At 49.2% G+C, this 71,149-nt stretch overlaps 3 protein-coding genes across 4 annotated transcripts in view; all 3 read right to left on the bottom strand.

Moving 5' to 3' along the window:
- LOC103287439 (mitochondrial nicotinamide adenine dinucleotide transporter SLC25A51-like) overlaps window positions 1–6,996 on the bottom strand; it is a 9,187-nt gene extending 2,191 nt beyond the window's left edge. Inside the window, exon 1 of one of the 2 annotated variants that reach the window (XM_008143159.3) lies at window positions 6,839–6,996. The gene's annotated coding sequence lies outside the window, so the exon portion shown is untranslated. Of the gene's footprint in view, window positions 1–6,712; window positions 6,807–6,838 lie in introns of those variants that run through there. The other variant, XM_054715529.1, reaches the window with a different exon arrangement.
- Window positions 6,997–17,159: 10,163 nt separating this feature from the next.
- Window positions 17,160–19,951, bottom strand: BCL2L10 (BCL2 like 10). Its single transcript, XM_028147856.2, has 2 exons — window positions 19,517–19,951; window positions 17,160–17,273 (listed from the first exon to the last, which is right to left on the bottom strand). Exons 1-2 carry the CDS (start codon window positions 19,949–19,951, stop codon window positions 17,160–17,162), a joined length of 549 nt encoding a protein of 182 aa, XP_028003657.2.
- A 10,907-nt stretch (window positions 19,952–30,858) lies between these two features.
- On the bottom strand, window positions 30,859–70,373 carry GNB5 (G protein subunit beta 5). The gene is made up of 11 exons (XM_054716222.1): window positions 70,095–70,373; window positions 57,704–57,840; window positions 54,939–54,980; window positions 52,638–52,714; window positions 47,278–47,410; window positions 41,597–41,740; window positions 38,570–38,661; window positions 36,408–36,456; window positions 33,850–33,946; window positions 32,724–32,890; window positions 30,859–31,408 (listed from the first exon to the last, which is right to left on the bottom strand). Exons 1-11 carry the CDS (start codon window positions 70,204–70,206, stop codon window positions 31,397–31,399), a joined length of 1,062 nt encoding a protein of 353 aa, XP_054572197.1. The 5' UTR covers window positions 70,207–70,373; the 3' UTR covers window positions 30,859–31,396.
- Window positions 70,374–71,149: the final 776 nt, after the last annotated feature.

Genomic DNA, 71,149 nt, shown 5'->3' with positions numbered 1-71,149 from the left:
GGGGCTATAAACTCAAAAGTTTCTACACAGCAAAAGTAACAATTAAAATGAAAAGGCAACCTACAGAATAGGAGAAGATATTTGCAAACCATACACCAGATAAGGGGTTAATATGCAAAATATATAAAGAGCTCATACAACTGAGTAACAAAAACCAAACAAATCCAATTTAAAAATGTACAGAAACTAAATAGATGTTTTTCCAAAGAGGACATCAAAATGGCAAAAGGGCACATGAAAAGATACTCAGCATCATTAATCATCAGGGAAATGCAAAGCAAAACCACAGTGAGATATCACCTCATGCCTGTTAGAATGGCTTTCATCAAGAAGACAAGACACAAAAGGTGCTGGTGAAGATGTGGTGAAAAGGGAACCCTTGTATACTGTTGGTGGGAATGTAAATTGGTCTAGCCACTATGAAAAAAATATGGAGGTTCCTAAAAAAATTAAAAGTAGACCTACCATTAGAAAAAAGAAAAAGAAAGAAAAAAAAGGAGACCTACCATTACAATCCAGCAATTCTACTTCTGGGTATATACTCAAAAGAAATGAAAACAAGATTTTTAAGAGATTTATGCACTTCCAACTTTTTAAAAAAATATATTTTATTGATTTTTTACAGAGAGGAAGGGAGAGGGATAGAGAGTTAGAAACATCAGTGAGAGAGAAACATCGATCATCTGCCTCCTGCACACCCTCCACTGGGGACGTGCCCACAACCAAGGTACATGACCTTGACCAGAATTGAACCTGGGACCCTTCGGCCCACAGGCCGATGCTCTATCCACTGAGCCAAACTGCTTAGGGCTGCACTTCCAACTTTATTGCAGCATTATTCACAATAGCCAAGATATGGAAACAACCTAAATGCTCATCAACATATGTATGGATAAGAAAACCTGGCACATATATACTCACTGGAATATTATTTAGCCATGAGAAAGGAAGATATCCTGCTATTTACAATATAGATGGACCTTGAGCACATTATTCTAAATGAGATAACGCAGACAGGGAAAGACAACTACTGTATGATATCACTTATATGTGGAATCTGAAAAAGTCAAACTTATAAAAAATAGGTTATAATGGTTACCCAGAAATGGGTGTGTGTGGCGGGGGAGGGGATAAGATCAATGTTTAAGAGCAAAAAACTTACAATGAATGTAAATAAACCATAGAGATCAGTATAAAATAGTATCGTAACACATTATAAATATAGATAATATAATACAATTATATAATGTGATAAATATTGGTACAGTGGCAAGCATATTACAATATATAAATGTACCAAAGCAAAAAAAAAAAAAAAAATAGTGAGGTTGGGTCATGATCATTAGCAAGACAGCTCAGCAGCCAGGGCCAGCTAGTGATAGGTGAGCAAATCTATAAGAAAAGATGCCCCCACGATCATCTGCACAGGCAGGGATCCACAGCAGCCCCACACAGAGCTACTTGCTTAGGAGATGGAATTGAGAGTATCTCATTCACATCAGTATTCAAATCAGTTCCATAGGACCCTTCCTCGGTCTCATTCCAGACACTGTGTGAAGCACAGGAACAGAACTGGATTAAGTAGGACACAGTCCCTGCTATTAAAGAGGTGCTGGTTCAGATGGGTACAGACAAGTCAAGTGACACAGTTTGAGGCATGAATGTGAACACAGGGAAGGTGTTGTGAAGGAGAGGATTCTCCCAAGGGAGCTTCTAGAAGAAGAAACACTTGAGCCAAGTTGTGAATAGCAATAAGATTCAACTGTATAAAGAATATAACAGGTAGTCCTGGATGGGTAGCTCAGCTAGAATGTTGTCCTGAGATGCCAAGGTTGCAGGTTTGATCTCCCATCAGGGCACATAAAGAATCAACCAATGAATGCATAAGTAAGTGGAACAATAAAATTGATGTCTCTCTTCCTCTCCTTCTCAAATCAATTTTAAGAATGCAATAGGTAGAAGAGCAGATGGAAACCCACAGAACAAAACCTGAAATTGGAAAGTTGTAATCACTTCCATAAAGAAGAAACTCAGTGTGTGTGTGTGGGGGTGGGGAGCGGGGGGGGGGGGCGGGGGGAAGTGGGGAGGCCGAGGGGGAAAAGGCAGTGTGTGTGGGTGGGTGGCTTGTACATAGCATGATTTAAGGCCAGAGTGTTGACCAAGATGTCAATGCCATAGCTGCTTATGGGTTAATTTAAGCAATATGAACTGTATTGAAAGCTGAGGGCACCATTATAGGACTTAATACTGGGAATTTGACACCAATAGGTTGGCTTTTAAGTAAGCTTTCTGGCTTCAACATGGAAGACTGCTAGGAGGAAAGAGTTGCTTGGGTCCCCCTTCAAAGCAGATGAGGGATTGACAGTTGTTAAAGACAGAATTGTGTCTCCCTCCCCATTCATATGTTAAAGTCCTATCCCCCAATGGGACTATATTTGGAAACAGGGCCTTCAAAGAGGTAATTAAGGTTAGATGAGGTCATAAGGGCAGGGCTCTAATCCAATAGGACTGGTGTCCTCATAAGAAGAGATACGAGGGATATGTGATATAAGGGATGGCCATCTGAGTGCAAACCAAGGAAAGAGGCTCAGGAGAAACCAATGCTGCTGACTCCTTGATCTTAGAGAACTGTGAGAAATAAATATCTTTTGTTTAAGCCACTCCATGTATGGTATTTTGTTAGGGCAACCCTAGCTCACTAACACAATGATGTTCAATTTAAGTTTTACAGGTATAAACAGTGGTCATGGACATAGCCATGAAGGCTGAGTATACTAATCAGGTGGGTGTTAGACAACTGACACTAAAATATGCATGATCATTTGTGTGCTGCATTAGGCATGGACTATCAGAAGCCAACTTAGATTATACAGCTGACCCTTGAACAACATTGGTTTGCCCTGTGTGGATCCACTTATATGTCCTTGTGGCAACTAGATATAGAATATACACTTGACACCTCACTGGATCATTGCCCTGCTGGTAAAAAGGATAATGGAGTGGAGATGCCAGTCAAGATCCAGTGGGAAGAGAATGAGGACCTCCACTCCAGGTGAGAGCCCTGTGGATCAAATCAGAAATCAAGTCAGCTCTAAATTACTCCTGCAGTCTTTGTCATGTGATGTTAAGGAGGCCTGACTTCTTAAAGCAGCGGTCGTCAACCGGTGGTCCGTGAGGTCCGAAAGGTTGGTGACCGCTGTCTTAAAGCATTGCCTCCTTTTTAATTCCATCACATTTCTGGTTTCTTCCTCTCTGCTCCTCAGGGATCTTCATCTTCCTGGAACTCAAACATTACCTCCACATGGAGGCCATCCTTGAATTCTCAGTTTAGGTTAGCCCTGTCACATCATAGCACAGCACTTAATTTTGTAGTTTTAAGTGCTTGAAGAAGCAAAGACTTGGAAAGACCACAGAGCTAGTTATGTTTGGTTAAAGTCCCGGCTTTTATACCGTGTGGTAGGTTTACGATCCTTACTTGTTTCATTAAAAATAAATAAGAAATCCATGCAGGCATGGACCAATGATGAGTATGTAGTGAACTAATGATTGATTAGTGTGATTCTGGGTATGTGAAGGTCACTAAAAATCTAATGAAAAAGAGAGAGGGCTCAAATAAAAGCAATAAAAGAGAAGCTACAACTGATACCATGGAAGCATGAAAGATAAGAGAATACTATGAAAAATTATATGCCAACAAATTGATAAAGTCCTAATACAACCTTCCAAGACTGAATCATAAAGAAATAGAAATATGAACAGGGCAAATACTAGTAAGGAGATTGAATCAGTAATTTAAAAACTCCCTACAAACAAAAGTCGAGGATCAGATGTCTTCACTGATGAAATCTATCAAACATTCAAGAATTAATGCCAATCCTTTCAAACTCTACCAAAAATCGAAGAGGAGCGAACACTTCCAAATTCATTTTATGAGACCAGCATTACCCTTGTACCAAAATCAGACAAGGTCACCATAAGAAAATTATAGGCCAATATCCATGGTGAAAATAGATGCAAAAATCCTCAACAAAATATTTAGCAAACCTTAAAAAGATCTTACACCATTATCAATGGGTTTATTCCAGGGATGCAAGGACTATTAAACATCAACAAATTAGAAAATCAATGTGGACACCACATTAACAAAATGAAGGACAAAAATCACATGATCATCTCAATAGATGCAGAAAAGCATTTGCCAAAATTCAGCATCCATTTATGATAAAAATGCTGAAAGTAGGTATAGAGGGAATGTAGCCTATCTAATAAAGAGGTAATACACAAATTGACCATCACTCCAACACACAAGATGGCCACCACAAGATGGCCGACAGGGGAGGGCAGTTGTGGGCGATCAGGTCAGCAGGGGAGGAAAGTTGGGGGAGACCAGGCCTGAAAGGAAGGGCAGTTGGGGGCAACCAGGCCAACTGGGGAGGGCAGTTGGGGGAGACCAGGCCTGAAGGGGAGGGCAGGTGGGGGTGACCAGGCCTACAGAGGAGGGCAGTTGGGGGTAACCAAGCCGGCAGGGGAGGGCAGTTGGGGGGGACCAGGTCAGCAGGGGAGAGCAGTTAGGGGTGACCAGGTCTGCAGGGGAGGGCAGTTGGGGGTGATCAGGCCTCCAGGGGAGGGCAGTTGGGGGGGGGGGGAGAGAACCAGGCCTGCAGGGGAGGGAAGTTGGGGGCAACCAGGCCTGCAGGGAAGGGCAGTTGGGGGGGGGGCATTGGGAGGGACCAGGCCTGCAGGGGAGAACAGGAGGGGGAGGGGACCAGGCCTGCAGGGGAGAGCAGTTAGGGGTGACCAGGCCTGCAGGGGAGGGCAGTTGGGGGTGGCCAGGCCAGCAGGGGAGGGCAGTTAGGGGTGACTGGGCCAGCAGGGGAGGGCAGTTAGGGGCAATAAGGCCAACAGGGGAGCAGTTAGGCATCAATCAGGCTGGCAGGGGAGTGGTTATGGGGTGATCAGGCTTGCAGGCAGAAGCAGTTAGGGGCAATCAGGCAGGTAGGCAGGCAAGTGGTTGGGAGCCAGCAGTCCTGGATTGTGAGAGGGGTCCCAGATTGGAGAGGGTGTAGGCTGGGCTGAGGGACACACACCCTTGTGCACGAATTTTGTGCACCAGGCCTCTAGTCCTATGTAATAAAGAGGTAATATGCAAATTGACCGTCACTCAAACACACAAGATGGCCGCCCCCATGTGGACACAAGATGGTCACCACAAGATGGCTGGCAGGGGAGGGAAGTTTTGGGCAATCAGGCCATCAGGGGAGGGCAGCTGGGGGGGGGGGACCAGACCTGCAGGGGAAGGCAGTTTGGGGCAACCAGGCCAGCAGGGGAGAGCAGTTAGGGGCAATTGGGCTGGCAGGGGAGCAGTTAGGTGTTGATCAGGCTGGCAGAGGAGTAATTAGAGGGTGATCAGGCTGGCAGGCAGAAGTGGTTAGGGGCAATCAGGCAGGCAGGCAAGCAGGCAGGCGAGCGGTTGGGAGCCAGCAGTCCTGGATTGTGAGAGGGATCCCAGATTGGAGACGGTGCAGGCTGGGCTGAGGGACACACATCCCCCACCCCCATGCATGAATTTCGTGCACCGGGCCTTTAGTCTATAATAATAAAAGTGTAATATGCTAATTAGACTGGACAGCCAAATGACCTTCTGGATGTCATTTTGGACATCCTTCTGGATGAAGCCCCGGTGGCAGGGGCTGAGGCAGAGGTGGTTAGGGGTGATCAGGAAGGCAGGCAAGTGGTTAGGAGTGATCAGGTAGGCAGGCAGAGTGGTTAGGGGTGATCAGGCAGACAGGCAAGCAATTAGGGGCGATCAGGAAGGCAGGCAGAGTGGTTAGGGGTGATCAGGCAGGCAGGTGAGCAGTTAGGGGCATTAGGCAGGCAGGTAGGATAGGGGCATCAGGCAGGCAGGCAGAGTGGTTAGGGGCGATGAGGCAGGCAGGCAGAGTGGTTAGGGGCATCAGGCAGGCAGGCAGAGTGGTTAGGGGCAATCACGCAGGCAGGCAAGGCGAGCGGTTAGGAGCTAGTGGTCCTGGATTGTGAGAGGGATATCCGACTGCCGGTTTAGGCCCGATCCCGCTGCAGGATTGGGTCTAAACCGGCAGTCAGACATCCTCCGAGGGGTCCCAGATTGCAAGAGGGTGCAGGTTGAGCTGAGGGACCTGCCCCCCGTGCACGAATTTTGTGCACTGGGCCTCTAGTGGGGTTATGTTTGTTGTAAGATACGTGTAGCCTAATGTTTGTTAGCTTTGTGGTCTGAAGTGTTTATCTCTCAGCAGATTCCTAAGTAGACTGAATCTTTTGTTGCTAAAGTGTTCTGAGATGCGTGTTTAAAACAACCTTCATCCCCTAAGATCTACTTTTTAAGCCTAACATCCCCTTAAGTTATCAACTGCATGTACGGCCTCTAGAAGTTAGTATGCTAAGCTGACCAACATGATGGTAGTAACTATCCATAGGGTTTGTCTCCAAAGAAAAAAATTGTTTAGCATAGCAGAAATACCAGCTACCTAGGCATGTTGTAAAGCCGTTTGAAAGTAACTCAGAGCAAGTTTTGTGAATAGAAGTGTAGTGCTCTAGTCATATTCTGCTTTAAAAGGTTATGGCAAATACAGACAAATTAAAAAGAAAAAAATATCAGTTTACGAAGAAAAGGAAATTTGAGTCCCAAGTATCTTTAGGTACAGCCACATTGTGTGACTTCTGAAATGTCACACACCTGAACTGTTTCGCCACAGTCCGTCCCACCCCAAATCTCTGACCTCTGTGCTTCATTCAGGGAGGTCTTCTCTTCCAGGCAGGCTCTCTGTGCAGTGGAGATACCCAAGCAGAGCAAGGCTCTCACCTGATAGTGTCTACAGCAATCCTGGAATTGGGTCCTGTTAACTTCACTTAGGGATGGGCTCTGTTAGGCCAGGTCTGGGTCATGTTCCTGATGTTGGAGTGGGGCAAAGTGCGGAGAAGTCAACTCCACCAGAGCCAGATGGCTTAAGAACAAAGGAGGAGGAGTTTCCCATAAGAAAAGGGAGGTGTCAAGGGAAAGGGCTTCTGGGAAGGCAAAACAGCCTCTCCAGATTCCATTCCCAATAGCAACAGAACTCAAAGAGTTGGAATACCCTCAACAAGAACATAGGACCTATATGATGAAAATCACAGAGCTGAAACCGGTTTGGCTCATTGGATAGAGCGTCGGGCCTGTGGACTCAAGGGTCCCAGGTTCGATTCCGGTCAAGGGCATGTACCTTGGTTGCGGGCACATCCCCAGTAGGGCACATCCCCAGTAGGGAGTGTGCAAGAGGCAGCTGATTGATGTTTCTCTCTCATCGATGTTTCTAACTCTCTATCCCTCTCTCTTCCTCTCTGTAAAAAAAATCAATAAAATATATTAAGAAAAAAAAAGAAAATCATAAAAGAAATAAATGGAACAGCAGTTTGTGTTCTTAGAAGACACAATATTGTAAAGATACTGCTTATTTCCAAATTGATGTGTAATCCAATCCCACCCCAATAAAAATCCTAAAGAAATGTTTATTTAATGGATTCTTTATAAACTGGTTTTTAAAATTTACTTTAAACATTCACAAAAATAGCCAAGAAATTTTTAAAAAAGATCAGTGGGGGAGGAGATAAGACTTATACCACCAGATAGTCAAACATACTATAAACATATAGTAATTGAGACAAAGTGCTATTGGTAGAGCGAAAGGTAAGACAACTAACTAGAGCATACAGTCAAGTCAGTAGGGGAAAAATAGGTATTCTATAAACAATGCTGAAATACCTACCCTGATTCTTCTTTCAGAAGAAGTAAGTCCCACACTAAAAGAATTCCAGAATGGATCAGTGACCAAGAACATAGAATACTTTCTTTATAATGTTGGGACAAGGATGACAAAGAAGACCCGAACTCCAAAAGCCATAAAGGCAAAAATTTAGGATGAATTAACACCAGCAAGTATGTAAGGAGCTAAGCATTCCCTACCCTTGTGAAGTTTGGATTGGCAGATCCTATCCTATATAACAAAGAGGTAATATGCAAATTGACCATCACTCCAACACACAAGATGGCTACTCCCATGTGGTCAAAAATGGCCACCCCCATTTGGACACAATATGGCTGCCATAAGATGGCCATCAGGGGAGGGCAGTTGTGGGCGATCAGGCCATCAGGGGAGGGCAGTTAGGGGTGACCAGGCTGGCAGGGGAGGACAGTTAGGGGTGACCAGGCCTGCAGGGGAGGGCAGTTAGGGGCATTCAGGCCGGCAGGGGAGCAGTTAGGCATTGATCAGGCTGGCAGGGGAGTGGTTAGGGGTTGATCAGGCTGGCAGGCAGAAGTGGTTAGGGGCAATCAGGCAGGTGAGTGGTTGGGAGCCAGCAATCCTGGATTGTGAGAGGGATGTCGCAGATTGGAGAGGGTGCAGGCTGGGCTGAGGGACATCCCCCACCTCGTGCATGAATTTCGTGCACTGGGCCTCTAGTTTTGAATAATAATTTTGAAGTAGCCAGATTTTAGTACATATAAACTGTGACTCAGAATCTCGGGCATTTTATGTATCCCTCCTACAACTCTTTCCAGGGCTTGGACAGCCTGTAATCATGCATGGGTGCAAGACTATGTATTAAAAAAAATGCTATGCAACCTTGTTTTCAATAGCCAGTAAGAGGAGAAACACCCTAAAATGCATAGCAATGAAAGACGAACTCAGTTTATCATGTCACAATGCAGAATGCACTGTGACAGGACAGCCAGGCAGAGCCAAATGTTCTGAAGAGAAAGGGCCCCTAAGATGAGTCAAGAGAGCAGGTCCAGATGTTTCATAAAATGCCAAGCCTAATAATGACCTGGAAGGCCTGGAGAGAGACACACTTTTGAAACAAAATATGTATTATTTTCAGTAAATTGTGTCAATATAATTTTAAGCAAATGCCAAATGGAAGACTGATCCCAGGAATCCATAGAGGAAGCAATCTTCCAGACAACAAGGAACACCAAGGAGATCTTTGACCCCAGCCTCACGGTCAGTGTCACTGATGGCGCCAGTCAGTCAGAGGTATCCAGATTACTGAGTGTTTACCACATTATTTGCTGATGCTTTGGATGGTTTCAGTTGTTAGAGTCAGTTCACTGACTGAAACCAACCAAGGCTAGATAACCAGTTCCTCAAAAGTTGGAAATACCACCCTTTGGGACATTAGTGCCTGTAGTTATTTTCTCTTTGGGCATCCTGGTTTCTTAATACTGTCACTGAAGAAACGGGAATCAGGCCGTCAGTGCCAGTTAGTATAGACAGAATGACCTCCATAACTCCTGCAAAGGACACCAATGCAGTAAGATTCCATACCACTCAATGTCTGTGAATATTCAATTAACCATAGACAAACACTACCCTCTGGGTCAAGCACTCCCCTCCATGTCAACTCTACTTCTGGAACACCACCTCTTGGGATAAGCTCTCTGCTTCACTAAACCGTGAATAACATATAGAGCACCATGAGTGGAGTGCCCAGCTTCTTCAATCACCAATTTATTAGAACCAAGAACAACTGTAACTCTTTCCAGGGCTTGCTCAGCCTGTCATCTTGAGCAGTGTGCCACCACCATTTACACTGACCTCCTCAGCTAAATCAGCCAAACCCAGCAATGTTAGCAGTGATTTGGTCAATATGAGCAATGGGCTTGGTTCTGCAGAACCAAAACAAAGTGGAGAAAAAATTTAGTTTGGTTTTATGTCAGGGATAAAACAGAGAAGGTCAACACAGACCCACAAAGGAAACTTAACCCAATCTCATAGGAATTTACAGCTCTTCCCAGAAATCAGCAGAGGATACTCGCCAACCTCAAGATACCAAGTTTGTTCATGCCATCTCATGAGTCTTGTGCCTGTGACTCAGCTGCCCTGATTCAAACAGGGAAGACCCCTAGGCAACCAATTAACTGACAAAGCCAAATAACTTCCACATGTACCTCATAAAACCCCCTCGGTCTGTGAGCAATTCGCAACTCATTGTTTCTGTTGCCTTGAGTTTCCCAGCTGGCACAGCGAAAGCCTGGCAATAAATTCATCTTTCTGCTTTGTTGTATTCAGTACGCACAGTTTGGTTTTTGACAGTTGCAACTGTCTTACAAATAGCTGAACAAAAGTCTTATAATCAAGCATTTACAGAAGAAACCACATAAACATAGGTAGGAAGGGCACTGAGGAGCTGGGGTATCGCAACCCCATGCTGGGCTCACTAGTCCAGAGCACCAGTGCCAGGAAGAGGAGGCCATATAACATCTGGCTGTGAAAATCAGCATGGATTCTGTCCACCAGGGAGAGATAGGAGGATGCTAAAAACCCAGGTGCCCTCTTAAAGGGCTAGCATGCAAATTCTCTTTCACAGGCACTCAACCTGGGCACCAGTAGAGAGACAGTGACTCAGCAGACTGGAGTCATACAGAGAGAGATCGGGTTGTGTGGCTTCAAGGAGAGGGATAGAGGGATAGTGGCCATTGTCCTTGTGCTGAGTCCATCTTCCATACTGCCCATAAATTCCATCTTTCCTGGGTCGAGCACTCCTCTCCATGCCTCATCAGCCTGAAGAGATGCACTAGCCTCCCAACTCCCTGTGGCCCTACCCAGCCAAGCTTGTACCTTGTGGAGGAGGCTGCTGGCTGTGGTCAACCTGGACTCATGGCGCAGACTTTCTTGGATGGCTCTCAAGGAGGTCCATCTCCTCCTCTCTCCCACCCCTTGCACACCCCAACTGGTGCCACCATTCCTGTACAGAGCCCTCCCTTCACATGGCCAAATACTAATTGGTTTTAGCTTGATGAACTCTACTGGCCTTTCCCTGATGACTCCCTGAGACCCTGCTCCACACCAAAGATCCACAGGCCTCCGGCGGGTGGCAGCTGTCCTTGGTGTACATTGAGACTTTTGCTGAGTGGCCTCAGACCCAGTACTTGTGCCGAGGTTGAATCTCTGTCATCCTGGTGAACGCCATTCACCCCTACCTGGTGACTCACTGAGAACCTTCCAGATGCAACTGCTAGATACTCTTTCAGAGAGAATTTAACAAACAGCCAGCTGGTGGAGGCAGATCTCAGGGTGCTTTGGGACTTTTGCTGACCTGACCCAAGGCTTGGTGCTGGTGGAAGCCAGGCTTGGTGTGCAGCTTGGCCCCTCCCATGCACATCCAGGACCAGCAGAGGCAGCTACAAACTGTGGATTGCTTTGTAGCCCAAGGCCAGTCACAGGCAGCATCTGACAATGACCTATATCACTGGAGTCCCTTCCGAGAGGCTCCAGAACCAATACACCCAGTGGCAGGGTATGACCACATCAGAGTATGACTCAATTAGCTTCACAAGTGGCACATCCCAGGGGAGATCTCAGCAAGCACCAGACCTTCTGGGTGAATTCTGTTTTATGTGATCAGCACCCACACAGCAGTCATACACTGTGGTCAGTGTCAATCCTTACAATCAGCCAGCCCGAGGGTCGACCCTATGCACAAAAGAGTCAACAGCAATCAAGAATCAACTATAGCCCTAGCTGGTTTGGTTCAGTGGATAGAGCGGTGGCCTTCGGACTTAAGGCTCCTGGGTTCGATTCCAGTCAAGGGCACATGCCCGGGTTGTGGGCTCAATCCCCAGCAGGGGGTGTGCAGGAGGCAGCCGATCAATGATTCTCTCTCATCATTAATCTCTCTCTCTCTTTTCTCTCTCTCCCTCTCCCTTCCTCTATAAAATCAATAAAATATATTTTAAAACAAACAAAAAAAAAAAACAAAACAAAGGTTATAACAAGAGACAAAGCCATGGCCAGTGTAGCTCAGTAGTCAGAGCATCTGCTTGCACAATGAAGGGTCATGGATTGGATTCCCAGTCAAGGGCACATGCCTGGGTTGCAGGTTCGATCCATGGCTCAGGTTGGGTGCATGTGGAGGCAGCAGGTCAATGTCTATCTCTCACATAAATGTGCCTTCTCTTCTCTCTCTCTCTCTCTCTCTCTCTCTCTCTCTCTCTCTCTCTCTCTCTCTCTTACACACACACACACACACACACTCCCTCCCTTCCACTCTCTCTAAAAATCAATGTAAAAAATATTCTCCGGTGAGGATTAACAACAACAATAACGAGACAACGAGGATTTAATCTTTGTAAACATTTATGAACCCAATATAGGAGCACATAATTTTGCTTTATAAAGCAAATCTTGATGGACATAAAGAGAGATATTGACAGTAATACAGTCATAGTAGGGGATTTTAACACCCCATTGACATCAATTGATAGATCTTCCAGACAGAAAATCAACAAGGAAATGGTGGCTTAAATGACACTAAATCGGATGGATTTAACTGGTATCTCTGGAGCATTTATCCCCAAAGCATCAGAATGTACATTCTTTTCTAAGAGCACATATTAGAGCACAAGATGAGTCTCAATAAATTTAAGACCGAAATTGTATCACACATCGTCTCTGACCACAATGGTATGAAATTGGAAGTCAACTACAAGAAAAAGCAACAACAAAAAACTGGAAAACACACAAACACATGGAGGCAAAATAACATGTTACTAAACAATGAATGGGTTAATAATAGGATCAAGAAGAAATCAAAATATACCTTGAGACAAATGAAAATGAGAACATAACCCAAATTCTATGGGACACAGCCGAATCAGTCCTAACAGGGAAATACATAGCAATATAAGCCTACCTCAAGAAACAAGAAAAATCTGAAACAATCTAACTTTACACTTAAAGGAACTAGACAAAGAACAATGAACAAAGTCCAAACTGAGTAGAAGAAAGGAAACAATATTAGAGCAGAAATAAATGAGAAAGAATTTTTAAAAATCCAAAAGATTAATGAAGACAAGAGCTGATTTGTTGAAAAGATAAACAAGATTGACAAACCTTTAACCAGACTCATCAAGAAAAGAGAGAGGACCCAAATAAATGAAATCAGAAGTGAAAGAGAAGTAACAACTGACACCACAGAAATACAGAGGGTAAGATTATAAACAACTATATTCCAATAAATTGGGTAATCTAAAATAAATAAAATCCTAGAAACATACACTCTTCCAAAACTGAATCAGGAAGAAACAGAAAATTTGAAGAGATGATTACAATGAACAAAATTGAAGGATTAATAAAAAAAAAAAAACTCCCAACAAACAAAAGTCCTAGACCGAAAATGGCTTCACAGATGCATTTTACCAAACATTCAAGAAGAACTAAACACCTATCCTCCTCAAACTATTGCAAATATTCAAGAGGAGGGAAGCCTCCCAAGCTCATTTTACAATGCCAGCATTATCCTAATTCCAAACCCAGAAGAAGACATTATTACAAAGAAAGAAAATTACAGTCCAATATCCCTGATGAACATAGATGCAAAAATCCTCAACAGAGTATTAGCAAACTGATACTCTGGATTTTTAAAAATTCTTTCTCATTTACTCCTGGGATGCAAGTTTGGCACAATATCTGCAAAACAATAACGTGACATACCACATAAACAAAATGGAGGGTAAAAATCCTATGATCATATCAACAGTTGCAGAGAAAGCATCTGACAAAATCTAGCACCCATTTATTTTATTTTTTTAAATTCTCACCTGAGGATAGTTTTCCATTGATTTTTTTTTAGAAAGAGTGAGAGGAGAAGAGACAGAGAGAGAGAGAGAGAGAGAGAGAGAGAGAGAGAAACATTTATGTGAGAGAGACAATTGGTTGCTTCCTGCACATGCCCCCATCTGGGCCCCGAGCCTGGGCAGAGCCTGGGAGGAGCCAGCAACCTAGGTACATGCCTTTGACCGGAATCAAACCTGGGACCCTTCAGTCCGAAAGCCAACGCTCTATCCACTGAGCCAAACCAGTTAGGGCATCCAACACCCATTTATGATAAAAACTCTCAGCAAAGTGGGAATACAGAGAATATACTCAACATAATAAAGGCCTTTTATGGCAAACCCACAACTAATATAATACTAATGGCTTTTTTTCACAAAACTAGAACAAACAATCCAAAACTTTATATACAACCACAGAAGACCCCAAATAGTCAAACCAGACCATCTTCTTTTTAAAAATATTTTTATTGATTTCAGAGAGGAAGGGAGAGGGAGAGAGAGACAGAAACATCAATGATGAGAGAGAATCATTGACCGGCTGCCTCCTTCCCATCCCCTACAGGGGATGGAGCCTGCAACCCAAGCATGTGCCCTGACTGGGAATCGAACGGTGATCTCCTGGTTCATAGGTCGATGCTCAACTACTGAACCACACTGGCTGGGCCCAGACCACCTTCTTATACCATACATTAGAATAAACTCAAAATGGATTCGAGCAAGACTTGAAACTATATAACTTCTAGAAAAAAACCCAAAGACAGTAAATTATCATACATTTCTCTTAGCAATATTTTTTTTCTGATACATCTCTTTGGGCAGGAGAAATAAAAGAAAAAAACAAATGGGACTACATCAAACAAAGTTTTATGCACAGCAAAGGAAACCATTAACAAATGTAAAGACAACTTACTGAATGGGAGAAGCTATTTGACAATGATACATCTTATAATGGGTTAGTATCCAAAACTTATAAAGAACTTACTAGTATACAACTCAACACAAAAACAACCCCCCCAAACCAAACCAATCCAATCAAAAAATGGGCAAAGGACCTGAATAGACACTTCTTCAGAGACATACAGATGGCCAATAGACATATGAAAAGATGCTCAACTTCACTAATCAGAGAAATGCAAATTATAACCACAATGAGGTATCACTATATACTGTCAGGATGGCTATCCTCAATAAATTTACAAACAACAAGTGTTGGCAAGGATGTGTGGAGAAAAGGGAATCCTCATGCACTGTTGGTGGGAATGTACACTGGTGCAGCCACTGTGGAAACCAGTATTGAGTCTCCTTAAAAAATTAAAAATGGAACTGCCTTATGACCCAGCAATTCCACTTCTGGGTATACATCTGAAGAAACCCAAAAATCTAATTAGAAGGATTATATACACTCCTATGTTCATTGCAGTATTATTTACAACTAGAGGCCTGGTGCATGAAAATTCATGCACTGGAGGGGGGTCCCTTAGCCCGGCCTGCCCCCTCCCACAGTCCAGGAGCCCTCAGGGGCAGGAGGCAACCTGGCAATCAGGGGAAGGCCCCCATCACACCCCCATCACACCTCTGCTGCTGCCAATGCTGGAAGCACAAGCCTTGGCCGGCCCTGGTTACTTGAGCCTCGGGGGGCCCTGGGCGGCTGGACAGCTGACATCCGAGGCTTGCCTGTGCCTCGGGCCGGCCCTAGGCGGCTGGGCAGCTGCCATCTGAGGCTTGCCTGTGCCTTGGGCCAGCCCTAGATGGCTGGGCAGCTGCCATCTGAGGCTTGCCTGCACCTTGGGCCGGCCCTGGGCAGCTGGGGGGCTGAGGGTGGGTCTGGCCGCTCCACACACCTGCCACCTCCCAGCAGGGCTGAAAGGACTGGGGGACTCCGGCGGGGCTCAGGGGACTGGACGCCACCATCTTGTGGCTATGGGTGCTGCCATCTTTGTGATGGCATGATGGTCAATTTGCATATTCCCTCTTTATTAGATAGAGTAGCCAAGATATAGAAGCAACCCAAGTGCCCATCAATAGACAATTGGATAAAGAATATGTGGTACATACATATAATGGAATACTACTCCACCATAAAAAAAATGAAATATTACCATTTGTGACAGCATTATGGACCTAGAGGGTATTGCGCTAAGTGAAATAAGTCAGAGAAAGACCAATACCATATGATTTCACTTATATGTGAAATCTAAAGAAGAAAATAAGAAAATTGAACAGACTCATACATACAGAGAATATGCTGATGATTGCCAGAGAGGAGGGAGGTTGAAAAAGGTATAGGAATTAAAAAGGACAACTTTGTAGTCACAAAATAGTCATGGGGATGTCAAGTACAGCATAGGAAATAGTCAATAAGATAGTAATAACCATGTATGGTGCCAGGTGGGTACTGGAAATATCTGGAGGAACACTTTTTAAAGATTATGATTGTCTAACCACTATGCTGTGCACCTGAAACTAACGCAAAGTATTTAATGTGAGCTGTAATTGAATTTTTTTAAAAAAGTAAATAAATGAACAAACAAGAGAAAAATAAACCTATAGATACAGGGAACAAACTGATGGTTGCCAAGTGAGAGGAGTTTTGGGAGGATGGATGAAAAAAGGGGAGGGATTAATACAAACTGCCACTTATAAAAATAGTCATGGGAATGTAAAGTACAGCATAAGTAATATGTACTAGTATATATATATACATATATACATATATATGTATGTGTGTAGAATCAATAATATTGTAATAACTATGGTGTCAGAAGGGTAGTCAACTTATCAGGGTGAACAGTTAAGTGATATAAATGTCTAATCATTATCTAATCATTATCTTGTACATACATCAACTGTAATAAAAAAGAATTGTACATGTTGTATTTAAAGAGATAAATATATAAAAAAAGGAAAATTGCCATCAATTCAAGTTATTCCTAAGACTAAAATAAAGGCTTATTGTATCCCAAAGGAAAACCAACTAAGCTTTTTAAAAAGACTCATACATTTATTAAAACTTTGAAGACATTTAACAATTTATTAAAGTCATAAATATAAATTCTTAATATTAACTCTAGAAACACGAGAATTCAATTTCAAAGGCTTTAGAAAGAATTCCTTATGAAGATGTTACTATTACATTCTTTGTTAGCCTGGTACTTGGAGCACTTTGGATATCATTTCACCATTTCACCCCCGACCCAGCAGTAGCACAGGAAATTGTGGAGAGATGAGAGTCTCATATGTATATTTATCTAAATGCAGTACATCGCACCAGGTTTCCCATTTACAATTCTTTGGAGCAATAAGCCTTTAGATTCCCGTTTTCCCCAGTCAGGGAAGAGCCACTCAAGTGCCTCTGTCCTAACACTCCTCTGTACTTGTCAGGTGTTAAAGCACCGGCTGAATTGTCACCACAGGACTCCGAATAGGGATGCAGGTAAAAATGTCTCAGGAGGAGCCTTACTCTGTTCTTCCACATCTCACATACGCTTGGCTGGTCACAGGTAGGCAGGTGGAAATAAGTTAAAATTTTTGCAACTCAATTTTTACACAAATAGGTTATGATTGTTAGTGTAAGGCATGACAGAAGAAACGGAACCATCACTTTCCTCCAACGTGACCGTGTAACTCTGAAGAAGTGGCAAAAGCCATCCTACGAGGGGGAGGGAGAAGAGGAAAATTAAGATTGTTTCGTAATGCTCCAAACCTGAACTCAGTAAAATACACAGGAGGTTCGAGATGAAACAGTAAGATAACTCCTAGGTTTTAAAAGTTTTAAAAAAGGAAATACCAAATAGGCAACCTGCAATTAGGAACTTTTGATGAGTTCTGAATTGTAAGTAGTTCACTATGGGAGGTAGAAAAAGACATGGGGACACTTCAGGTTGTCACTTAGAACAGGAATACTCTCCTCTGCTTTTGATTCACTTCTTTCAAAACCCAAAAGCGATGGAGACTCCTATGGGGCATACCTCAGTTTTACTGCACTTTGCTTTATTGTACTTCACAGTGTTGCATTATTTTTGTGTGTGTTTTTTGTTGTTGTTTTTGTTTTGTTTTTAAACACAAATTGAAGGCAAGACCTTCTACCACAAAGAGATTATGCTCACTCTATTGCGGTGTTCTGCAACTGACCCACAAAATTCCTGACTTAGGCCTATATGTTATGTTTTTTCCTGAGCAAAGGACAGATGCCATTTGGGAAACTGCCAAACACTAGGTCGAAAGTTATCACCTGAAACACAGCAAGCAGCTCCATTCAGAAAAGTGGAGAGAAAGCAAATTGGAGTCCAGACTCTAGATTTTAACGGCATCCGGGAGAGTGGTGGGCATGCCCCGTTTATGCAAGTGGGAAATTTTGACTTCATGTTAAAAGGATATTCCTTTGCTAATGTTGATTAGCTAAAGAGCAGAAACAATGCCCTCCTCTTCCCCCGCCCCCACGCCCCAATTTAATCAATTTCCTCTAAGCAGAGGGCTCTTAGGGGCCAAATGCCTTAAGACAAACAACTCAGGTGGGGTTCTTAGAGTTCACAGGTTTCCATGATTGAAGACGAAGACACACATACACATACACACATACACACACACACACACACACACACACACACACACACACTGCAAAGTATGCAGGAATTGAAGCTTAACACCCCAAACTGTTCATACAAAGTCAAGGTTCTGGTTTAGATACTGCCTATTCTTCACAAATGGAGCCCAATTCATCACTACGAAACTGCCAACATGAGGCTAAATTTCCTACAATGTCTTGTCTAGCTCCCTGGATTATTTTAATGGCTGTTTTTAAATAGTTTGGGCTCTATTTATTCTATAATCTGGGTTACTTCAGTCGTTGATTCAACTCCAATAAAGTTGAAAGAAACAGGGATCTCACTCAGAATTCAAGAGATATGCTACCCTCTTGCTGAAGGATGGTGGCTTGATTTGACCCTTAGCATGATTTGGGAGCTGTAGGCCAGGGGCCTGGCCCTCTAGCCCAGCGATTTTCAACTGGTGTGCTGCAAGATTTTTTAAAACATGCAATACCCGACTATTTAGTCAGCGGCACTGGCCTCTTTTTCCTTACATTATATTAAAAAAAAAATGACAACACAAGAAGAGCTATCCAGTGTGAGTCAATCAAAATTATACCTTCTTGTTTTGGTCAGATTGGCAAAACAAAACAAAAAGTAATGTAGCTTTTGGGACAGAATTGTAGGTGTGGGACAGAATTGTAGTAGTTTATGTGTGCCATGAGAGATAAAGGTTGAAAATCGCTGCTCTAGCCTAAACCACAGAGACCAAATGAGATACAGCTGTAAGCCAGGATGCCTAGGTGCGCCCCACTTAGGGCCGGGTGCAGTGTATTTAAAGTTAAGGAACTTTGAGTCATCACTGCTATTGGGTGTCCCTGCCCACTCACCAGAGGTGTGAAGGCGGGAGAAGGGGATGGCTTTTCATTCATTCTAACGTTTTTGGCTGGCGCTCTCCAGCCTGCAGAGCTGCAGAGTCCATGAGTGTGCTTCTCTCCAAAGAGGTGCTTAAACTAGGCTCAGGAGGAAGACTTCACCTGGCTGGACCACCCTACTGCTGGCTTCACCAGCTTGGGGATCTCTCATGGCCAAAAGCACCGAGGCCTAACGTGGGCGCATCCTAAAACCCGGAGGGTGTGCAAACCTAAGTCCTGCGCGGCTGCTCCTGAGCAGGCGAGCCAGAGAGCCGTCTAGGAGCGGCCGAGAGAGAAGAAAACCGGATTCACACCGAACGTGCCGCTGAAACGAACGCCCCAAGGACTGACGCCGCCCCTAGGTCCCTCTGGGTGCCAGCTGCGTGGGCTTGCCCTGGGATGCCCGCCCCGCACACCCACCCGCTCCGCACAGGGTCCCGCGCCCCGCTCACCCAGCCGCCTTGCGCCTCCAGCCAGGTGCGGTGCTGCCCCGTGAGACAAGCGCACAGCAAGGTCACCAGGCTCTGGCAGTCCCGGTCAACCCTGGCATTCCATTCCTTCAGCGCCCACGTGTGGCTTGCCGGCGGTCTCTCCAGCAGGAACCCCGCGAAAGCCACGAGCGCCACCACTCGGCCCCAGCTGGGGCCCCGGGGGTGTCGAAATACGTTCTGCATCGCGGTCGCCACCATCTCCACGCGGTTACCCGGACTTCGGCGGAAGCGGGTCCAGGAGAGCTGGTAGTGCTCCTGTATCCGGGAGGAGAGGGAGCGCATCACCGCGGCCTCGAGCGAGGACGGCGGGCGCGGGGCGCAGCTGGGCCTCCGGGCGCAGTGCTCCAGGTAGTCGGTTAGCAGCCGGAGGGTGCGCAACGTCAACTGGTCCTCCATGGCCCGGCGGCAGCCCCGGGCCTGGCTGCGCTTCCGCGGGCTCCGGGATGGGCGGTCCGGCCCCGCCCCGCCCGGGGGCAGCTTTTCTAGGCCCCAAAGGAGCCTTTAATGCGCATCCCACCAGCACCTGGGCGGGTCGGAAAACCAGGTGCAGCAGCGCGCACGCGTGCACGTACTCACGCGGTCCTCAGGGCGGAGTGAGCGTCTTTGGGATGGTTGTCTAGCTCCTGGCTTGGGGCCCAAGAACCTGGAGGGGACAGTCTGGGAAGTTGGGTAGACGCTTGCCTTCTCTTAAGGAGAGGCTGACGAAGGCTACTCACAGCCTCCACTGGCGAGGATTATCAGCATCTCTCAACTGGACGGAAGCAGCCAGGTGTCTGTGGGAGATACTCTTTTTTTTTTTAAAGAATATTTATTAATTCATTTGATTGGGGGGGACATTGATGGACATGAACACAGAGGTTTCAGGTGGGCTTCTATGTTACAAGATCTGTATATTGTCTGCCATCCAAAGTCAGGTCTTCTCCTGTCACCTTAACTGGGACCCCCTACACCCCTAACCCCCTTCCCTCTGGCAGCCACCACACTGCTGTTTGTGTTCCGAGTTTCAGGTTTATGTCCCACCTATGAGTGAAATCACATGGTTCTTAGCTTTTTCTGACTGACATATTTCACTTTGCATAATGTTCTCTAGGTCTATCCGTGTTGTTGCAAATGGTGCTATTTCACCCTTTCTTATGGCTGAGTAGCATTTCATTGTGTATATGTACCACATCTTTACCCAGTCCTCCACTGCAGGTTGTTTCCATGCCTTGGCCATTGTGAATAATGCTGCAATGAACATAGGGGTGCATATATCTTTGTGAATACATGATTTTGAGGATTTTTTTAGGTAAAAAAAATCCCCACAGCACTGGATGAGGGTTCCCTTTTCCCCACAACCTCTCCAACACCTGTTATTGCTTGTCTTGTTGATAATGGCCACTCTAACAGGTGTGAGGTGGTATCTCATTGTAGTTTTTTTTTTTTTTTTTTTTTTTTAATTTCTTTATTGATTAAGGTGTCACATATTTGTCCTCATCCCCCCATTCCCATCCCACCCCTCTCCCCATGCATGCCCCAATCCCCTGTTGAACTTAACCGTTGGATAGGCTTATATGCATGCATACAGGTCCTTTGGTTGAACTCTCCCCCTCCCCCCACCCTCCCCCTACCCTCCCCTATCCTCCCTCTGAGGCCCGATAGTCCGATCGATGCCTCCTTGCTTCTGGTTCTGTTCTTGTTCCTCAGTCTATGTTGTTCATCATTTCCTCTAGATGAACGAGATCATATGTCACTAGATATATACTAATAAGAACTGAATGTGAGACGAGCAATAATATTTATGCTGACAGGCAAATGAATCAATCTGTAGCGAGCTTCCCCCTGGACCAACAGTTCTTTTGAGACCCAATTTCGATGTCCAGTAGTTCCTTATGTGTACATGTCAGCACTGACCCCTCAGCTCTGGATGGTGGACAAATGGTGGTAACGGAGGTCCGACTCCCTCTGGTTTGGTCTCGGCCGAACCCAGGGGCACGGCGTCACCCAGACTAAGGGGCACGTGGCCTCACCCATACCCAAGGGGCACGTGGTTTCACCCGGGCCTGGGACCCAGCCTCACCCGGATGGATCCAGGGGCGCACGGCCTCACCCGGACCCAGGATCTGGCTTCACCCGTACCCAGGGACGCTTGGCCTCTCCCAGACCCAGGGGCACGTGGCCTCACCCGGGCTTAGTTGCACAAGGCCTCACCTGGATCCAGGGACACATGGTCTCTCCCGGACCCAGGGACGCTTGGCCTCTCCCAGATCCAGGGCCACTTGGGCTCACCCGGGCCTAGGTGCACGAGGCCTCATCCGGATCCAGGGACGCATGGTCTCACCCAGACCCAGGGATGCTTGGCCTCTCCCAGACCCAGGGCCACTTGGGCTCACCCGGGCCTAGGTGCACGAGGCCTCACCCGGATCCAGGGACGCATGGTCTCACCCGGATCCAGGGACGCTTGGCCTCTCCCTGACCCAGGGCCACTTGGGCTCACCCGGGCCTAGGTGCACGAGGCCTCACCCGGATCCAGGGACGCACGGTCTCACCCAGACCCAGGAACGTTTGGCCACTCCCAGACCCAGGGCCACTTGGGCTCACCCGGGCCTAGGTGCACGAGGCCTCACCCAGATCCAGGGACGCATGGTCTCACCCGGACCCAGGGACGCTTGGCCTCTCCCAGACCCAGGGCCACTTGGGCTCACCCGGGCCTAGGTGCACGAGGCCTCATCCGGATCCAGGGACGCATGGTCTCACCCGGACCCAGGGGCGCTTGGCCTCCCCCAGACCCAGGGCCACTTAGGCTCACCCGGGCTTAGGTGCACGAGGCCTCACCCGGATCCTGGGACACATGGTCTTACCCGGACCCAGGGACGCTTGGCCTCTCCCAGACCCAGGGCCACTTGGGCTCACCCGGGCCTAGGTGCACGAGGCCTCACCCGGATCCAGGGACACATGGTCTCACCCGGACCCAGGGACGCTTGGCCTCTCCCAGACCCAGGGCCACTTGGGCTCACCCGGGCCTAGGTGCACGAGGCCTCACCCGGATCCAGGGACACATGGTCTCACCCGGACTAGGGATGCTTGGCCTCTCCCAGACCCAGGGCCACTTGGGCTCACCCGGGCCTAGGTGCACGAGGCCTCACCCGGATCCAGGGACACATGGTCTCACCCGGACCAAGGGACGCTTGGCCTCTCCCAGACCCAGGGCCACTTGGGCTCACCCGGGCCTAGGTGCACGAGGCCTCACCCGGATCCAGGGACACATGGTCTCACCCGGACCCAGGGGCGCTTGGCCTCCCCCAGACCCAGGGCCACTTGGGCTCACCCGGGCCTAGGTGCACGAGGCCTCACCCGGATCCTGGGACACATGGTCTCACCCGGACCCAGGGACGCTTGGCCTCTCCCAGACCCAGGGCCACTTGGGCTCACCCGGGCCTAGGTGCACGAGGCCTCACCCGGATCCAGGGACACATGGTCTCACCCGGACCCAGGGACGCTTGGCCTCTCCCAGACCCAGGGCCACTTGGGCTCACCCGGGCCTAGGTGCACGAGGCCTCACCCGGATCCAGGGACACATGGTCTCACCCGGACTAGGGATGCTTGGCCTCTCCCAGACCCAGGGCCACTTGGGCTCACCCGGGCCTAGGTGCACGAGGCCTCATCCGGATCCAGGGACGCATGGTCTCACCCGGACCCAGGGACGCTTGGCCTCTCCCAGACCCAGGGCCACTTGGGCTCACCCGGGCCTAGGTGCACGAGGCCTCATCCGGATCCAGGGACGCATGGTCTCACCCGGACCCAGGGACGCTTGGCCTCTCCCAGACCCAGGGCCACTTGGGCTCACCCGGGCCTAGGTGCACGAGGCCTCACCCAGATCCAGGGACGCATGGTCTCACCCGGACCCAGGGACGCTTGGCCTCTCCCAGACCCAGGGCCACTTGGGCTCACCCGGGCCTAGGTGCACGAGGCCTCATCCGGGTCCAGGGACGCATGGTCTCACCCGGACCCAGGGGCGCTTGGCCTCTCCCAGACCCAGGGCCACTTGGGCTCACCCGGGCCTAGGTGCACGAGGCCTCACCCGGGTCCTGGGACACATGGTCTCACCCGGACCCAGGGACGCTTGGCCTCTCCCAGACCCAGGGCCACTTGGGCTCACCCGGGCCTAGGTGCACGAGGCCTCACCCGGATCCAGGGACACATGGTCTCACCCGGACTAGGGATGCTTGGCCTCTCCCAGACCCAGGGCCACTTGGGCTCACCCGGGCCTAGGTACACGAGGCCTCATCCGGATCCAGGGACACATGGTCTCACCCGGACCCAGGGACGCTTGGCCTCTCCCAGACCCAGGGCCACTTGGGCTCACCCGGGCCTAGGTGCACGAGGCCTCACCCGGATCCAGGGACGCATGGTCTCACCCGGACCCAGGGACGCTTGGCCTCTCCCAGACCCAGGGCCACTTGGGCTCACCCGGGCCTAGGTGCACAAGGCCTCACCCGGATCCAGGGACACATGGTCTCACCCGGACCCAGGGACGCTTGGCCTCTCCCAGACCCAGGGCCACTTGGGCTCACCTGGGCCTAGGTGCACGCGGCCTCACCCGGATCCAGGGACAAATGGTCTCGCCTGGACCCAGGGGTGTGTGGGCTCTCCCAGACCCAGGGGCGCTTGGCCTCGCCCGGGCAAGGGATCCAGCGTCATCCGGGTCCAGGGGCACTTGGCCTCACCCGGAACCGGAGTCCGGCCTCACCTGGACCCAGGGGCATGTGGCCTCACCTAGACCCAGGGACTTGAGGCCTCACTTATACCCAGAGGCGTGTGACCACACCCAAGCCCAGAGGCGCGCAACCCCGCCCGCACCCGGGTCTCAGCGGGGCCCTGTCTTCCCGATCCCAATTCCTGCCGGTCAATCCCCCCTCAGCAATTCTCCTGGCCATCCTTCCAGAGCTCCAGTATGGCTGCTGCAGAACTCGTCGGGCGGCGGCTCGGCAAAGCTCCGGTGCACCCGGTGCATGGCGGTGGGCCAGTCTGGCGTCGCTGCGTCGGCCCTTGGGTCTGCATCGGTGGCCGGTCGCCAAGCATGCGCACCTGGCCGCTTCCGAGGCGTTGAGATTCTTGACGGACTCAGAGGTCAGCAAGCGCGGAGTCTCCCACCCCATGTCTCATAGGGGTTCGTCTGTCCGTGCTTGGCTGCCAGTGGAGCCGTCCCCTCAGCCGGAGATCGCCGGGGGAACTGCGCCGAGCATGTTCCAGGTCGCTGTTGTATCGCCTGAGCCATAGTTCTTTTGTGTCGCCTGAGCCGTAGTTCTTAAAGTGTGGTCTTTGGGTCACCGGCATCAGCATCATCCCACATACCCCTCTTTTATTCTAGTTGTAGAGCATCTACTCAGCCAGCCTTATGGTGGTCTTGGATGGTGTCTGCTCTGCTCTCTTGTCGTAGTCTCAAAGTTGTTGTGGTAGGCAACAATCAGGCTTCCGCCCTATGCCTCCATCTTGGTCCTCCTTTGTATAGTTAAGTCTTGATTGTTGTTGGTGTCACTGGGGGGGCTCTCTTTGTCTATAAAGGAAGAGTTGCTGTGCAGGAGACACGTTTATGGGCCGGGTCTTGGTGCAGCAAAGCTTTGGCGCTCACTGAATATTCCCGTTGAATGTGTCCCTTATGCACGTGGTTGAAATCTGGTGTCATCTCCTACAGACCACTAGATGCCCTCGTTTCTGGGTCTCCAATGGGGTGTAGATCAGCTACTGCCTTAGGCACTCAGCAAGGATTACAGCAAAAACTGTAGTTTCTTCCTCCTGTCTGAGAGGCCCTGGAGCATTCGACTAGAACAGCAGATCATCTGGTCCGCTGCCAGAGGGCAGGCCACCCACATGCATAAGCCGTTGCTTGGGGCGCAGGTGTGCCTGCGAGACTTGCGGGGCAGGTCTTCAAAACGTGCGGGGCGGGTCCCAGGGCGGGGCGGGGTCTCAGGGCGCCCACAGGCCATGGTGCGGCGAGCCAAGATGGCTGTGAGTCTGGTCCTTCTGCCTTCCACGTATCTAAGTCCCCTCGTTCCGCACTCCAGCGCAGCAAACACTGATTGCTGGGCGCACCTCCGCAAGAGTCCCGCCTCTCCCCGCAGGCATCTGGGTCTCCCGGGGTTCGCCAGAAGATGGGTTTCAGGGTGATGGAGAGCCAATCTCCCCTGGGTTTGGAACAAAAGCCCCTCTCCCCCGCCACCAGCCAGACCCACGCACCTCCACACCTCATCCCCTCCGATTTCGCTGGGTGCGAGGCAACAGAACAGCCCCTAACCTCCGCCGCCATCTTTTTCAAACTTCTCAATCCGTACCTCTTAATCCCTTCATTTCAGTCAACTCTACTGAAGTCTAGCGCCGCCGGGAGGTGCACGGAAAGGGCGCCCGGGCCTCCGTCCGGTGCGCGGTGCGCGCGTCCCGTGGATCCAGGTGCGCGAGGGCCGCGCGGCTGGGACGGGCGCTGGGCGGCCGCCGAGCTCCAGGCACCGCCATCGCCGCGTTCCGGACGTCGCCGCCGCGGCGTCCCCCCAATTTATACTTCTTAATCCCTTGAATTCAGTCAACTCTACTGAAGTCTAGCGCCGCCAGGAGGTGCACGGAGAGGGCGCCCGGGCCTCCGTCCGGTGTGCGGGGTGCGTGGCCTGCGACACCAGGCACGCGGGGGCTGCGCGGCGGGGACGGGTGCTGGGAGGCCGCCGGGCTCCGGGCGCCGCCGCTGCGGCGGCGTCCCCAGCGTCCCGGGCCGGGCGGCCTGCGGGGGCGGCGGAGTTGCGAAAGTGAGTGAGTTTCCCAGGGTTTCGCCCGGAATGGGGTTCAGTGCATTCGGAGCCGGTGCTCAGCGCACTCCGGAGCCTTTATCTCCTTCCTGCCAGTGAACTCCGGCCAGGTCATCAGCCGCCCCCTCCTCTCCGGTTCCATCCTCCCTGCAGGCACCTCATTGTAGTTTTGATTTGCATTTCCCTAATTGCCTGTGAGGTTGAACATCTTTTCATGTATCTATTGGCTGTTTGTATGTCTTCTTGAGAGAGGTGTATTTTCAGGTTCTCTGCCCACTTTTTGATTGGGTAGTTTGGTGTTGAGTTTTGTGAATTCTTTATATATTTTGGAAATTAAACCTTTGTCAGAGCTACTGTTTGCAAATATCATCTCCTATCTGGTTGGCTGCCTCTGTTTTGTTGTTAGTTTCTTTGGCTGTGCAGAAGCTTCTTAGTTTGACATAGTCCCATTCATTTATTTTTGCCTTTACTTCCCTTGCCTTTGGGGTCAAGTTTATAAAATGTTCAGTGGTTTCTAGTATATTCACAGAGTTTTTTGACCATTACCACTATCTGCTAGTAATTCCATTTCCTCAAAGGAAATATCATATCCATTAGCAGTCACTCCCCGTTCGTCCCACTCTAGGCCCTAAGTAACTACTAATCTGCTGTCTTTATGGATTTGCCCATTCTGGACATTTCATATACTAGGCCCTAAAGATCTGTATTTTTAACCTGTTGTTGAGCCAGCAGCCACCTTTGGGCAATGCAGATCTACAACTCCCTGCTCAGTCAGCTCTCCTGGACTTGGGAGAAAGCCAGGTGAAGTGATATGGTCCCCACCCCAGCCTCTATCTAACCGATCAGCTGGGCTTACTTAGGATTTCAAGTGTCCTCCTTTGAAAAGATATTCAGCCATTCACAGGCCTCAGTTGGTCTCTAGCCTTTCCCATTGCCTCTCCAGGATCTCTTACAGGGCCTGTGGTCACCCCAAAGGATCCTCTGAGAGCTTCTCGTTAAGCCCTCCTCCCCTAATCACCCTCCTTTCTTCCTCCCCCTTTCCTAAGCTCCTTACCAGGGTCTTCCTGGCCTCAGGGGGGCCTCACAAAGGTGCTTAAAAAGGTGCTTAGCCCAGATCAGCTGTTTTCCAAGTGTGGTCCCCACCGGAGGATCCCCAAGGTCAAAACTTTTTTCATGATAATAATACCTTTCCTTTTTGTATGTGTGGCTTTTTACATGCTCATTCTCTCAGGAGTTTTCTAGTGGAATGGGTTAGTCTCTATTCTTGTTTTACAATTTTTCTCAGTTTTAATTACTCATGATAAATATTGACAGATATAATCCACACAAACACAAAGCTCTTTGGGGTCTTCCATTTTTAAGAGTATAGAGGGATTATAAGACCAAAAACTTTGAGAACCCTGGCCCAGATGGTTTTCTAATTGATGATAATTACTAATTTGATAGTTGAATGAGGCTGCTTATGGAGGGGAGGAAATGGGGGGAGGAAACACAGAAGAAAAAGGAAAGGAATGGGGAAAAGGGAGGGACGGGGTGGAAAGGGAAGAGAGAGAGGAAGAAAAGGAGGAGCAAGAAAGGAGACAAGGAGAGAGGTGGGATAGGAAGAGAGGAGGGAGGAGATGGGAGAAGAGAGAGAGATAAGGGAGAGGAAGGTAACAGGAAAGGGAGAAGGGAAAGGGAGGATGGTGGACAGACAAAACTCAGAAGCAGGGAATTGACCCTATTGAAGATGTGCCAAGGCTGAACTAGGTATATACTTTAGTGCTGTCCCATTTCATAGATGAGGACACTGAGGCTGGGAGAAATTTGGATGATACCCCATATCCTGTAAAATGGGTAGAGCTGGGTCTGAACCTAAGGTCACATCCATTGTCACCATGCTGTCCCCCTCTAGCTTACAGATGAGTCCTAATTGTCAGTGTGCCACCTTCTAGCCAGCTGGCCAAACAACTATGAAAGCCCAGAATGCAGAGGCCTTTACAACCTTTGCTGCCATTAAGCTACATATAATCCAGGGAAGGGAGTGGAGGCGGCCAAGGGGCGGGGAGAGGAAAGGGGATGTGGAGTGCCTGCTGCTGGGTCTTTCCGGAGCAGCTGCCTGGTTTCAGGTCACAGGCCTTTCCCATCAACCCCCATCACGGCCCACCTCCTCAGGGGACTCCCTTCCTGCCCCCCCCACTTCTTTTCTCTGGCTGGGGAGGGGGTCCGAGGCTACGCACACAGGGGCACATTCACTGGACTCCTTCACCACAATCAGTTTGGTGGGTTTGCCCCCAAGTCCTCTAAAAAAAGACAAACTGGTTGAAAAACTCCACTTGGCATTATTTTCAATATGCAAAATACAATTTATTACTTGGAGTTGCCCCTCGAGTGTCCATATAGTGTAGTATATTCCCGACCAAGTATTTCATCAATAAATACTAAACAGCACACACTGTGAGATGAAATACTTACAGGGGAGGTGGCTTACTGCCCGGGGGTGAGTAATCTACAAAATACTCCCATAGGGCCCTTACAGTTGTCTTTTAACTGGAAAGATATGGACTGTTTTTCACTGAAGATGTGCTCTGCCTCTCCAAACATAAAGCTTGAATTTGCTGTGCAGAGGCAGGCCAGGGTCTGTGGGAGAGAGGTGGGGATGCCGTTGCTAGGAGACGAGGAGCAGTTTGGAATGTCCTAGGAGTGCAGCTCAGGGGTCCCGTGGACACACTGTGGGACCTTGTGCCCGTTTCCCAGAGCCCTTGTCCCGGGGGTGCTCTGCGGGGGAGAGGAGGTGGCTGACAACGGTCCCTGGGGACCACGCCCTCTTCTTCCCTCCGGGCTCTTCAGAGGCAAGCGGGAGCCTTCTACATGGCTCCCCGACCAGGGCTGCTGCATAGTAAAACCCTCACCAATGACTGATATAACCATTCTGTTTACTTTTTTAAAACAGGTGGAAAAGATGGCCTGACAGGTCCATTATGATACCTGACCAAGTAGGTCTGAGGGTGGTCCTGCACCCCCGAGGTTACGGGTGCCAGGTCCAGGCCTATCCGATGGCTGTGCCCACTCTGGAAGGGCCTCTCTGAGCAGCAGGGCCTGGGGCTGGGCCTGCAGAGCCAGAACTAGCCCTGGGAGAAGGGCTGGGGCGGGGGGGGGGGGGGAAAGGGGGGGGGGGAACAGGGCTGAGAGGAGACCAGAGATCCAGGGGATGCAGCAGACACAGCCCTTGGGCACCACAGGAGCCACAGGCAAGCCTCACCCAGGAGTGATTTTTGGAATTTGAGGTGACTTTTTACTTCCCTAACGCATGCCATCTTGATGAATAAGGCATTTTCATCTCTGTACCTTTAGACGCAAGATAAAACAAACAAAGGGTCTTGTAACAAAGCACTTGGTATCTTCCAGAAGGAATTGCTGAATTTCAAATAAAGACAAGATATCTTTTTTATTTTTCTCAATATAAAACATTATTTTTCGAAACCTAGCAATTAATTTGTATATGCGATTACATCCATAATGCAATAAATATGAGTAGAATGGCTATGGACAAGATCCACCGTAGGCTGAGGGATGCCACTGATCCTCATATGTCTATACTAGTGATAGGTCTTTCACTGAGTGTACCGGCCTGTGTCCCACACAGAAAGGTTTTGGTTGCTCTGAGAAGCGTGTGTGTCGCAAACAGCGTTCAGCTTTGCCCTTGAAAGAAAATGTTCTGTCCACGTGATAACACTCCTATCAACATCATCACCTGATTTGTAAAGTAAACCTCCTGTCCATCTTAAGCACACCTGCTTCATTTATAACAGTTCACATAGATTAAAATATTTTATGTGAAACGAGACAATATGATGCAAGACTGGGAAAGATAGTTTTACAATAAAAACACATTTTTTAAAAAGCGAATCTGTCTAATTACATTTGGAATTGGAACGTCCTCCCATCACAGGTCAGTTACACGGCCCTCCTCCTACAGCCACTGAAATCAGCACTTCCGGAGGCCCAGGCACAGCGCAGCTGACAGAGACCAGGTTCTAAGGTGCTCCGAAACAAATCTGATGCAAAGAAGCAACAGGAAACACATTAGATGCTGGATTCTGTTGGTAATTGAATGAGATGAGCCGAGTATAATTAAGAATAACTTTAAAAATGAATAAGTTTTAGCCTAGCTGGCGTGGCTCAGTGGTTGAGCATCAACCGGGGTTGTGGGCTCAATCCCCAGTGTGGGGCGTGCAGGAGGCAGCTGATCAATGATTCTCTCTCATCATTGATATTTCTATCTGTCTCTCCCTCTCCCTCCCTTTCTGAAATCAATATATATATTAGAGGCCCAGTGCATGATTGAATCATGGACGTGTAGGGTCCCCTACACGCTTTCGCTTTTTGCGGTGGAGCTGGGTGCCTGTCCGCTGGTGCACCAGGCCTTTCAGAAGCCTCTGGCTCGGCTGATGCTTCTGAAAGGCCTGGTGCCGGAGCAGACAGGCACCCAGCTCCCCGACTTTTGATGGTCCGCGGCTGCTGAGGGGGGCTGCAGCGGACACCTGGCTACCCTGCCGTTGAGAGGCGCAGCTGGGTGTCCGCCGCAGGCCCCCTCAGCGGCTGCGGATCTGGCCATTGAGAGGCACAGGGGGCGGGAGTCCCGCCCCCTGCGCCTCTCAACAGCAGGGTAGCCCCCTTCAGTGGCAGCGGATCTGTGCCTCTCAATGGCCGGATAGGCCACCCCGAGTCCCGCCCCCCAGCCTCCCGCCGCCCAATCGTGGGTGTAGCGGAGTGATGGTAATTTACATGTTACTCTATTATTAGATAGGATATTTTTTTTCTTAATGAATAAAATTTAAAAGTGCTCAAAATAAAAAGAACAACAAAACCCCCAGCAACACTGTACTTGAAGGTGTTCTCCTAGTGCTGAAGGCTGACAGTGGTGCTTTTCCAGGGGTGATGGTTTTAATAGTAATATTGGAGATGTTTGGTGACCTTTCAGCCAAGTTGTGATAAACTCTCAAGTCCTCTAGAAGTAAGATCTATTGACATGTGGCGATTTCAAATTCTAACCTCAGGTACCTAAAAGTGTATTGTGAGGAAACGATTAAGCCCAGACCTGCAAAGACACAAACAGATAACTGTTAGTTTCTTTAGTACTTAACAACTTACAAATCCTGAGTTTAAAGGGACAAATCAAAGTCTCTTTACACACACACACACACACACACACACACACACACACACTCCATCCAAAATAGAGCACTTGCATGTCTTAGAAAATAAAACACTTTCCTCTTAGCAACTCATGTGTTCATTTGCTCATTCATTGAATAAACAGTGATTTAGTGCCCAGGTGTGTCAGGTACCGTGCTTTGCCCTGAGGATTGAGAGGAGAAAGGTGTCTGTTTGGACCTGATGCCCCTCCCCCTTAGTTAACTGTCTAAGGGCATCTGTGGCCTCCTACGTGGGGCTGGTAACTCTTAGATTGGCAACAGAAGCCATTTGTTCCCAGACAGCCCTCTGAGTACATGAACACAACTTTACTAATTTAGGCAACTCCTGACCAGGAAGATGAATGAAGTCACAAATAACTTTACTGTTTCTTTCAGGAACTTTGCAAAAGTCCATTCACCTTTATATCCTACGAATACACGAGTCAAGTATCCTCTTCAGAAGAGACGCACGTCTCAGAACAACAGAGCATCCAGTGACTGGTCCCTGTTAAGGCCCATCTTCGAAACCCTCCTCCTCCCCCAGCCTGTGTCCAGCAATCCTAAACTCTATGCCACCGAAGTCCCTCCATCAAAAGGTCTGCCTCAAATCCCTAGAACCTCAAGGATCTGCCTTTGCGCTCCCTCCTAAGACCCTACTGAGACTGTCAGGTTTGTGGTGTTCCACACTGCGGTGAGCTTTGCTTTGCAAACAGTATTTCTGAGGAGCCAACACCCGACAAAGTCTTGGAGCTTTCTGAGAATATCTTTTTAAAAAGCCATGAGGAGGACACACACAAAATCAGGCATATAATTTCAGGGGCTTCGTGCCCTCCTAAAGCCCCTCTGCTGGTTTCAGAGGGGTCTGTGACCACACCAGAACCCTGCAGTTCTAGGAGGCGAGACTGGCCATCTGTGGTTTGCCAAAGGCTAGACTCAGAAGAATCATACTTTTAGGGTCAAAAGGAACCTTTTGAATCACCTAGTCCAGCTATTCCCTCAACTACATGCTGATACATAGTTGTGTAATCTATGCGTGAACACCCGTGTTGATGGGGCATTCACGACCTCCCAGGCCACTCATTCCTTCTGTGGCTCTGAGTAATCTGAGCTCCATGTAGCTGTCCCGGCCTCTCCTAGCTCACTCGGACTTCTGCTTTCAGGAAGGCCAATCACTCCTCTTCTCACACCCAGAGTAAAATAGAAAGTCTCCTCGCTTACTCTTAGGGTGTGATCCCAGGATCCTGAGCAAAAAGCGGTTCCATCAGGGGAAACCCGTAGAGTACTAACACGGTTTTCATGTCCAAACAGGATGGAGACTCGAGCCCCCTTGAGCACATCCCAGACGTTGATGGTATAATCGTTGTATCCAGCAAACAGCAGGCGACCTGCAAGCGGGAGGATGTGACAGTTATTAAACCAGTTCCTTCCTTCCTGTTTTTCTTTTCATGACTCGCTTGCTTGCTTGCTTGTTTGTTCATGCACTCATTCACTCACTCATTCGTTCATTTTTCATTCCTTCAGTAAACAGTGATTTAGTGCCCCCGTGTGTCAGATACTGTGCCTTGCCCTGAGGGTTCGGAGGAGAAAGCACAGTTGCTGGCCCTGTGGAGGGTGGTCTGGGTAGGCAGACACATAAATCACAGCACCATGTGATAAGGGCTGTAATGGAAGTGCTCAGTTGTGTGTAATGTGCTTTGCCATCACAGAGGAAGGATCAAGGAAGACATTGCAGAGGAAATGACATTTGATGGGCTCTTGAGGGTTGAATAGAAGTTTGCCATGCAGAGAAAAGAGAGAAAAGATGTTTCAGGCAGGGGTAGCAGCATGCATGCACGAAGGCTCAGATGCAGAATTGGGGAGTGTCTGGGGAAATGGAATGGTCCAGTGACCCAGAGTATCAGTGCTGCCTTAATGTTCACGAGCAGCCTCCCCACCTGTGAGGGCAGAGGTGCCATGAGCTTCAGGGCATTGAGAAAGGGTCACCCACCCTCCACCTCTGAAAAAAAGTCCTTTTTCAGGTGTGAAGGGAGAAGGGAAGGCTGGGGAAGCAATGCCTCAAGGCTCTGTGCATGTGACTGCCTGTCCATCTGCCTTGAAGAACAGTGTTAGATGGGCACAGCCTTCATTTCCCCTGAAGGGACTGGGGCTGGGGCCGCCGCTGAGGGCAGGGCGAAGGAGGACTCACAAAGCCCGGCGGGTGGGGGTGGGGGGAGACTGGCACAAAAGGAGACTATTTGGCATGTGGGCCCACAGGAAGTTCAGCTGAGGGGCCTCTTGACAGAGAGCTGGGTGTCACTTAGGTCCTGTTTCACAGTCCGGGAAAGTTTCTGACATAAAATCTTACCACTGAGGGAGAAGTCCACGCTGGATGCTCCAAATATGATACTCTCCTTGGAATAGATGGCGACCTCTCTGTCTGCCCGGAGGTCGTAGAGGCGACACTGGGGTGCAAACAAAGAAGCACTTACTTCTGGCTCCCGTCGGGTGAGGCGACACCACAGAGCCACCAGCAGGGGCCAATGGCTTGTGTAGACTGAGAGGTAAGGGAAACACCTCTTACGTTTTCTCTCCTAGTGTTTTCTCCCTCAGTCCCAATTCCTATGCATCTCCAAGGGAGACTTAAAGACACAGCAAATATAGAAGGCTTCTTCAGGTACAAAACCTAAAATGACACCCAGCCGTTTTTCTGATGAAGGATACATGTTCATTGTAGAAAATTCAGAAAAACTCAAAATGCATAGAAAATAAAATAAAAGTCACCCCAAATCCTAGAGGTATTGATTAACATCTATTTCCTTCAGACTTACTTCTGTTTTATGTGTGTATTAAAAAAATAATGAAATAAAAAATAACACAGGGTGGATGTTTATTACACTTCTCATTATGTTATGAGCATTATCTCATATCATTAAGTAATTTTCCAAAAAAACCCATAATTAACGTGGTTGTTAGTCTTCATGTAGATATATCAGAATCTAGCCATACCCTGTTAAAAAGATGCTTGCGTGTAATTTTTCTCTTTTATAATAAAACTAGAGGCCCGGTGCATGGATTCATGCACCGGTGGGGTCCCTAGGCCTGGCCGGTGATCAGGGCTGATCAGGGCCGGCCAATCAGGGCCTGCTGGCCGTGGGGAGGGACAGGGCATGGGATGTTGGCCACTGGCCCCGAGGAGGGAGCCGGCCCTCAGCCCCCCTGGGAAAGGGACCACATCTGCTGCCACCCAGCCCCGGTTCCCCGTCCAGCCAGGGGCCAAAGGCCCGGGCGGGGTCAGGAGAGGAGGCAATGGTTGCTGGGCTAGGCGCGGAAGGAACGGACGCCAGACGCTGATGCCGTCGCCCGGCCATGGGAGGCTGGCTGTGGGAATGCACTGACCACCGGGGGGCAGCTCCTGCATTGAGTCAGTGCACATCATAGCGACTAGTTGACCAGTCGTTCGGTTGTAATGGTCGCTTAGGTTTTTCTATATATAGATTCTCTCCCATGGTGACCATTCTTATGTAAAAATCCCTGATATTTTCCTTATAATAGCTATGGAATAGAATCTTTAGGATAGAATTATTTCCAAGAAATAGCATGCCCAGATCAAAGGATAGAGATATTTTGAAAGTTCTTCTATCACAGAACTGCTTTCTAGAAGGCTGGTACCCAGGGTCCTGATTAGGCTGGGCCCAGGCTCCCCACCGCACCACCTCCACACTGAGCATTTCTCCTGCAGCTGAGCATTGATCATTGAAACTTGCATTTCTTAGATTAGAGGTGATTTTGAAAACATTTTCAGTTTATTTGCCATTTTGGATGTATTGCTTTATAAATGGTCTGCATTCTATCTTTCTTTAAAATTGGGGTATACAGCCCTAACCGGTTTGGCTCAGTGGACAGAGCGTCGGCCTGCGGACTGAAGGGTCCCAGGTTCGATTCTGATCAAGGGCATGTACCTTGGTTGCGTGCACATCCCCAATAGGGGGTATGCAGGAGGCAGCTGATCAATGCTTCTCTCTCATCGATGTTTCTAACTCTCTATCCCTCTCCCTTCCTCTCTGTAAAAATATCAATAAAATATATTTAAAAAATAAATAAAATAAAATTGTGGTATACATCTTATTGATTATGCCTTCCCATTCATATCTAAAGGATTTCGACTTGGCCTGGCATACATGTAGCAAGGATTTTTCCAAAATGTATGCACTTACATTTGGTTATATATTTTTGACATCCATAAGTTTTAAATTTGCATTATTATCAAAACTCTCAATCTATTTCTTTGTAATTTCTTCCACAGTACTGAATCAGAATCAAAACTATTATTACTATTATTTAATAATTTATTTCGTATTTTCAGGGCACAAGAAGGTATTTCTTTTCTCTTAAAAAAATCAGTGAACATAATTTTTCAATTAGTATCAAAAGCTTTAAAACTAGGCCTATTTTTAACTCAGTAAGTTCATGTCTGAGAATTCATTCTATGGAAATAACGAGAAGCTCCAAAAATACTTACTTATAGCAGTGTTTTTTAACAGGAAAAAAACACATACCTTGAAAACCTAAATGTCCCAAAATTGAAGACTGGCTAAGTAAATTATGGTTTTGTCTATAACATGGGAAACTATTCAATCACTAAGAAAAAATAATATAGAACAATGTTTATTGGCATAGGAAAATGTTCAAAATCTATTAGTAAGTGAAAAAAAGCAAATTTTGTTTAACAAGGAAAGAGAGAAAGGAATTCATCTCATTGTGATTTTTCCTGGGTAGGGAGATTAAGGTAATTTAATTTCTCCCCAGGGTTTCTTCAACGAATACACATTATTTTTGTGATCAAAATAAAAGTTATTTAAAATAAAATGAAGGCAGCACATCTCTCTCGCAAATAAGAAAGCTCTCAATGACTTAGAAACGTACCGTAGCATCATCTGATCCTGAGGCAAAGGCATCTCCGCTCGGGTAGTACCTGCAGAGGAAGTTGGGGAGAACGCACTTTAGAGTAGTGACTCCCAAACCTGGATGCCCGTCATAACCGTCTGGGAAGGCTGTTTCATGCTAGGCCCTCGGAATCAGAATCTCCACTTCTAGGGACATAAGGACCATTTGTTTACAGAGGCCAGAAAGGGAAGCTCATCCGGCAGATCCACTGGCCTCTAGTTTTCTTCCCTATCAATGGGGGACAGTGGCATTGGCCTTGCAGAGTATTGGTGAGGAGTAAATGTGATAATACAGGTATCTGTACCAGGCATGGAACACAGGCAAGGTCCCCGGACCCGTAGTTTTCCTTGACCACATACCTCATTCCTAAGACATGGCCCAGAGCTCAGGGATAAGAAAGTGGTTATAGACAGACACTGGGATCAGACACGCAGAGCCACATGCAGATCTCTGCACTGACCGCTTTCTACATGGGATACTTGTGCAAAGTGACTTCACCTTGCACAGCCTGTCTCCTCGTCAAGAGGGAATAAGACAGCATATGCAAAGAATGTGGCATGGAATGTGGCCGAATAAAGAGCTTCCAGTAAATAACGATGCTTTCTGTCACCGTCACTCTCTTTTCTACAATCCGCTCCCCAGAGAGAGGCAGGCCTCAGTGGACACCTGGTGGAGTAACGGCCTTCAGAAGAAGAGGGTCAGGGTAAAGGCAAAAGCATGGGTGAGAGACCGCGCCTTTTTAAGCTGTATTTCATCATAAGGGTTTACTTGACTTTTGTGGATATTCTGTCCTGCACCTTAGTAACTTCATTTTCTATCTGCAGTAAATTCTGGATTGATTTTCTTTGATTTTCTAGGTAATTGCTACATATTTGCAAAAAGCAATAGCCTTTTTTCCTTTTATCTTATCCCATATTTGAGGGCAGGGAGCTAGAAAATTCTTACTAACATTTCTACTCCTACTGTAACTAAGTTGTCTCATTTTGTTTTTGCTTTTAACGGGAACAAGCCTAGTATTGCCCACTAAGCATACTGAAGATCCTGGGTGATTATATTATATATACTGCCTGGACAGTGTCATCTTCCAAATTTATGTGTCAAGTACTGACCTCTTTCTTAGGATCCAATTCATAGATCCTGCATGTCATTTGGCCCTTTTCATGTCATCCTGTGGAATTTGGGCTCCAGTAACCGGCACAGAAATGCTGACACTCTGACTATTGCCACTGCTCTGAGTAATAAACTGTCCTTCATCTCTGATCCAGGAGTCTCGTGTCTTCTATCTACCAGCAGCCATGAACTTGTGGCAGCCTAACTTGATAGCTTTCAGGTCAGGTAAGACCTCAGAGCATTCCCAATTCTAGACAGTTCTGTCTCTACTATGTTTTCTTAGTTCCAGCCGCCATCCTTTCTCTCTTGATCTCATGTAACTTCTTTCTAACTGGCTCTCACTCATCCTTCCATTCTTGCTCCCCTATAACCTGTTCTCCACACAGCAGCCAGAATGATCTTTTAAAGGCAAAACAGAGATCATGTTAGCCACCCTCTCCCCCAACTCAACAATCTGGCCTTTTCTAGGTCCCTGAACCTCTCATCTCCCCCAGCTCTTTATAATGCTGGCCTCAATTTAAATATCACCTCCTCAGAGAGGCCTTCCCTGACCATTCTAAGAAACAACCCATCTTTAAAAAAAAAAAAAAAAAGAAACAACCCATCCCACTACATCTCCTTGTTTTACTTTTCTTCAGAGCACTTATCAGTATCTCAAATTAAATCATACATTTGTTTATTTGTGCGTTTTCTTGTCCCCTGCAGGAAAGGAGAGACTTTGTCTATCTTATTCATAACTGTATTCCCAGTTCCTGGAATAATGTCTAGCCTAGAAGTACTCAATAAATATTTGTTGAATTAATGAACGAGAAATACTCAATAGGGAGGACGCCACCAGTGCCCCTGGTACAATTATATTAAAGTCTCCGAGAGCTTTGGAGCGCCGTTCAGTCCCACCACAGATCAGCCATTCTTGCTGGGAGGCCTCTCAGCCCAGTACACTAAGCCTAGAGGCGGTGGTGGGCTCAGGATTACCCCAGGCCCGGGAGCCCAGGAGAACAGAGGAGTAGCCGAACACCCTACTCACTGACCGGACACTGTTGACGTCTGATTCATGGGTTTCAAAGGCCTGCACGCACTGGCCGGAGCGCATGTCCCACACCATGGATTTCTTGTCACATCCCTACAAATGCAAAGTTACCCAGAGTTAAGGCCGCTGCAAGGACCGTGCACAGACAGCCATGCGTTCCAGTTATGTAACACAGACCATGTATGTCGGAGACCAGCTTTGCTTCAGGCCATTTTAACAGATGAGCCCTTGGAAGGCCAGAACTAGACCTTGGATTGGGCGGGGGCCAGGGAAGGACCCAGCTTCCCCCTGGAGCATGTTTTCTTCTTTGGCAGCTGATTGGGCACAAACTGTCCAGAGCCGACGTCTCACCTTCCCCAGGGCATTTCCCAGGTCTTCATTTTCCCTTTCCTTCCTCCTCCCTCTATCGCTGCCTCTCTGAGCCCACAGGGGAGAACAGACAGTGGCTGCCAGGTGGGACCTCCCAGCTTTGTCTCAGGCGTCAGGGGCAGCCCTGAGCCAAGGTGGAGCTCTAGGTGCCTCTGGGCCAGCTGCACCCCCGCAGCACCCGCTGGGAATCAGCAGAGCAGGAGCCCAGTCATGGCCCTGCCGGCAGTTAGCTGGCTGCCTGGGCAAGTCACCTACCGGGCTTCCACCTCAAGACCTGTAAACCTCTCTCTCTGGATTGCCAGCCCGGCCCAGAGGTTCATAAACATAAGATTCCTACATTGTAAGAGCATGGGTCTAGGAGCATTTTCAGAAAGTCCTGCAGAGCAGTCCTGTTGTCAAGCTTGGGGACTATGATATGGTCTCTCACTTGTCAACTAGAAGAAGTAATGGATTAAAATTGGTGTCCAAAGTGTTGGTTTCATCTTAGAGGAAGGGGGCGGGGACAAGGTACCATACTGACATCTCAGAAAGACCTGCTGTGGGTTCCGCACTGAGTGTCTTCTGATGGTTAGCGGACACTAAATCAGAGGAGTTTAGTGCTCTGAAAGAGACAACAGAATCTACCATGACATTGACAATTTGAGTAAACAGTGCCGCTGAGGAGAGATAAACAGTTATACAAAGGTTTAGGAATGAAATACACAGAGACGGCCAAACGTCTAAGAACGAAAGTGAGGTCCCTGCTATTTAGAGGCCAGAGAGCCCTCACCTGATGCCCAGAACTAAGAGGTGGACAGCTGAGAGCAAAGGACCTTATGTCTTCCAGCTGCAAACATCATTTTGATAAGGTTAGCTAGCTAGCTTAATTAGGCAGATAAGAAGGGAGGGTCCGGGGAGGATGGAGGCATTTCTGGCCTGAGCAATTAAAATAGCCATAAACCAAGGACAGAGGTATCTCTGGCCTGAGCAGCTGGGAGAGCCACAGGGGTAATAAAACATCTCTGGCCAAGACAACTGAGAGAGAGCCATAAGGGAGATCAAAAGCAACTCCAACCAGAACAGATTAGATGGATAATGTTGCAAAATAAGGGGGAGAAAATGGGGGGGGGGGGAGGACCACGTGGGCTTTAGACTTTAAAACTAATACTATGTAGCAGAATGACCAATGAGGAAAGCCAGGGGTCTTAAATTAAGGAAAGGGTCCAATTGCAAAGGGTCAGATTTAGACAAAGAACTACAACATATATAAACCAGAGACAAAGGGACCTGAGACAGATTTTAGATTTTTGGATTTAGATTTTTCCCATCAGAGAGAGAGAGAGGGAGAGGGGGAGGGAGAGGAGAGGGAGAGAGGGAGGGGGAGGGGGAGGGGAGGGAGAAGGGGAGGGGAGGAGGGAGAGGGAGAGGGGGAGAGGGAGAGAGAGAGGGAGAGGGAGAGGGAGAGGGAGAGGGAGAGAGGGAGAGAGGGAGAGAGAGAGACAGAGAGAAAGAGAGGGAGAGAAAGAGAGATTTTTCCCATTTGGGGGCCCCTCCCCAGGGGGTTCCCTTTTGGGGATTCTTGCCCAGATGGAGTTTGTATATGTTTCCAATAAACTTCCTCACTTTTATAAAAGAAATCTGTTAGTCCACGAATTTATTCTTCAACTTCGCCAGACAAGAATCCACGAGAAGTCTGCACCCTGAATTCCACGTTTCAATTTGATGGTGTAGCATCACCGGCCTCTCACCACTCTCTCCTGACTGACTCGAGGCCAGGTCAGCCAGCTTAATTCCCCATTTTTATTCCTAGCTGTCCACAAAAATACTCGCCCCCACTATTTGTATAGCACAATGTAAACTCTTCTACCTACTATTCATAATGTCCTGGGGGAGGGGGAGGATGCATAAGAACGATTGTGCATCACGCCCAGTTTACAGATGATGGAATTCAGAGTGAGGTAGCAAAGCCGGGACCCAGGCATCCTGATTCCTAGCCTCGTGCTGCTCTGTGTCACCATGGCCTGTCTCCCCAACTCTGAGACCTCAGATACACTGTTCGATGGTGACTGGCAGGGGTGGGGCAGGAGAGTGTCCCCCCAGCCCCGAAGCCCTGTTCACAACACAGTGTTGCCTCACCCAGCGTGTGCCCTGCTGGCCACTTGCAATGCTGTCAGATACAAACTCCGCTATTTATCTGAGGAATGATTTTTAAATGTGGCAAATTCATGCCCCAAGTGATAGCAGTCACATCAGGAGAACATTCCAGATCCTTCCGTGATTGCTGAATGTCGGGGCAAAATGGGAGGCCCTCCCAGACCACCATTGCTGCGGGAGTTGGGGGTGTAGTGGTGACCTGGGGGTGCTGTGGGGAGCTGGGGTGCAGTGGGGACCTGGGGTGCAGTCGACCTGGGGGTGCAGTGGGGAGCTGGGGGTGCAGTGGGGAGCTGGGGTGCAGTGGGGACCTGAGGGTACAGTGGGGACCTGGGGGTGCAGTGGGGACCTGAGGGTACAGTGGGGACCTGGGGGTGCAGTGGGGACCTGGGGGTGCAGTGGGGAGCTAAGGAGTACCTGAACACCCTTTCAGGGACCCATCCCATCTAGTCCCAGGAAGTGACATGAATTGCCACCACCATCCTCCCTGGTAGACAAAGGACTCTAGACGTTTTCCTTGGGTCTTTACCCCGGACACGAAGGTGTTTCCCGTTTCTGAGGGCGCCAGGTCCAAGCAGAGCACGTCGGCCCCGTGCCCGTGGAAGCTCTGCAGCAGCTGCCCGCTCTCCACGTCCCACAGGGCGCATGTCCCGTCACCGCTCGCCGTCAGGATCTGACGTGGGAAAGGACAGGAAGAGTGTGTTGTCATTATTAGCTCTGTGAGGGGCAAGGCCATCAGGGAAGAGGCCCCTTACACACACACACACACACACACACACGCACACGCACACACACACACGCACACGCACACCCGACACCCTGTCACTGCCGCGCGTTCCTGGGCCTGTCCTCCGGGGTGCGGATGGGAGGCCTCCCTGCTGTGCCCGCGGGGCTCTCCACTGCCTGGCATGCACGACCTGTGACCGTCTGCTGAACAGAACCGTGACCGACTCCCACCAGCAGCCTCGCCCACTGCTGCACAGGCCAGACAGGAAAAGTGCTCCCCAGACATTAAAGAGCACCCCGGTCACCGGCTGCTCGCTATAGAGTGTGGGGCGAGTCCCGAGATTCTGCAGTTCTCACAGCTCCCGGTGAAGCGACGCTGGTCGCTGGACCCCATCTGGAGCAGCAAGGGTGGAGGCAGCATTCCGTTACACACTGTCCATTTGCTGCTTCTCCCAGGTCAGGGCGCTCCCCAGAGGCTCCCGGGCCACTGAGAGGTGCGCACACAGTGCCAGCAAGCACTGGTCACGTGCTGGTGATGTCCCAGCGCGCTGCTAGGGTTAGGGTTTGCAGGAGGATTGGGTCTTGGCCCCCACTCTCCAGAAGCTCGCTCAGTTTAACAGGATTGGCTGTAAAAGCAGAAACCAACCTAATCCCCCGTCTCCGTGTTACTCAGTTCTGGGACCAGGCATACTCTCTTGATGCTATGCTAAATAACACAGTGACCAAGGTAAAATAACTTACCTGCTCGCTCTAGGTCAGTGGTCGGCAAACTCATTAGTCAACAGAGCCAAATAGCAACAGTACAACAACTGACATTTCTTTTGAGAGCCAAATTTTTTAAACTTAAATTTCTTCTAACGCCACTTCTTCAAAATAGACTCGCCCAGGCCGTGGTATTTTGTGGAAGAGCCACACTCAAGGGGCCAAAGAGCCACATGTGGCTCGCGAGCCTCAGTTTGCCGACCACAGCTCTAGGTAATGCCTGCTCCTGCAAAATAAGACTGTGAACCACATAAAAAACTTTTCAAAACTAATTGCTTTGTCATCAAGACGGGCTTTAAGACCCTTATCTCGCTGGGCTCACCAATCCAAAGCTATTATATCGTCCACCAGTTTCTCATTGTGAGAGGTCCACCTTAAAACCACCCAGTGCAGTATCTGAAACCCTCCAAGCAGCCCTCCCTGATTCCTCCACCTTAAGGCCTATAGAGATTCTCAGGTTGGGTTCTCTCCCTCGCTGCAGAAGGTCCAAGGAACTTAGCATTGCCGAATGGCATGTTTTTCTGACGGTCTTGTAGACACTTGTAGACAAGACATTGATCACTATGACAGAGTGTGAGAAGTGCCGAGATACAGGTGGCCCATGGGAGGGGCCCCAAACGCACTCTTGGGGCATCTGAGCTGGTCTTAGAGGAGTGAGTGACCGCTGGCCAGGTGAAGGAGGGAGGGCACTGCAGTGACCGCCTACCTCTGCACTGGATGAAAGGTGTGTCTGTGTAGAGAGTGAAGACTTCAGTGTGCAGACAAAAAGAAGCTATGGAAAGCTTCCAATCAGAATGATAAGATCAGGGTATATTTTCGGAGACTCTGTCAGCTCAGTGGAGCGATCCCTCAGCAGCCTCTGCACAGCCGTCAGTAAGGCTGGCCCGCACAGGGAGAGGAACGCTGGGCTGCCTGGGGAAAGGCATGGGGCAGAGCCAGTGCATGAGGCTTGGGCTCCGGCTGAGCATACCTTCGTGGGGTTGGGAGAAAGGCAGTGAGATCCAGGGCTCCCAGACCCAGCTGACGGCACTGCAGCACCCTGGAGCCAGGAGAAGCCATGGGGGGATCACAAGTCACAGCAGAACCTCCCTGTGCCCCTTCTGGCTGCTCCAGGGCCTGGAGGAGGTGATAAGACAGTACAGGAAGTGGTTGTGCAATGTCAAGTGCCCACAGCAGAGAGCCCTCTGTGGGTGATAGTTACTGATGGCTGAGGAAAGAAGACAGGAATCGGGCCTTAAGGACGGCTGGCATGCAAAGGCCCGCTGACCTGCTGCACCTCTAATTTCCATTTGCTGGCGTCTTCTCCTCCCTCCCCTCCCGCCTTCCCATTCCCCTCTCTCTTGCTCGCTAGGCCTAGCACTGAGAAGGAATCTCCTTTCTTCTGCTGGGAGGGAACACATCACAGGAGGGGAATCTGCTCCCTCCTGGCCTTGTGCCTGAGGCTGCACTGTGTGGGCATGGACGTCCTGCTGGGAGGTCTGGGGAGGCCTAGGATCTCTTCTCAGGAGAGGCCCCTTGGAACACCTCCCGGAACAAGAGCTGGGTGAGTTCCGGAGCACTCAGGCTTCTTGGGTCTAGTCCCCAAAGTCCTCCTCAGGGTCCCCACTGGGAGGCAGCTCTCAAATTCGGGGAATTTCCAAGGCTGCAACCCCCTGCAGCTGTCCATGGGACTCCCTACAGCCTCAGCTTCTGTCAAATGTACATCCGACAAGATGAGCAAGGCTGGTAAAAGTAGCTTATGAACACACAAGACTCTGACCGCATCTTAATTTGGGTACTTGTATTTGGAACTATGCTACAATTCCCTCCAACCTCTCCAGGCCCACCCCCACTGGTGCAGGCTCCACACCGCCCCTGTCCTAGCACTTGCAAAGGGTCAATCCAATCTTTTTTGGGACGCCAAGTCCAAATAATCTGCTTTAAATGATTGCCACAGACTAGCTCTTTAATTTGGTCATTTTTCACACCATACTCTTCAATCAAACAAATGGATTGCTTTTAGAAGTAAAAAGTAAATTCTTAATATTTAAAAAATACTTTTGTGATATTCATTACAATGTAAGTACAAATAAATTTTTAAAACCAAACACTCATTACCATAAATGCACTAAACATAACCTCTTACTGTGTCACTCATTTATTCCAGAATGTAAAGAATTTATAGCTTTAATGCCATAGTCTTATACCAGCCCCTTGAGTTTTTCTTTTTCTTTTTTAAAGTATATTTTTTATTGATTTTAGAGAGGAAGGAAGTGGGAGAGAGAGAGAGAGAGAAAGAGAGAGAGAGAGAGAGAGAGTGAGAGAGAGAGAGAGAGAGAGAAAACATCAATGATGAGAGAGAACCATTGATGGGCTGCCTCCTGCAGGCCCCATACTGGGGATCGAGCCCACAACCCGGGCATGTGCCCTGACTGGGAATCAAACTGCGACCTCCTGGTTCATAGGTTGATGCTCAACCACTGAGCCACAGCAGCAGGGCAAGTTTTTCTTTTTTTCATCCTTGATCCCAGAAATGGGAGGAAGCTTCAGGTTCATTAATTCATTAGTACCCACACTAGGCCATGCACCTGAACTGTTGTGCAATGAAGCTTTGTGTTAATATCAATAATATAACAGTAAGAGCTAATATTTACCAGGGACTGTATGTATTACTTTATACCAGTCATCTAATTTAATCCTCAGAAAACCTTACCAGGGAGGCATTTATTGCCATCCTCACTCGCAGGTGAGAAAACAAAACAGGGGACACACCTTGCTTAGGACTGACCAGCCTGAATGCAGTGGCGCCAGGATCCGATCCCCGCTGTCTGACTCTGAGCCAAGTCCTGTGCCCTGTGCCCGGTGCCCTGGCGAGGTGGCCAGCGTGGCCAGCGGACTTCCCTCTATTCTGTCTCCCTCTGGCTGCCTGTCAGGAAACAAGCACTGTGCCTCACCGGTGCCCGCTTCAGTCCCCAACTCAGTGAGGGTGATAGGTCTCCACCAGAGACACCTGAGATGCCTGACGACCCCTGTGCCTGCGTCCCTCTGTGGCTTCCTTCTTCCACACCAAGATCCTCTGTTGCTTTGCTACTCCTCAGGCTCAAAGGCATCTGTCAGGTTGTGGCTGCTGCAGCCAGCTGGGCCCACAGCACCCCCTGCTATACAGGTCTGCAAGGCTCCTGGTCCCAAACACCAGGTGTAAATACTACACGTCAAGCCCGACACCCCTCTTGTCAGCAATTAAACAATGACCCAGTCACCTGGTCTCCTGACGGAGTCAGCTGAAGCCAGAGTGGGCCATGGAAGGCTTTATCTGACGCATACTCTCCTCCTTAAAACAAGTCCAAATATGACCCAGCCCCTGCAGGGCTGCCCTCCATCCACAGGGCATTCGGGGAGCCCTGGGCTGTGTCCCTGCCCACTTCTCGGGCTGCCTGCCCCCCACTGGGCTCCCCTCACACCTCACTGGCAACACCCTCCCCCTCCAAGGCTGGTCCAGGCAACTCCGTGCAGCTGGTCTGTGACCACCCCTCCCGCCCTGAGCTCCCAGCCTTCTCTTCTGTTCAGTCCCGACTGGTTTCCGTGAAGGTCCCTGAGGACAGGGACTGAGTGTCCCTGTGGCCCAGAGCCGGGTCGCGCCTGGCAGCGTGGGAGGTGGACACCTAGAAAGGTTTGCTGAATAGATGGGAGAAATAAACCACAGTGTACTTTTACAACTCGCTAAGAAAATGTGGTCAGAGTGTTGAGTAGTGTTTTTACTTTGGGTTTACTCAGAGTAGGGCACGGATTTACTACCTAAAGCTGCTTCTTTTGCATCTGTCCAAACAGGAGCGTGAAGCAGATTCAGCGAGGCGTGTAACGCGCACACTCTGAAGCTCGCCCGCTCCGTGAAGTTGCACACACATCCGTGCCTTGGACCCACCTCTCAGACCGGGAGATGGACTTCCCACCCCAGGCTCCCTGATCCACCCCCAACAAGGCAATGAGAGAAGGATGTTCAATATGGCATGTAGTTTATCTCCTCTGTCAACAGCCCATAGCCCTGGCTTTCCTCATTTCTGCTTTTATTTAAAACTAGTAGCCCGTGTGCACGAAGATTCGTGCAATAGACCTTCATTCACCTGGCTGCCTGCACCAGTTTTCTGCCGGCACCAGGGACCCAGGCCTTGGCTGTGGCCACCGCCTTCTACCTTCTTTCAGGGTCCTGGGTTGGCCCTGGGCAGTGGCCTTGGGCTCGGCTGCACCCAGCGTCCCTGCTACCCGATCTTAGGAGCGAGCCGACCCCCCAGGTAGGAGAAGGCACCCGGCTGGCGCCCAAGGCCCGGAAAGCCCCGGGTGGCTTTCCGGGCCTTGGGCTCCGCCGCACCCCAGCCGGGTCCCTGCGATCGGAGCAGGCACCCGCCTTGGGCTCCGCCGCACCCCAGCCGGGTCCCTGTGATCGGAGCAGGCACCCGGCTGGCGCCCAAGGCCCGGAAAGCCCCGGGCGGCTTTCCGGCCTTGGGCTCCGCGGCACCCCAGTGTCCCTGCAACGGTTTCCTGGTGGGCGTGGCTTGGGCGTAGCGAAGGTGTGGTCAATTTGCATATTTGTCTATTATAAGGTAAAATAATAATAACCAACGAGGAACAGGAGCTTCCTCTGGAGCACCCCTCCTGCTAGAGGAACCCTGGAAAAGCCTCCGCTCTCCCCTGGGGCTCCTCCCCTGCCCTCCCGCAGGCTGGCCCCTCCCGCGGGCCCTCACTCACCTGCATGTCAGAGTTGGTGAAGCTGCAGGCCGACAGGTAGTTGGTGTGCATAGCCACAGACTTCTTTTTGGCAGCCATGCTTTCATTTTTGTCAAAGGTCAGTGGATACACAGAACACTTATTATCCAAACCCCTGGCATGGGAAGAAAGAAGTGTCCAAGGTTGATGGAGGGCAACAGAGTGTGTGTATACTTTCTCATTCACACAGACTTTAAAAAAAAAAATGTTCCCTTGAGCAGTATCACACATTGTAGCCTTTCCCCCAACTTTCACTTTGAAGATTTACAAATGCACAGTAAAACGGAAAGAAAAATAGTACAATGAATCCTCAATCCCTTCACCTAAACTCCTAACTTAACGTTTTGCGGGAACAAATTCTGAACCATTTGAATGCACATTGCAGACATGACATGTTACATCTAAACACCTGAATTTGCAAGGGCCCAATCAAGGGTCACACAGTGCATTCGGTTTTTATATCTTTCTAAGATCATTTAATCTAGAACAGGCCCTCCGTCTGTTTTTTGGTGCTCACAACCTCAGACCTTAGGCTACTTGTCGTATAGAATGTCACACATTCTGGATTTGCCACTGTCTCTTAATGGTTAGATTCAAGAAGGACACTCTGGCAACATCAGAGGTGACAGGGTGCACTTCTCTCTTGCTGCCCCTCTTCAGGAGGCTGTGGTGCCTGTCACACCAAGGGTGGTGATGCCGACTTTGGGTGGTTAGAGGAGGGACGGTCAGCTCTCTCCTGGGGAAAGGGGGTTCCTTTGTAATAAGTACTATGTGTGGTGTGATACTTGGAGAGCATGAGAATACCCTGTTCCCTGACAGCCTTTCATATAATGGCTTCAGCATTATTTGTTTAAGCAAACATTACTTCAGGAGTACAAAACGGTGACCTTCTAATTCGATAATTCCTCCTGCGCTGATTAGCTGAAGATTCCCCTTTCATCAGTATCATTGTACACTCAATGGATTCCCTTTTCTCTTCGACTGTGCTATGGTCTATTACTATCATTATTCCTCGTGATGCCCAAATCTGCAGAGTGGGGGTGCTCTCCAAGCAGCTCCTGTTTCCTTCTGATACAACTCTATTGGTTCTGGACGTTTCCTTGCTTTCTGGAGCAAGAAAATATCCTAGGCTCACTTTATTCTTGTCCTGCCCCAGACCTACAATAAGCCTCACTCCCAGGAGCCCTGCATCCTTTTAATGGGAGAGATGTTTAGGAGAGAACACTCTCTCCTGAGGCCTGGGGGACAGACCCTTCGCTTTCCAACTGCTTGGAACTGCAGGTGAGGGGTAGGCGACTACCAGTAATTAGCCTTGGCAAGACTGTTTCTAGATCATTTGGGTGAGAATGACGTGCACTTGGCTGTGGCCAGGACCAGCCTGCTGTGGACCAGGGCTCCCCAACCCTCGAGGCGCACCATGCGGACGCTGCAAGTTGTGTAGCTCTGCTGGGCTGTGCATTGCTCAGGATTACCTGCAACGCATGAGAGGCAGCGAAGTTTGCAGTGTGGCGCGTCTGGTGTTGAACTTCTGCTTTAGTAGCTAACTCTTTTGCAATCTTGCTTTTTCTTTTTCTTTTTAGGTTCTCAGAGCCTCAGTTTCCTCAACTATAAAATGAATAGATCCCACCCACGTATCACAAGGGGCTGTTGTGAGGATTGTACAGAATTCAGAATAGTCCTTAACACATGATAGATGCCCAGTAAGTGTTCATTAGCATTACTTTTATAGTCTACTTGCTTGGAGGCAGGCACCAAACTTTATTCAACTTTGAATTCCTCTAGGACACCCAGTCCAGTCACTCAGAGCAAGTGTACAATACCTGAATGAAGGCTTCTCGGGGAATATGGCTCTCAAATAAAAAACCTTACATATCTATGTAATTATACATATATGTAATCAATTAGCATGTTATTTTTGAGAAGGGGACTGTGTCAATACTGCTGGAATTTTAGCTTGCAAGTTTGGAACCAACTGAGACAGCCCCGGTTCAGGCAGATGGAGATAAAATATCCCCATTATCACCCATAAAGACATTGAGAAAATGTGGCGTAGGCGTGGGTCTGTATGATCACGGAGTTACACAGATGTCTCAAGGCCACGGCTGGGAAACCTTACGTTAGATTATCACTGGAAACTCAAATTAACCACAGTGGCCGTCAGCAGTTCAGGGGAAGGTCCGAGTGGGGGAGATGGTGCTTTTACCTAAGATGAGGATTCAGGCTTTCCAGTTTAGTTTCTGATGCTCTCTCCGCATCCACTGCACCCATATTTTTTTAAAATGCTTTCACAAATATTCACACCTTGAACTTCCTCTGCTTTGGTTTTCATGACAACCTGCGAGGCGGCCACCACATGCCCCGGCCCAGGGAGGCGGAGATGCCTGGGACTGAGGCACTAGCCATTCCGCCATCTGGACTCTCAGGGTGTCGCCGGAAAGCCATCCGGGGGGGTCTTGGAAACGTGTTCTCTTCCCTGCCTGCTTCCCTGCCTGCTCCCCTGCCCTACGGGAATCTCCCACTGGGCTCCATGGAGCGAGGGTTAAAATAAGAAAGAGGCCCAGCATCATTTCTAAACTGCCGCTGAAGACACTGTCCACTGTGTTATTGTATTCGTTGTGACCTAGCCCATATATTCTTTTTGTAATTTAGAACCAGACAGTTGCTATCTCAACATCAAATACTGAGCAATTACGTAACCCAGCGAACTCTATGCATTTACTAAAATTAATGCCCAGTTAGAAACATATTATCCCAGAGTTAAAAAATGTGGAGTATATTGGCCCAGAAAGAAACTCACTACAGACCGATTCATTTGCCTGTCACCATAACCATTATTGCTCGTCTCATTTTCGGTTCTTATAAGTGTATTTCTAATAGCACATGATCTCACTCATCTAGGGGAAATGATGAACAACATAGACTGATGAACAAGAACAGACCCAAAAACAAGGAGGCATGGATCAGACTGTCGGGCCTCAGGGGGAGGGTAGGGGAGGGTGGGGGTAAAGGGGAGAGATCAACCAAAGGACTTGTGTGCAAGCATATGAGCCTAACCAGCGGTGAAGGACAACAGGGGGGTGGGGGCATGTGTGGGGAGGGGTGTGGGATGGGAATGGGGGATGAGGACAAATATGTGATACCTTAATCAATAAAGAAATTTAAAAAATAAGAAATAATGCTGCAATGAAAAAAAAAAGTGGAGTATTTATTTCTATACTGAGTAGTGAAGAACTGGCTGCACCTAATGCGAGGTGTGGCCTGTGCCCTGGCCACGGGAGGTGATCCTGAATGGGGATGTCTGTTGGCTTGGGGCTCTGGCCACCCGACAGCCTAACGGTGTGATCTGTAATGGGGGCTTTGGGACACCCCCGCCTTGAAGAAACCAGGAGACTGGAGAGTGAATATAAAGTCTTTGGTCCCAAAAGGCATAGAGTCACAGCTGTAGCTGGGAGGAGGTAATGCTGGCCGTGACTCCACGGGGAGGCACAAGTGGAGGCTTCGTGTTCAGACCCCGCCTGGACTCTGCCGTGTCTCTCTTCCTTTGGCCGGTTCTCACTGCATCCTTTCACTGTGATAAAACCGTGAGCCTGAGCTCAGCACTTTCCTGAGTTCTGTGCGTCATCCTGGTCAATTACTGAGCCAGAGGGTCATGGTGGGGACCCTTCAATTTGCAGCTGGAATCTCAAGAGAGGGGAGTCTTATGGGGACTGTGCCTTCTAACTGTACAGCTGGTTGAACTCCTAGTACCTACCTTATAATTGTGTGGTGTGTATATATAAAATAACTGTGATATATACATATATATAAAATAACTGTTCTTGCATATGTGGTATATATTTATTTCTGTGAATTTATATGTATATATACCCATGGCTTTTATTGGGGTCACCTCAGATCCTTTCAGGAAGTAGATGGGGATGAATTTTATGTATTGCCTTCCAGTTATAAAATGAAGAGACAATCTACTTTTGAGTTATTCAAAAATATGAAATACATATATGTGAATATGGGTTCCCAAGGCACACCAGGTCTTGGCAAGCAGAGAAAGAGAGTGGGAAGGTGCCCCCAAAGTAGTCGCCCAAAGAGGGGGACACTGGGGATGATGGCTGGTGTGACTCCGTCTGGAGAAGGCTCCAGAATTTTTGCTTGGAGGCCCAGGGTTTTCATATTTTAAAAAAAACTTTTTTCTCCTGATTATAAACATATGTGCTTACTTTTAAAAACCAAAAATAAAAAAATTATAAAGAGAAAATCATCCATAGTCCCATCATCCAGAAAGAACTAGTACTGTGTTTTCAGTCTAGTTCAGAGGTTTTCAACGGGTGTGCCACAAGAATCTGTAAAACATGCAGTACCTGACTATTTAGTCAGGGGCACTGACCTCTTCCCCTTAGACTGTCAAATTAAAAGATGACAGCAGCCAACACAACAATAGCTGTCTGGTGTGAATGAGTCAAAATTATACCTTTTTTTTGGTCAGAGCAGCAAAAAATCCATTTTTTTGGTGTGCTGCAGAATTCTAGTAATTGGTTTATGTGTGTCATGAGATGAAAACAGCTTTTATACTAATGCCTCTTTTCCAAACATGGCTGAGATTATACTGTGGACGTATCTTAAATGGCCCACAACTGTTTAACACGGGGACAGGGAACCACGTGGCTGCAGTTCCCACCGCTCAACCCTGTTAAACTGATCTTCAGGAGAACAGAGGTTAAGCTACAATCTTCCTAGTAACCTAGATGCTCTTTTCACTCACTGTGGCCAAGCATTTTCCTTTGAATGGCTGCTAATATTCCTTTCAATTCAGGTACCACAATTATTCAACCATTTCCTTTGATGGACATATTGTTTCCCTTTTTTGTCTTTGGCTTTATTTTACATAATTCTATAATAAATGTTATTATTCATATGTTTTTTTCTATATTTTGAGTCATTGCTTTCAAATAAGTTCTTAGATGTAAAATCACTAGATCAAAGGTTATACATTTTTCCAGGTTTCTGATACACGTTACCAACATGCATTCCAAGATGTTTGCATCTGAGTCAGGGGCATAGTTTTAAAGCTTATACCACTGTCACTCTGTAATGAAAATAATCATGAAAGAGATTTTTGTGCTTTATATATACATATGTATATATGTGTATATATATATATATATATATATATATATATATATATATACACACACACATATATATATATAAAGTTCAGGGAGCAAGTTAACAGATTGTTTAACAAGCAAACAATAAAAATTACAAGTTCTTGTCTGTGTATTTCTGCCCATACAACAGCGTTCTATGGGTCACAGGACATCTGAAAAGCTGCTGTGGGGCCTACTTACCCACACGCAATGGCACAGCCCGACGGTGCGTACGCACATGCCATCACCCACGTGCAGGGCATGGTGACCGCATGTTCCTGAAACACAGTGTGAACCGTTCATAGAATAAACAAGGGCAGCTTCACACACACACATCTCAACATTTACTTTTTAAAAAGTCACTGGCCATCTTACTGAATTACGTATGTTATAGTTTCAAAGGGCAGTGGAATGGGGTAACAATTAGCTTGTAACTGACAAGGAGTCTCACTCAGCCCCATATAATCAACCAAACATTACATCATATATTCTATATTTTTAATATAATTTTTATTGATTTCAGAGAGGAAAGGAGAGGGAGAGAAGATAGAAACATCAATGATGAGAGAGAATCATTGATCAGCTGCCTCCTGCATGCCCCACACTGGGGATCGAGCCTGCAACCCAGGCATGTGCCCTGACCAGGAATTGAACTATGACCTCCTGGTTCATAGGTTGATGTTCAACCACTGAGCCATACTGATCAGGCTGTTATGTCATATATTCTAAAAGTTAAAATCCCGACTAGCAAAAAAAAAAAAAAATCCTTAAGGCTTTACTTTTTTCTTAATGTTATACCCCACTTGTTCTTCTGAATGAATGAATACTGGGCTCCTTTCCTTTTAAAGGTCCATCCGAATTTCATTTCCAACATATACTTCACTATTTACTCTGATTTCCATGTTCAAAATATAACCTTGAATAACTGTTTACGTGTATATTATAAGTTTGTTTTCTTGCGAGTACACAAGAGCCTTGGTCCCCTCTGAGTCCTAAAACCACTCCTGGGAGGGATGAATGGGGGTGGGAGGCTGATCTTGAGTTGTGCTCAGGGGTGAGAGAACCTGTAAAGTGAAGAATGAAGTGCGAAGCCTAACAGTCCCCGGCTCCTGGATGGTGGTCGAGTCACCCACATCCTCCTGCGTGCAGATGAGCAAACAACAAGGCCACGATTCAATAACGTGGTTCCAACAGCAACAAGATGTGCAACCGGCAAACCAGCCATTGGCACTAACGCAGCCTCATCCTCGTCTGTGACGGGAGGGAATGGGACGAGTTTGTGCAGGACATGCCAGCGCTGGCCTTTCCTCTAGATTCTCTGTGCTCTTATGGGGAAACACAGGCCCGGAACTGCCTGTCAACATTCTGGGGTCACTCACAGTCCTGCAGCCTCTCAGAGGCTGGGAATCACCTACTGCCCTCCAGTGAGTGAGGCGAGGTGGCCGCTCTCTCAGCACAGGGCATCCCAGGCCCCTTTCCCTACAAGTGATGGCTCAGTTCCCGGCCAGAGGTCACAAGTGGTGACCCTACAGCTCCCAGAAACCAGGCAGGGTGTGCTCCACGCCACACTAAGGTATACACAGAAGCAACACAACCCCATGCACACACTGCTTAGGCGTGCGGGGAGAGGCGGAGTCCTCCATGGAGGCGGGGATGTACACTGCCCTTTGCAAACTGCTTATTTTTCCCCAGGGGACTAAACTCTAGGGACTTGCTCTACAGACGGCTCTGGGGCCTCACCTGATCTGGTCAGGTAACAGCTGCCTACATGGCACTTACTAAACACATTCAATAATGCAGAATGTGGGCATCGCTCAAGTCTGTCACAATACGTCTCCTTTTTAGTACCGTGAAAAGGAAGGTTTTCTTCTAAGTAAATGTTGGAATCCATACTCAATACACAATACTCGTTACTGTAAATGCCAACGCGATGCAGGCGTGCAAGCACACCTACAGAGATTTCCGTCTTTCTCTTTAGGAAAGAGTCTGAATTTAGGTCTGCGTTGCAGCTGTGCACGCTCAGGCCAGAGCTGCAAGGGGCTCAGACTCCACTGCGCCCTGGACAGAGCACGGGAACCCGCCGCAGCCAGGGCTTCGCCCACCGTTTGCTCAAGTCCACGGTGCCATGGAGTCTGGCCAAAGACAGAGGGGAGAGGAAGCTGGGGAGCTGGGAACCTCTTAATCGTCACTCAGAGGAGGAATAAACGCAGCTGCCTGTGTGCAGGGGCCCAGTGTGCCAGGCCTCGCCCCTTCCTGTTCCAGTGTGAGCTCATTCCGTGGGGCTCTGCGGGCTCCTCTGTGGGCAGGGGTGTCAGCTCGAGAGGAATGAACGCTGCAGTGGGCTGCTGCGCTGTCTTAACACAGATGGGCTTTGTGGGGTTTTCATCCCTGGACAGGCTCCCCGAGAGGCAGGAAACGAGGACGGGGCTGGGGAGCTGGGCCAGAGCACCTTTTAATGAGGCTGGGGTTCGGAGGTGCCCCCAGTGTGCGGGGACACCTTACCTTGTTAGTCGTGAAGGAATCCCACACGATCACCTTCCCGTCCTGGAGGGAAAAGAGAAGACCGTTCAGGAGTTGTCGGCAAGTCCACCTCCTTTGTAACCATGCTGCAGCCCACACGGGGGTGTGGGGAGTGACTACCATGTCATCTGTTTGTCATACAAACCGCCCAGAGAGAAATCCAGGGGCTCTGGTCCCTACGACACAGTTACCTGAGCACACGAGGTGTGGTGGCTCTGGGCGACAGTGGCAGAGGGTGGCTGAGCTGACTTCCTTCAGGGCATGGGTCCCCCGGGCACCCTCGGAGATGGTGACTCTGCAGTCTCCATAGCAGGCTTGATGTTTTTAATCACTCAAGCCATTTTGAGCCAAATCTGGCGAATGAGATGATGGGAGGGGGCGGTAATGCCACTTAGGGGCACAAGCAGGGTCTGATCATCTAAAGTGACACCGCTGCTCGCCTTGCACGACTTCCATGCTCATGCCGAGTGTGGCTGAGGGCCCGAAGCAAGGTCAAAGTCGACAGTGTTGGGCCTTTCGAGATCCCTAAGGACACTGGTCTCCTGGTCTAACTTCTCTGGCTGCACTCCAAGCACGATGCGTGGGGAGGGTCCCCTCCCTCCCCCGCCCGCAGGCAGCTTTCACTGGTGGCTTCCTCCACCGCACTGCCAGCCTGCCTGTCCTCGCTGCCCACCTGCTGTGCGCTCTGGAGAGAAAAAGGCACCCAAGAGGCTAAAATCAGTCTGATAAAATGAAATGTGGCCCCTCCGTGAGCACAGCTTATACAACAGGGCCTGCGGGCCTGGCGAGAGGATGCCTCCACCCCAACCCTGACCCACACGGCCAGGCTGTCTCATCTCCTGCCTTTTAAGGGAGAAGGGCGGCTCTGAGTCACTCGGTCTGTTCCAGAGCCTTCCTGCTGTCCCCAGCTCCCTCCCACCCCCAGCCACTCTCTCTGCAGCAGACACGGGTGGATGGAGCCTGTCAGCCCTCCACCCCGCCTCCCTTTCTAATCAGAGTGACAAAAAAATCCAACATACACTATTCTTTCAAGGATAAAACAGTCTGAAAGGCGAGGTGGGAACACGCACATCTCAATAAGCACGTTGTAAAAGTGAGCATTTGAAAAAACAAGGTGTAGAAGGAAGCGCTCTAAAATAAAAAGAATGGCTGTGACAGGGTGGTGGCAGCAAAACCCTTTCTGTGTTCCCTTTTCCAGTGTCTCTTAAACGTGGTGAAGTGCGAGTGCTAAACTTTTTATGGACATAAAAACAAGCAAGCGCTATGTGACATACTAGACTGGCAGCTAATACAGGCGATTAATGACACGGGTCCTGTCAAAACAGCCCTGATGTGGATGTTGGAGCTGTGGATCATGTAGGATATATACAGTGTTTATAGTTAAAAGGGTTATTAAAAACAACAACAAATTGCCCTCTGAAAAAGCTGGGATGAAGGCAAGGGTGAAAGGAAGCCCAAACTGGCTATGAAAATACATGACTTCAGTTTACAGTTGCATGTTCAATGCATGTAACATCACAATGAACCTAAAAAATACTAAGCAGTGGCTGCCAGGCTCCAAGAATCCCCAGTCATCCGGGTCTCACACAGCCGGATGGGCCTCTCCCTCATTATATCAGGTTGGTCTGTGTGACCAAGGGAATACAGCCGATGTGAGGCCAGGTCAGGGAGGCCCTGGGCATGGAGGCGTGGCTTCGGCCTCCCTCTCCCTCTCCTGGATCACGTGCTCTGGGGGAGCCCACCCCCATGTCCTGAGCAGCCCTGTGGCGAGTCCCCAGGGAGCGGAACTAAGACCTGCAGCCACAGCCTTGTGAGTGAGCCACCTCAGAGTGAGCCTCGGCCTCATCGCTGCCTGCAGCCCGCCAGCGTCCAGCCTGCACGCTCCTGGGAGACCCGAGCCAGCCACCCAGCCTAGCTGCCCAGGTCCCTGACTCTCGGGAGCCACGCGAGAGAATGAACATTTGTTGTTTGCAGTTGCTAACATTTGGGGTAATCTGTCATGCGGCAATAGATAACTAATGTAAGATGGAAAATAAACTATGTCAACTATACGAAATGAATGAAAAATTAGGCTTCACAAATATATATCTTTTTTTTTTTTTCATCCTCATCACCAGATAGGGGTGGGTTCTCAGCCCTTATCCTGGAGAACCGTTTTTATTTTTATTGTTTAATGTCTCCTTTTTCCCCGATTGACTTCACCCCCCAGCCATCCACCCCCACCCCCGGACAAGCCCCCACCACCCCAGTGTCCGTGTCCACTGATTATGCTCATATGCATGCATACAAGTCCTTTGGTTGATCTCTTACCCCACCCCCTCCCCTGCCTTCTGGGGAACTGTTTTTAAAAAGTCTTTACAAAATATATATCTTAAATTTGTTCTTTAAGGCATAAAATTGCTCAACCAGCCGTGGTGGCCTCTCAACCACGTGGCCCTCAATCTGGGAAAACCCACTGTGTTACAGTTGGCCTCCCTCGCACATAAGACCGTGAGGTATGCTCAGGAAGAAACAGTTTTAAGTGGTGAGTCTAACAGAGTTCACAGCGTTTCAGCAGGACCCATTCCAAATCCCCCCAAGTGAGCGCGGCCCCGCGGAGTAAAAGAACTCTCAGCCACGCCACACTCGCGTCCTTTGGCGAAGAAGCAGAGGCGGAAAGACCGGGAAGGATTTCTGAGGAGGCCCGCTCTCGCCCCTCCGCTCTGAAACCGGAAAGCCGCTCAACATCACACAACAGGGCGCCGTACCTGCGACGAGCTCACGATCCTCCGCTTGTCTTTGCACCAGTCCATGCAGAGCACTTTGTTCCCGTGGCCTTTGAGGGTCCTCCTGGTCTTCATGACAAACTGCCCCAGGGCCTCCACCCGCTCCGCCACCTGGTGCACTGGGAGGACAAGGCCACGGTCAGCTGTTAGCAAGGCCAGGCTCTGAGCCACACGCCGGCTCAGGGCAGACCCGGGCTTCCTCCTTGGCTCTGCCATGCCCTCGCATGCGCGCTCTTTTAGGCTCAGAAGGGGGTAGAGACAACGGTGCCGTTCTCTCTTTGTGTTTTTGAAGCCACTGCCACACGTGCACGTTGAGGGACTAAGGACAAGGCCACCTCGTGTACGGAATTCTGCAGCTGAAGGGCCACAGCTCTGCAAGCGGGGCAGGTGGCGGCCGAGTGCGACTGCTCTCCCCACGTCACGGGTGAGGAGACTGAGGCGCACAGGGGCACCTGGCTAATACGAGTTCACACAACTCCCTGGGAGGGAAGCTGCGGCTTCTGGTTCTTTTATCTGCCACTTTCCCGTCACAGGGAAAAGTGACTTGACAAAAACTACCCCAGCAGGTGCCGCAGTGTGTGCTCACGCTGCTCTGTGGCAGGCCTGTGGCTCCCGACTGACCCCCCGCGCCTAGTGCGGGCCTGGGACACAGTAGGTGACCCCTCCGCATGCTGCGGGAAAGAACGGATGAGCAAACCACTTTGGGTTTACCGGAAACTCCCAGTGTCGGCAGAGTTCAATGCCATGTTCTGGAAGTCTGAACACAGGATCTAGGGAAGGTGCCTATCCCGGGAAGGAGCTGCAAACACCAGTCTTTCAGGAGCCGGGGCCTCAGCCTCTTTCCTGGGGCCCAGGGAGAGCTCTGGGGGGCTTATCCAGATGCTGTCACTGCCGAGTCTCAGAGGGAGACCCGTTTCCTCTGAGCAGGAAGGTCTCAGAGGCTGTCCCGTCCAGCCCCACATCGTGCAGGTGAGGAAACCCAGGCGAGGGATCCCGTGGTCCCTCCTGCTCACGGAGCCCCATTCTCTTTCTGGTGGAGGCTGAGTCCAAGTCTCCTTCCTTTAAACCTCTCGGCTGGGGCTTCTTCAGCCAGGAGCTGCTGCACTGCCCCCCAGCTTCCTTCCCAGGAGTCTGGGCTGAGAGGGCTGACGCGCCTTCCAGGGAAACCCTTCCTTCCTGCTTCCCCCCCCTCCCTTTTCTCTAAACACTTCAGTGTGTTTTCCTAAAAAGAAGGAACTCTTACATAACCACAGTGTAATCACCAAAGTCAGAAAACGAACACTGAAACAATTCTACACCTAACCCAGTGGTCGGCAAACTCATTAGTCAACAGAGCCAAATATCAACAGTACAACGACTGAAATTTCTTTTGAGAGCCAAATTTTTTAAACTTCTTCTAATGCCACTTCTTCAAAATAGACTTGCCCAGACCGTGGTATTTTGTGGAAGAGACACACTCAAGGGGCCAAAGAGCCGCATGTGGCTCGCGAGTCGCAGTTTGCCGACCACGGGCTTAACCCACAGACCTTACTGAGATGCCCTCTACCGTCCCACAACAGCTTTAGAGCAAGCATGTCAAACTTGCGGCCCGCAACAAATATTTTTGTGGCCTAGCCAATATAACGGTATGTAAGAAAACGTTAATTTTATCGTTGATCTTATTCTATTTTATACTATGCTTTTGGAAATAAACCTACGTTTCTATGAAAATTGAAGCTTGTGTTTTTTTGCGGCCCACATAAACTTAACCCTTGTTTATTTGGCCCGTGTTAGCCTTTGAGTTTGACATGCTTGCGTTAGAGCAATGGAGACCCCAAGACCCTGGGTTGCATTCAGTTTTCACAGTCCTCTCAGGGCCAGTCCTTCTGTTCCCCCGTTTGGGCTTGTCTGCTGCTTCCCGGGACCAGGTCCGGGTGACGCACGTCTGGCAGGAACACACCAGCTGAGCGGAGCTCCTGTCCGTGTGACCCACCAGGACGCACCTGCGTGAGCGCTTGGTTGAGGTGGCATCGTCCAGGTTTCTCCACTGCAGTGACCATTTTGCCTCTTGTAATGAAAAAGTACCTTATGGGGGATGCACATTGAGACTACATAAATATCTTCTTACTCCTCAAACTCGAATACCTGGTTGTAACATCCACCCACTCATGATTCTTGCCTGAGCTGGTGATTGGGAGAGTCGGCCAGTGGTGATTTTCTAATTCCATCATCCCTTCTGCATTTTCAAGCTGGCTTTCTAACACAGAGAGAGCTTTTCCTCCACCCCAACTTCTTTATTCATTCGTTTATACTAGTGTGGGCTCCTGGATTCTTACCGCACTCAGGAGGTTATAAGTCCTTTACTATTATTACTTATTAAATAAATAAATAAAAACAACTGGAAGTGAGCTGAATAGAGTCCCTGATTTGCTCAGGTGGAGCCGCATCAAGCGTGCTCTCGTGACCTTGTGGTGCGTCCCCAGCATCCTCTGAGCACCTCTCCCGGCGGGCTCGTGTTCTTTCCCTAACCTAGCCCTGGAATCAGCCACGTCTCCAAAAAATCTTGGTTTTGCTTAGTTGCCCCATTTCTTGGTGATGAAAAAGCACATGTGAACAGGTTAGAAAGTCTTTGGGAAATCCCAAATGGTCAAAAATACTTGCTGAACGACAAAGTGCTACATGGTGTACGATGATGATGCCATCACTTTTGATAAAACACCGCCTTCTTTACTGCCACAAACAGCACGTGGGTCTCTTACAGATACAGTCTTCACAAAAACATGCTGAATGGAGTTAAAAAAGACTGAATTTTCTAAATTCTTATAGGCCTTGTACACAAGCCTAAAGCAGCTCAGAGTTGTGATTATATTCTACTTAGTATTTCACTTTGAAGCATCACATCGATATTATTACTGCTTCCCCCAATTCAGCATTAAGGACAACCACAGCTATTTAATCTCCTTCCAAAAGAAAAAAGAAAAAAAGATGATTCACCAACCAAAATAGGGCCCTCCTTATATAATGAGAATTTAAACACATCTCAACTGCTAATTATTTTTACTCACCACCATTTTCCTTCCCACATACAATTCCCTCCTACCACTCTATCCTGTTTCTATCCAATCTCACATCTGTTGAATTCAATAGTTAAAACAAATGTAATAGTAAAACACTTTAAAAACAACTGGGCCCTAGCGGTTTGGCTCAGTGGATAGAGCGTCAGCCTTGTGGACTGAAGGGTCCCAGGTTCGATTCAGGACAAGGGCACATGCCGGGGTTGTGTGCTTGATCCCCAGTAGGGGGCGTGCAGGCGGCAGCCGATCAATGATTCCTCTCATCATTGATGTTTCTGTCTCTCTCTCCCTCTCCCTTCCTCTCCGAAATCAATAAAAAATATATTAAATAAGTAAGTAAAGAAATAAAAACAACTGGAAGTGAGCTGAATATGCTCTGTAAATAATTTGTGGGAGCTTGTTCAGAGCAGCTGTGCTTTCTCCTTTGCCCCTTCTAGCCTGTACCCCACCCCCACCCCAGACCTTCACCACACTATTGTCTGTGACCATGGGTGATGCACATACGCATACAAGTTCTTTGGTTAATCTCTTCCCACCCACCCACCCCACCTTCCCTCTGAGATTCGACAGTCTGTATCATGCCTCTGTGTCTCTGGATTTATTTTATTCATCAGTTTATTTTGTTACTTAAGATTCCACATATGAGTGAGATCATGTGATACTTGTCTTTCTCTGACTGGCTTATTTCACTTAGCATATTACTCTCCAGGTCCCTCCATGCTGTCTCAAAGGGTAAGAGACCCTTCTTTTTTTTTTTTTTTTACTGCTGTGTAGTATTCCATTTTGTAAATGTACCACAGCTTTTTTTATTCACTCATTTACTGATGGGCACTTGGGCTGTTTCCAGATCTTAGCGATTGTAAGTTGCACTGCTATGAACACAGGGGTGCACATATTCTTTCTGATTGGTGCTTTGGGTTTCTTAGGATATATTCCTAGAAGTGGGATCACAGGGTCAAATGGCAGTTCCATAGTTAATTTTTTGAGGAAACTCCATACTGTTTTCCACCATGCATTGCATGTCTCCTGGGTGCAGGTGCTGGCTGGGCTGCGAGATTTACACACAGCCTGAGGACACAGGCTGTACCCCCATTTCTACAGAAAAGGGCACAGGCTGCGAGGCTAAGGACCTTATATATGCACACACACTCGAACCCTAAGAGCAGATAACCCCCTCCCACAGAAGGGTAAACTCTGGGCAGGTAGACAATTAAAGATTAGGCAAGGCGCCGAAACCGGTTTGGCTCAGTGGATAGAGCATCGGCCTGCGGACTGAAGGGTCCCAGGTTCGATTCCGGTCAAGGGCATGTACCTTGGTTGCGGGCACATCCCCAGTAGGGGGTGTGCAGGAGGCAGCTGATCGATGTTTCTCTCTCATCGATGTTTCTAACTCTCTATCCCTCTCTCTTCCTCTCTGTAAAAAATCAATAAAATATATTAAAAAAAAAAAGATTAGGCAAGGCAGTGACAATGACTTCTTAGTAGTCCAGGAGACACCCCAACCTTGGGTCCCCCACACTTCCTGATGGGTCAGTTAGGGATTCTAGACCAGGAATCAAGAAACCCACACTGCTCCCAGCGTGGCCACCACCGGACTGGGAGAGGGATGCAAAATTCCAGCCAGAAGAGACCTGAGCGACTCACCCAGTCGTGCTCAGCACCGGCCGGGACAGGGCACCCGGAGTGCAGGGCTGAGCCCGTCCTGCCCGGGGCCTGGCAGGAGGAGCAGTGGATTTCAGATGTGAGTTGTACAAGTCCCCCTCCCCCTGCCCTCTTCTACTCTTTCACACACAGAATCTTACTAGAAGCCATTACAGAAAACAGAGCAGAGTGAGCTGGTGAATGGTGGGTCGGGAAAGGGCGCTGGGCTCGGAATCACATCTGCCTGCTCGGCATGCCTCATGCCCACTGGCCCCAAGGCCCACACAGCAAGGGTGGGGGCCCGTGAGCTGCACCAGCCCTGTCGCTTCTCAGAGAAGAAGAATGAGGCCTGAGGGGAGGGCACGGCTTATAAGTTAGTGGTACACAAATGTCTGTGAGCCGTGCCCTGCTCTGTAACACAGGGCGTAAAGAGTTAATCTAGATGGGGCCTTAGAAAACATCTAGAATTCTGGTTTCAGGCAGAGATTAATTTTTTCATCAAGATGGGGCTTCCTTTCGGGGAATAGTTTTGCTATTTATTTTATAATCTGTGCACACATGAATTTAAAGTCAAATGTATAGTATGCAGGTCAGTACACAAGATTTCGAGCCATGTAACTTCGTGAAGTGAAAATACACAGCAGGGTCCTTCTGGCCACTCCACAAGGCCACGAGAAAAGTGACCTGAGCACGGACAGCTCTGAAGTCTCCCTGAAAATCAGCACTGTGAGATTTATTGGGAAAGAAGATCAAAGACAAGTGAGCTGTCTTAAATAGGAAAATAGAACGATTTAAAAAGTAATCTTGCCCTTGTCAGGTGGCTCCGTTGGTTGGACCATCGGCCCATACAGCAAAAGATTCCTGACCAGAGCACATACCCAGGTTGCGGGTTTGATCCCCATCAGGGCCTATATAGAAGGCAATCAATTGATGTTTCTCTCTTGCTCTCTAAAATAAATACATCTAGGTGCCTCGTTAGCGCAGTAGGTAGCGCGTCAGTCTCATAAAATAAATACGTCTATAATAATAAAAGGGTAATATGCTAATTAGATCGGACGTGTTCCTGACGAAGCTGGGGCCGGTGGGAAGTCAGCTGGGTCCCGGGTGCCGGCAGCCGGGGGGAAAGGAAGGCCTACTCTTACATGAATTTTCATGCATCGGGCCTCTATAAAATAAATAAAAATTTAAAAATCAATAGACATATGCTCAGGTGAGGCTAAAAAAGGATCTTGAATCACTTTGTAAATTTTCTACCAATACACAGTCTTTTGATGGCCACTATTTTGGCAAATCAAAAGACTCAAGGAGGGAAAATTTTCCAAAGTTAATTTTCCAAAGATCAGTCTGATTCCACCCCAAGGTCCAATGGGGTGGGATGCATACAAACCCTCCCACTCCTGGATGGAAGGAAAACATCTACAATCACATTACCTCAGGGCATTTGTCACAGGTTTTTTAATTTCCTTAAAACCATGCATTAGCCACAGTAAAAACAATTCCCTAATGAAAAGTTGGAAGGGTGAAGCCAGGGTACAGCATTTAAGATGGAATACCATGTAGAATACCACCTAACAATTTTAAAATGCTGACATTGAGAAGAACTGCACACACCTGGGGAGCTTTTCATTCCACTGGGATAAATTAAAACGAGGCTCCCACTCAATACCTAGGACAGTCCCAAGGATGTGTATAGATACACACAGAAATATAAACAACACATAAGCTACATAATACTTCAAAATATTCAAAGTGGCTACCTCTGGGTGGCGCGGTTATGCATGGCCTGCGTCCTTCTACTAGTCTATCCCTAAATCTGCTACCGAGGGCATTAGTTCATGACGTGCTCTGGGACATTGGCGTTCGCTAGCTCGTGTGCACTAGAACGCAGAGCAGGAGGAAAGGGGGAGGGAATGAAAGGCGGGTGTGCCTCCTGCTCCTTGGATGGACGGGCTGCGGGCAGCACAGGGAAGAACAGCTGGGGCGAGGGTTACTCTGCGGGAAACTCACTTCTACGAGCCTCAGTGCACGCAGCCGACTTCCCCAGAACGTGGAAAAAGGGAATCCACACATGTGTTCCAGACTAATCCAGAAATCTGGTTTTCCTAGACTTCTTCCTACACCCCAAAATCAGAATCATCCAAGGCTCCCATCGTCAAGTCTGTCCAAAACAAAAACAAACAAAGGAAGCCACTTTAAAGTGGAGCTGGAGCTGCCATGCCAGAGGAACTGCCTTGCACATCTTATGCCTCAAACTTCTGGAACAGCCCAGCCGGTGTGGCCCCATGTACCAAGAGGTCACCGGTTCAATTCCTGGTCAGGGCAGTTGCGGGCTCGATCCCATTGATCGTACAGGAGACAGCTGATTGCTGTTTCTCTCTCTCTCTCTTTCTCCTTCCCTCTCTTTCTAAAATCAATAAAAACATATTTAAAAACGAAACAGAAAACCTCTGGAACATTAAAACAGGGCAACATAACCTGTGGGCTGGGCCTAATGCAACATTGTGCCCCAAAGCACTGTTTGCACAGGTAATAAGAACGCAGTTATGACTACTGGACTGATGACTACCAGACTGAAAATTAAAAACATTGTCTAGAATTAACATCACTGTTATCTGCACCAACAGAAATGCCTTCCTCCTTCTGATGTAATGTTCCCCTTCCCATTTTCATAAATGCCTTTGTCTACTAATCGGGACATTATTGGGCTCTGTCTGAATCAAGGCTCCCCGAATAGCTGTTCTTATTGATCTCAAATAAATGCTTCTTGCCTCCACTTTGAAAGGCCTTTTTATTTTTAGGTTAACAAGCCTTTGCGAATAAAACCTTTCACCAAGCTACATTTAGAACAGGCAGAAAAGCAAATAGCATTGGGTGATAAATCCTGTGATTTGCCCAAATTTCCTCTGGATTCGTACTTACAGAAACTACAGACATCTTCTTTGAGTTGCTTCCTAGACAATATCAGAACCTTCCCCAGAGGAACTGGGAGTCTGCATGATGTCCCCCGACAGCCCCACCAGGCTGCCATCCACGCTGACTGAAAGGAACCCCGCGCCCGCCCTGCTCTGGCGGCTTCTACCCTGTCTCCGACCTACATCACTCATCAGCTCACTTTCAAGTTAAGAACTCTTCTGGATATCACTCTTGTCCATGTTCTTGATCATGACTCCCATTCCAGAACTCATTTTTTAAAATCATAAAAGCAGTAAATTCACAGATGGGTTTAAAGTAAAAAGTATCTCTACTTCCCCACTCCCTGGGGCATCTCTCGATTAAGCTAAAGAGCTCATGTTATATACACTGTTCTGCAACTTGCTCCCAACCCACAACCCACAATATTGACAACTTCTCTCTCTCTCTCTCTCTCTCTCTCTCTCTCTCTCTCTCTCTCTCTCTCTCCCTCTTCTCTCTCTCTCTCTCTCTCTCTCTCTCTCTCTCTCTCTCTCACACACACACACAAATTTACTTTTTCCCCCTTTTTAGTGTAGATCACAACTTTCTGAGAGATGGCCAGGCATGGTGAGGAGAGCTGGACTAGGAGCCTGAACCCTGGTGCCTACTCCCCATCCTTCCTTAGAGTAGCTGCATAGCCTTAGGGAAATCCCCTAACCCTTCCCGGATTCCAGCCTCATAAAGAAAGGGATGGGGTTGGTCCTGGCTGGGTGGCTCATTTGGTTGGAGTATTGTCCTGTACACCCAAAGGCTTTGGGTTCGATTCCTGGTCAGGGCACATACCTAGGTTGCAGGTTCGATCCTTGGTGGGGGCATGTCTAGGAGGCAATGGATGTTTCTCTGTCTCTCAAATCAATAAACATATCCCTGGGTGAGAATAGGAAGGAAGGAAGGAAGGGAGGGAGGGAAGGGATTGTTGGGAGAAGAAAACTTTTAGTGCGTGAAGACAAGAAGGCTTAAGCAGGTGGGTCTCTCTAATTAAGAGCTGTGTGATAGGTCCTCCAAAGATACCTGTATCCTAATCCCCGGACCCTGTGAATATGTGGCCTTACATGGCAAAAGGGACTTTGCAGGCATGAGTAAGTTCAGGATCTTGAGATGAGGAGATTATTTTAGATTATACAGGTGGGCCCACTGTAATCACAAGGTCCTTAAAAGAGGGGGGATCAGAGTTAAAGAAGAAGATGTGATGACAGAAACAAGGTTGGAGGGATGCGGACCGCAAGCCAACGAAGGCAGATGGCTTCCACAGGCTGGAAAAGGCAGGGGTGCATTCTCCCTTACGGCCTCAGGAGGAATGCGGCCCTGCTGGCCCATTTTAGACTTCTGACCTCCAGAAATGCAGCAGAATAAATTTATGTAGCTTTAAGCCATACGTAGAAATGCGTACAACAGCAATGGGAAACTATTGCAAGCTGTAACCTCAAATGCCTTAGACTCAAGCAAGGAAGCACTTACCAATGGTAGAAGGCAAGCAGAAGGGATAAGGAGATACAATCCAGGCAGGAAGCTCGGGAGGAATAACGGCAAAGGCAGGGACAGAGGCACGGGGCCTCCCGCTATGGAGTTTGATATAGGCTGGCTTCCCCCTAGACCACCCCCATGAGCCACTTCCTATATGTAATGTTGGCCGAGGGTCTGATTTGGGGATGAGGGCCCCACAGAAGGATGCTGTCTGAAGGTCAAAGGGATGAGAGGTGAAGAAGATTTGAGGGTCTGGAATAGGGAAAAGTTCCTTTTTCCTCCAAGCTTATGTTCTACAATTTTGTTGGGACTTTTGTTGTTGTTGTGACTTTTTTACGCCAAGAATTTGGGCAGGTCTGAGCGAACAGAAGGCTGACCACCTGTCCTGGTTTGCCTGGAACCGAAGGGTTTCCAGGGACACAGGACTTTCCATTTTACAACCCAGTGTCCCAGGCAAACCCAGAAGACTTGGTCACTTTAAGGTTATGGTGGTTATGGTTTAAAGCTTTCCCCAACCAGGGTAAGGGTCACAGGGCCATCTATATGACAACTATGTAAAAACGTACAAGAAAGGGCTTGGGGACTGGAGGAGAGAAGGGCGCAGTGATCCTAGATCACGGAGATCTCCATGGGGGGGGGGGGGGTCTGATGGAGAAAGAGTTCTGATTGCTAACAAGGCCCCAGGGGGCTGTGCTAGAGGGTCACCCTAAAGAGACCAAGTTGGGCAGGCCTTAGGGTCAAAAGGAAGGCTCAAGCCATGTGCCAAAGTCCTAAAGAAATGAAGGAGCCTGCCTGGGAGGCCAGGAGACAGCAGCATGGGGGAGGAGAAGAGGGAGGCGTGGATGACACCTGGCAGGAGCCGGGGTTTTAAGAGGGGGCGCAGAAGTGGTCTGGAAGCTGCAGGGGGCATAGAGGGAAACATGACCACATGACTTCTCTTCAGCTCAAAAATCCTGACTTACGGACAGGGGAGGATAGCTCCTTCCACCCGGCCGGTTGACAGGGGAGGATAGCTCCTTCCACCCGGCCAAATTTGGTCCAGATCCCTGAGGGCATTACATCCTGATAGACAGGTTCCCTGTGGAAAAGCTGCATCTTGACTATCTCTCTGCCTTAAGGCAATTTAGAAATTCACAGAAAAGGCTGAAAAATATCCCAGTGGGCAGCCTGTACCCCTGAGTAAGAGAGTTTCCGGAGAACCTCTCTGCACCGAGCACAGAGGTTCAGCAGAAAAGCTGAAGTGAGGCTGGGCTGGAGCGCTGACTGCCTGCACTGGAATCCTGATCCCACCACTTGTTAGTTGGGGTCTTTCTTTGCAAGTCCTGACCTCTCTGTGTGACTCAGTTTCCTTATCTGTAAAATGGAGACATCAGACCTACCTCAGAGAACACCACGCTCACAGCATCGTCGCCATCATCCGCAGAGTGTACAAAATTGCAAAAAGAAACGGGGAAGGCTGCCCCATGCCTCCCAATACCCACGCCTTGATTTTCTCCTGATAACAGAAACCCAGCTCTGTTTGAGGATGGCAACGTGCCCAGTGCTCCCTTTCCCAGCCTCCCTTGTAGCAGCCATGTGACCTAGTTCTGGCCAGTGATGCACAAGCAAAAACCTGTGGAGAAGAAAGAAAATTTTGGGGGAAACTTTTGCTTTCCTGAAAAAGGAGAAACAGAGGCTGGTAACCAGATTCCCCCTCCTTCCTGTCCTGGATACAGGGGTGATGTTTGGAGCTGTGGCGGCGATATTATAGTCATGGGGCAAATGCCAGTGCTCTCAGGGTGGTGAAGGAAGACAGGAGTGTGGATGGCACCGTGGGCAGCTGAACCAAAGCTGGCGACTGCCTACCCTTGTTCTTGTTATGTAAGAAAAATAACTACCAATTTGCTTAACTACTTTATTAGGGGTTTATAGTTCACTGTAGCTGCATATAAATGATATAGGGGCTTAGCGTGACTCCTATTTAAAGGAGGCCCCTGCCAAAGCATAGCACACTCTAGATCAGTGATGGCGAACCTATGACACGCGTGCCAGCACTGACACGCGTCGCCATTTCTGATGACACGCGGCCGCATGCCGAGGATGAAACATTTGCTGCTCCTGAGGATGAAACATTTGCGACTAGAGTCTTGGAGTTAGTTTTTTCCTCCAAGTGACACACTACCCGAGTTGTGCTCAGTTTTTTTGGTGAAGTTTGACACACCAAGCTCAGAAGGTTGCCCATCACTGCTCTAGATTCAGGTCCCCTGCTTCTGTCAAGTAACTTTCAAAGAAAGGAATCAGGTGCTATAGGGCCTAGCATGAACCCCACCGTTCTTTCCCACGGAATTTATAGGGGATGGTACCAAATACAGATGCGGGGAGCACAGTGTACAGGTGTGCCTGAGGGCACCAAGCGGAGGTCTTGCTCAGCAAAGGGGAGCTGCCACCCGCACAGCTGAAGAAAAGTCAGCAGGGAAGGCCCCTTTCCCAAGCTGGGCCCTGAGCCCAAGCGCTGCTGAGGGCGAACCATGCGGCACGGAAAAGAGAAGCTGACCCAGCCCACCTGCTACCTAACTGCTCACTCAAATAAAACCACGGAGCCGGTTCCAAATGATGGTAGTGGTCCAGACTGCAAGTTTAAGACTGCTATTGTCTTGTATGCCAATCCACCCTCATCCATCCAAAGCTTTTAAAACAGCCACAAATGAACTCAATGGTAAGCTCCTCTCCTTCCCTTCCCCCATCCGGCTCTCCACCCCCAAGGACACGGGGCAGATGGGAAAAATGAGCTTTTAAATCAGAGTCTGGTTCCGTGTAAATGCAAAACTGAGAAAAGACACAACCGTGTTGGAGGAGGTCAAACAATTAAAAACCAAAACAGTTTACCCTAGGCCGCGCCCCCACGGCTGACGCGCTAGCACAGCTGACAACACCCCCACCCCTCCGCCTGGGAAGGGCTCGAAGGCGATCCGTTGGCACCTTCCAGGCAGGTGACGCAGGTGACTGGTCCCAGGGTCCTTCCTGGGGAGGCCGGCGGCCAGGGGCTGCCACTCCAGGCGCCCGGCCCGGCGGCGGGCGGGGGCTCTGCTCGGTGCCCGGAGCCTCCAGGGGCCGCCTACGCGGACCGCACACCCGCGCGCCCGGGGGCTCACGGCCACCCCCCGCCTTCACCCGGCGCAGGGACCCCCCGGGGCCGCCTCCCGCCCCGGGCCCAGGCCGCCCGCATCCCCCTCCTCGCCCCCTCGGCCCGCCTCCCGCGCAGCCCCCGCCCGGCCCGCACTCACGCTCCACGTCGTGCAGCTTGGCCCGCTCCTCCTCCAGTTTGCCCTTGAGGCTCTCGGCCTCGCTCTTCAGCGACGCCAGCGTCTCGTTCTCGTGCAGCCCGTCCGTGGCCATCTTCGTGCGGGGGCGCGGCGGGGAGGGAAGCGGAGAGCCAGGATGCGGGGAGCTGCCGGAGGAGGCCCGAGCCGCGGGCGCAGCTCCAGCCGCGTCTCCCCGCGCGGCCCCGCCCTCCGGCGCTGACGCCGGCGGCTGCGAGCGGGGCTGCGGCGCCCGCCCCTCCGCCGGCCTCGCGGGTGGGCACACAGCCCCCTCCGCGCCCCGCGCCCCCTCGGCGCCCCCGCCCCGCACCTGCTGCGCCCTGGCGCAGAGCCCCGGGCGAGGCCTCGGTCAGCGAGGCTGCGCACTCGGACCGGGGGAAGCCGGGAGTACGGTGCCCATTTTCCCGGTGGGAAAACCGAGACTCGGGGCAGACGCGACTGGGTGGAGGGCGCGCAGGTAGCGAGGGCCACGCTGGGATTGCAAGCCCGGACGGCCCGGCTCCCGGGAGGCTGGCGAACTCCCAGCGACACTGCCCGTCCTCCCCTCCCGCTTCCCCGCACGGATCTCCCCGCACTGGGACGGGAGGGCTCTTCCTGCAGAAGCGGGAGGGGAGAGGGCGACGAGGGCCGGCTCCCCCCACAGCGAACCGGAAACCTTCCTCGTTTGTGGACTTCCGAGAAGCTCCGGGGTCTTAGCAGGCCCGCGGCTGGTCTTGCTATTCCCTTCTTCGCTGGGGAATTAGTCCCGGGGGAGGGAGGGCCCAGGCCCCGGCCTCTGAGCCCCTGCCCGGGGGGGTCTCACCCCAGTCACTTCGGAGGCAGCTTCCTCCACTTTGCAGTGCGGGGTCGCTACCACTCGCTCAAGGACGCACATTGTGACACTCAAGCATCCCCTTTCCAGCCCCCTACGGTGCCAGGCCCTGTTCCAAGGGCTTTACCTTAAGAACTCATCGCAGTCACCCTGAATGGGTACCATCATCATCCCATTTTACAAATGAGGAAACTGAGGCACAGAAAGG

The sequence above is a fragment of the Eptesicus fuscus genome, chromosome 5 (assembly GCF_027574615.1).
Source record: "Eptesicus fuscus isolate TK198812 chromosome 5, DD_ASM_mEF_20220401, whole genome shotgun sequence".
Lineage (NCBI taxonomy): Eukaryota > Metazoa > Chordata > Mammalia > Chiroptera > Vespertilionidae > Eptesicus > Eptesicus fuscus.
This window is presented reverse-complemented; position numbering and strand designations above follow the sequence as displayed.

Coding starts and splice junctions, on each gene's coding strand:
- BCL2L10 (XM_028147856.2), bottom strand. CDS start 19,951: ATGGAGGACCAGTTGACGTTGCGCACCCTCCGGCTGCTAACCGACTAC. Junction 17,274..19,516: donor TGGAGGCGCAAGGCGGCTGG/GTGAGCGGGGCG, acceptor TCCCCCTCGTAG/GATGGCTTTTGCCACTTCTT.
- GNB5 (XM_054716222.1), bottom strand. CDS start 70,206: ATGGCCACGGACGGGCTGCACGAGAACGAGACGCTGGCGTCGCTGAAG. Junction 47,411..52,637: donor GGCTGTGCCATTGCGTGTGG/GTAAGTAGGCCC, acceptor TTCCCATGCCAG/GGGTTTGGATAATAAGTGTT. Junction 41,741..47,277: donor TCACCAACTCTGACATGCAG/GTGAGTGAGGGC, acceptor TTCCCACGTCAG/ATCCTGACGGCGAGCGGTGA.